The 72,089-nt window shown below is 37.9% G+C and overlaps 4 protein-coding genes and 1 pseudogene across 10 annotated transcripts in view; 3 read left to right on the forward strand and 2 right to left on the reverse strand.

Annotated features, from left to right (window-relative positions):
- The first annotated feature begins 5,570 nt into the window (after nt 1-5,570).
- On the forward strand, nt 5,571-7,884 carry LOC149844211 (phytochrome A-associated F-box protein-like). The gene has a single exon (XM_090002098.1). The coding sequence runs from the start codon at nt 6,582-6,584 to the stop codon at nt 7,713-7,715; it is 1,134 nt and encodes a 377-aa protein (XP_089858224.1). The 5' UTR covers nt 5,571-6,581; the 3' UTR covers nt 7,716-7,884.
- A 5,428-nt stretch (nt 7,885-13,312) lies between these two features.
- LOC149844212 (serine/arginine-rich splicing factor SR30-like) lies at nt 13,313-33,711 on the reverse strand. 3 transcript variants are annotated; one of them, XM_090000404.1, is made up of 15 exons: nt 33,639-33,711; nt 33,000-33,093; nt 32,581-32,646; nt 32,364-32,438; nt 32,132-32,243; nt 31,887-31,983; nt 31,746-31,803; nt 31,306-31,348; nt 31,012-31,061; nt 30,828-30,884; nt 30,631-30,734; nt 30,438-30,530; nt 13,943-13,976; nt 13,758-13,851; nt 13,313-13,683 (listed from the first exon to the last, which is right to left on the reverse strand). In XM_090000404.1, the coding sequence occupies exons 2-15, from the start codon at nt 33,084-33,086 to the stop codon at nt 13,673-13,675; spliced, it is 981 nt and encodes a 326-aa protein (XP_089856530.1). In that variant the 5' UTR covers nt 33,087-33,093; nt 33,639-33,711; the 3' UTR covers nt 13,313-13,672. The 3 variants fall into 3 exon arrangements, with proteins under 3 accessions (XP_089856530.1, XP_089856531.1, XP_089856532.1); XM_090000405.1 differs by lacking the exon at nt 31,306-31,348 and having other exon boundaries at nt 13,762-13,851; nt 31,937-31,983; XM_090000406.1 differs by lacking the exons at nt 31,012-31,061; nt 31,306-31,348 and having other exon boundaries at nt 13,762-13,851.
- Nucleotides 33,712-36,521: 2,810 nt separating this feature from the next.
- LOC149844213 (chaperone protein dnaJ 49 pseudogene) lies at nt 36,522-38,492 on the forward strand (annotated as a pseudogene). The gene has a single exon (XR_016431186.1). The product of XR_016431186.1 is annotated as a chaperone protein dnaJ 49 pseudogene (transcript).
- Nucleotides 38,493-47,144: 8,652 nt separating this feature from the next.
- On the reverse strand, nt 47,145-47,682 carry LOC149844214 (uncharacterized). Its single transcript, XM_090002099.1, has one exon. The coding sequence runs from the start codon at nt 47,665-47,667 to the stop codon at nt 47,284-47,286; it is 384 nt and encodes a 127-aa protein (XP_089858225.1). The 5' UTR covers nt 47,668-47,682; the 3' UTR covers nt 47,145-47,283.
- Nucleotides 47,683-70,237: 22,555 nt separating this feature from the next.
- The window catches only part of LOC149844215 (electron transfer flavoprotein subunit alpha, mitochondrial-like), an 8,563-nt gene continuing 6,711 nt past the window's right edge, over nt 70,238-72,089 (forward strand). For 2 of the 4 annotated variants that reach the window (XM_090000411.1, XM_090000413.1), the window contains exons 1-2: nt 70,238-70,378; nt 71,336-71,518. In XM_090000411.1, the coding sequence (XP_089856537.1) occupies nt 70,292-70,378; nt 71,336-71,518 (270 nt within the window). In that variant the 5' untranslated portion in view covers nt 70,238-70,291. Of the gene's footprint in view, nt 70,379-70,601; nt 70,685-71,335; nt 71,519-72,089 lie in introns of those variants that run through there. The other 2 variants (XM_090000412.1, XM_090000414.1) reach the window with 2 other exon arrangements.

Below are 72,089 nucleotides of genomic sequence, written 5' to 3' on the forward strand. Positions count from 1 at the left end.
TTTTGAATAATTTTTCAAAAGGTGATACATTTTTTAAAAAAACAGAGGGCATACGATTGATTAAATATGTTGCGGTAAGAAGAGCTTCGGCCCAAAAGTTTTTAGGAACATTTTTAGAAACAAGAAGTGTTCTTGTAGTTTCAATTAAATGTCTATGTTTTCTTTCCGCAAGACCATTTTGTTGTGGGGTTTTAGGACAAGATCGTTGATGTAAAATTCCATTTGATTTGAAATAATTTTGAAAATCTTTAGACATGTATTCTCCTCCAGAGTCGGATCTAAATATAGCTATATTGTTTTGAAATTGGTTTTGAATAAGAATATGAAATTCTTTAAAATTATTAAAGACATCGGATTTGTTTTTAATAATGTATACCCATGTATATCTAGTAAAGTCATCAACAAAACTAACATAGTAGGAGTAGCCTCCCTTGGATAGAACGGGTGCCAGTCCCCATACATCGGAATGCACAAGTTCAAAAGGTCTTTTTGACACAAAATTACTATGAGGATACGGAAGCGAATGAATTTTTCCAAGGATACAATCATTGCATGTGAATGTTTTTGTATTACAAAATTTTTCCAAAAAAGGAAAGAGATACAATTTAGAAACACTAGGATGACCAAGTCTTTTATGCCAAGTCTCAATATCTTTGGATTGAACATGATTACAAAATGATTTGGTTGGCAATGACAAAAAATCCATATAATAAAGATCCCCTCTTCTATGGCTTTGCCCAATCCGCTTCCCGGACCGGAGATCCTGCACATAGCAATGGGTAGGTGAAAAAGTGACATTACATTCAAAATCGGTAATTTGGGAAACGGAAAATAGATTTAAATTAAGTTTTGGAATAATTTGAATTTTGGGAACAAAAAATTCTTTGTTTTCATTATAAGTTTTCTCAAGATTCCCAATGCCTTCAACATCCAAGGATGTTCCATCGGCAGTGGAGACAAAAGATTTAAATTTGTTGAGACTTGTTTTTGATAAGAGTGATGCATTCGGAGTCATATGAAAGGAGGCACCCGAATCAAGAATCCAAGAGGTCATACCTGGGAAGGAGGAGATAGCGGCGCCGGAAGTGGATGGTGTAGAGGAAAACTGAGAGGAGCTCATCTTCATGAATTGTTGAAGAGTTTCGGTAAGATGAGCAAGAGACTCTTTTATGTCACCATCTTTCTTTGAATCTTCATTTGGAGGAGCTTCACCAACTGAGGCCACCTTCTTTTTAAATCTTGGGCAATCCGGACGAATATGGCCCGGTTCATTACAATTATGGCAAATGATTTTCCTTCCTCCACCACCATTATTTTTGAAAAAATGAGGTGGTTTGTATGGCCTTACATTGTTGCCGGGTCTAGATACGGCATGAACTTCATCAACATCTCGTTTTAAAGCCAAACGAGTCTCTTCTTGACATAAGTCGGCCAAGATATCACTTAAAGGAGTAGAGGCCCTATGGAGAAGGGATCCTCTAAGTTGCTCAAATTCGGGGCGAAGCCCATGAATAAATTGGAAAAATCTTTCTTTTTCCATTTGCTCTTGCCTCATAGCAATAGCACTATCTTCCCATTGGGGTTCGAGAAGGATAAGTTCATCCCATAAAGAAGATAGGGCACTATAGTAGTCCCTAATACTCATATCACCTTGTTTGGTAACTCTTACCTTTTCTTGTAGAAAGAAATGCCTAGCAAGGTCTCTTTGAGTGTACATGCCTTTCATAAAGAACCAAGCTTCATTAGCCTTCTTAAATTTGGTGAGATTTGCACAAATCTTTAATTCAACATTGTTCATGAACCATGCTAAAATTTTAGCATGCTCACTTTCCCAATCTTCTAATTTAGAAGAGTAATCAAGAATAGCCTTCTCTTTTTCCTCTTCGTTCAAAGCTTTTTCCTCATTACCTTCAAACTTGGTCAACTTCAATTGTGGTTCCGGAATGGTTCCACATATATAACCCCAAAGTTTTTTACCTTTGAGATTGTTTTCCATAGCGGCCGCCCACATGCGATAATTGGTCCCATCTAATTTGAATGAGAGGTCGATTTTTGCATCCTTGTTGGCCATTTGTAGAGGAGGAATATAAATGCACGAAAGAGAAGGATATTACTTGTCAAAAGAAGATCCGATGAAGCTTTATCAACCAAGGCTTTGATACCATGTAATGAAGTGCCGGATGAAGTCTCCAAGAGCAAAACAAGAAAGCACGCACATACACAAATAGCCACTAATGGGCAAAAGAACAACACAACCACTTAAAGTGGTAAGGCACCCAAAAGAAGAGGAAAAATATATATTCCACTCAAAAGGCTTCAAAGAAGCATGCTTTACAATGGGGAGAAACCCCTTTATATATAGACAAAAGAGGAGGCCTTGGAAGGGCTCCTAGAGGGACGTTGGAGCCCTTCCAACGGTCATAAATATGACCGTTGGATGCTCCAACGTCCTCCTAGGTGGTGCCCATTCCAAGGTGGAAAAGGAAAAGAATAAAGAAAAATAAAAAAGAAAGAAAAAAGGAAATAAAAGAAAAGGAGAAAAATTACAATATGCGATAAGAAGTAAAAAGACTGTTTTACCCCTATATGGGTCTATTTACAAAAGATATAAATATATATATATATTTATATATGTAGATAGACACATAGACATATATATAATTAATATATATATGTGTATGTGTCGTGATCTATATATATAAATATATATATGTACAACATATTTTAACAGTAGTGACACCATTTCGATCTCTATAATGTTCACAACTAATGGTAGACACGGACACGATGGCCATACAAGCCATGGAAACTTATATCTCAGTTAAAAAAAATATTCAAAATTCTCATTATTTTGTTTTGCCCAATACATTTCAAATATATCTACATGGCTATAAAATCTTTTTTTATTTCTTTGACAAAATAACTTATTTTTTGTTACTTGCATTAAAAAAACACATGTTTGCTTAGACCCTTATGAAAATCACTCTCTCCAGTTTTGGGGCGAATATTTTTCAAGAGAACTAAGATCTTACATGAGTTCAAACATGAGAATTTGTTTTCCCTCTCTTTGACCTGGGAAAGGCTTAAGGTAGAAAATGAAGTCTAGTAGAAAAAGAGTCACTTGGATCGACTAGTGGTTCAAAATCGTGAAAAAAGATCCTTTCACTCAAGATCTGACTGGGTCCAAGATCCATTTTATTTTAGGTTTTTTCTTGTTTAGGTTTAATCAGATATTGAATATTGGTTTGATATTGATTCATACTTCGGTATTGGATCCATCTTAGATCCACACTAAAACTAGGTTTATTTTAGGTTTTTTTTTATAAAAGGGGAAAGGATTGATTTGATGAAATCATTCAGTTGTTTTTTTGTAATTTTTATTTTTGTCATTTTATTTGACTAATTAATAATGATTAACCGAGTGATTTTCAAACCAAGCGTGCCTTTGAAACAAAGGTGAAGATGAAAGGTATTTAAATGCAATAACCGAAAAAGCTAGCTGGTTCTTTGTGAATATGAATAGCTGTTCTGATGAGTTGAATGACTTTTTCTAATTTACTCAAACACCAACGACCACACAAATCGCTATCAACTACTTCATGCCTTGGAAGAAGGTTCTGTGGTGTATATGGCGTTTGATATAGCCACCTATCCAGAAAAACTGAGATATTGAGATGTTCCCCCATGATATATTTACCACCCAGATTATCCCACTTTTTCTGGATAAAAGCTGGTATACATAACACCAACAAACATTGTGAAAAGCCACCAAACTTAGAGCCTATAATGTCCATATGCAAGGCCTGATAGCATGGATTTATCATGGGTTGAAAGTTGAAACCAATGAAACAAACCTCATTCCAGGGGAAATTTATGGTTATTCTTGAAATATATAGCTTTTCTACGTGCATTTTAAATCTGTGGACCCCAACATAAATATTATCCTAATAAATGTTAAAAGAACATAATCTTGTTTAAATGGTTTTCCAAAGGTTGTCAGACTAAGAAGCAGAAGCCAAAAATGATACGGAAAGTGGAAGCGAGAAGTGATGCATTTTAAAATGTATAGGAAGCGGGAAGCGAAGAATAAAAAAAACAATATAAGAATTAACTAGGAATTAAAATGGAATGAAAATAAAAAGTAAAATAAAAGTGTTTAATGTTAAATTTTATGATTTTTTAGTATAAGAATTAATTTTTTTAACAAAATCTAAAAATGATAACCATCAATTTAAAGAAAGCACATGAAAGTAAATAAGAAGCGTGAGAGAAAACACATAAAAAACATTGAAAGTAGAGTGAGATAACATATAAAAAGAATAGATGAAGCATATGAAAAGCATAAGAGAAGCATGAGAAAATCTACATTCTCATCAAGTTTCGGAAGTGAGAAGTATCGCGAACCAGCTTCTCACTTATCTAAGAAGCTTCTAGGAACTGAGTTTTTTATTTTTTGGGTAGGTAAGTTTTGAACTGCATGTCAGTTTCAACAGCCATCTTATCTTGTGGAACATGAGCAGCCAGTATTAGTTTTTGACAAATTAACAAAAAAATTGAATTGCATATGGGTGGCTTATGTATGCCGAAAATTGCATTTAACCAGCTCAGTTTTCATATATTTAAGATAACCGGCTTGCTTTTCAAGAAATTGCTCAGATGACTGGCTGGGTTACTTTTACTACCTTTTAAAATTATTTATTTACCCTTAAATATAGCTACAAAATAAGGCACTAATCAACTCAAAAACCAGGTCAGGATTTAGGAACTTCAAAGGACTCTCAACTTGCAAGATATTTTGGACTACTAGAGCCTGCAATTGTGTCATTGCCGAATTATGCACTATTAGGGGTGTCAATGAGTCAAGTTCGATCCAGACTCGACCAGAAACTCTGTAGGGTTAGGGTGTGGTGATAAATTCAAGATTATCGATAATATCGATATACCAAGATTATCTGGATAATCTCAATCACATAAAAAAAACACGTGTGAGGTCAATACACGTGAAGAATATCAAAATAATATCAAATGTAATATATAATGATGTTATCAAATGTAACAAATTGAAGAATATAAAAGACCGACTAAGCTTAGTCAAAAATCATGTGATACAACAACTACGCCTTCATCCCAAAACAATTGGGGTCGGCGATATGAACCAACAAAGAAAATCATTATGGGTCTTCCACATGAATCCTTCTCCTTCATTCATTTCTATCCAATGTCATGTCTTCGGTGAGGTTCAAAGCATTATCCTTTCTTATCACCTTCATCCATGTCTTTTTAGGCTTACCCCGACCTCTTTTAACTAATATATTTTTTCATTTCTCCACCCTTCTAACTGGAGCATCATTAGGCCTTCGTCGAATATGTTCAAACCATCGTAAACGATTCTCTCTCATCTTATTTTCAACGGGTGCAACGCGTTCTGAATCTTATCTTTTATTGTATTTTCATATATCCATCAGCATACGCATCTCAAGCTACACTCATTTTTTTTTTTAATATAGTGTCTCTTGGCCGCTCAACATTCAATACCATATAGTAAAGCGGGCCTAATAGTCAAAAATCATGTGATATCTTTAAATAATGAAAAAGTCCTCACGTGAATTATTGAGAGGAGTATCTGAATGTAGGTAGGTGATAGTTAACAGAACCACGTATTCAGTACCAAACCATCCAGGTGTGTGGTTCTCTTTCTAAATGCTGATCCACCATCTTTGTCTGATCCCCTCCTGCATCATCTGTCTAGTCTCCATCAATCTGTAACGACGCTAACAAGGTTGGACGATCTCAGAATGGGCATCTTTTGTACAAAATTGTTCATAAATAGACTAAAGGTGCATTAATATCATCCATTAACCTATAAGAACCGAGACAGTAACTTCATACAGTTAAGAAGACGTTGTGATTGGTATCCACAGGCAACAACAATATTTTCATCAAAATTAGTTAGTTCAAGTATGTGGGGATAACCAATCTGTGTTCTTCTTCACTTCTTCCAAACTCAAGATTCTTTCGGTGATCGAATTGTGGAAGTGAAAGGATCGCCACAACGGTTTCTTCTGCCCAAGACCCTAAATCCCCAGTTCTTCCTTTCTCCATTGTCATCTCCATAATCCTCAGACCAAAGGAGAGTTGCAACTTGCAAGGTCGGAAGAGATATGAGAGAGAAGGGGAAGAAATCTGCTGGTTTTGGAGAAATTTGGTGATTTTAAGGCTACCCATTCGATCAAAACTCCCAAATTTTCTCCCTCTAGTTCTGAAACCCTAGATTTTGATCTCCAATCCCGAAAATTCGCGGAAATATTGCGGTTTCCCCAGAGGATTGAGCACCCGTCTCTTCAGATTTCCGAATTTCGGAAGCCTTAGATACCCAAATCTGTTCACAAGCCCAGAACCTTCTGAGAAGAAAACTTTCGACGTTCTTACTTACTTTTACGTCATTGGGATAGCAACCCAGAAGCGTAAAAGCTAGAATCCTGAAGATTTGGCCAGCATTTCTCTTCCACAGTCTTGAATTCGTGCTTCGGAGGCGAAAATCGGGAGCTCGGTAGCGCGAAACGAAGAAGAAAACGTGAAAAATGGAGGTTGGTAGGAGCGATTCCGAGACGGCGACCATCCCCATCTTCTCGAACCTCTCCGAAGACATCCTCCTCAACATCTTCTTCAAATTGGACGACGACCCGCGCCATTGGTGTCGCCTCGCCTGCGTCTGTAGCCGATTCAACGTCGTCATCCGGTCCGTCTGCTGCAAGACCAAGTGCTCCTCCACCATCCCTTCCATCGTCTCCGATCTCCTGCGCAGCTCGAACTCCGATTTGGTCACTCTCTTCGCTTCCCCTCATGCCGGTTCCGACGGCAGAGGGGGCGCGAGATTGGAACCGGAGACCGAGCCGCCGTGCGGGTGGTCTTCCCTTCAGAAGGTTAACGTCTGCTGCCCGGGTCTCCTCCATGCCGGCGTTCTGTTCGATACCTGTGACTATGGATTGGAGAGAACCATCGGCCCCGATCATGGTTACGTCGTGGCTCAGACGAAGTCCTCTGATAATTCGCTGTCGTCTTCAGGCGGTGAAGGATCGAGCTTTAGGCCCCCGTGTTCTGCTGATGGAAGTAGCACTTGGTCTTTGTTTGATGATCTCTTCTTCGATACTGTGTACGATGAATCTGAATGCAAGAAGATGGACGATGAGTCGCCTGCAAACGATTGCAAAAGCAGTATGATTGAGTTCGGTGAAGGCTTAATTGGTCAAGGAAATGTGGTGGGCTTCGATGATTTGGATAGTAACTGTTACGACATGAAGAAGAGGAAGATGTTTCGATCAGTAGACCCACATTTGGCGAGCGGGATCTGGAATTTGAACAGAGAGCAGGGTAACAAGCTATTGGCTAGCAGGTTTAGGGGTGATTGCCTCTACATTTGCGATTGGCCGGGTTGCGAACACGCGGAAGAGAGGCGAAACTACAAGCTTTTCAGGGGTGTCTTCAAGAATTTTAAGAGGTCGAGGGTGTGGAGGAGTATTAGGGACTCGAAGGCTAGCAAGGTTGGTCTCAATTGTGCATTCTGTTCATGTGAAGGCACTTGGGATTTGGTTTCTTGCTTCTGTTTGAGGAGGCTTTGGGAGTACCATGATGATGGGGAACCGGTTGTGCGGGCATATGTATGCGAAAACGGCCATGTTTCCGGTGCCTGGACCGACAAGCCCATGTATACTTAGAGATGAAACCACTTTGTTGATTCAAGGAGACCTGTCTTCTCTGCTGCTATTGAAATTAAGCTTCATTTAGTGTTTTGGATGGGAAGTAGTGTTGAACATGCAGCTCTATTTCATAGGATGTCATTGTTTCAGTTATTTAGTTCAAAGAGACGGATGCAATTGCCTGAGATGACAATGGTTGCATGTTTTTCCTTTTTAAAGGATTAGCTGCTTGCCTTTGCAGGAATCACTATATGATGTTCTGCAATTTGCTGTTTCTGTTTAATTCTCCTCTCCTCTGTTCTGCTTTTTTTTTTCCTCTGCTCTGCTCTTTTCTCTCTACTATTTCATTTTCAATTTTTCTGTTTTTGAACTGTTCTGTGGGTGACCTCTTGTCATCCTCTCTTCTCCGTCTGCTCAGTCCTTTCTATCTGTAATACAATTACTCTTTTCTTTCAAAAAAAAACTTTGTATTTAGTGGAAAGGATTAGCTGCTTGCCTTTTGGTGGTTTCTTAGTGATTATGCCATTTTTGGCAACCAAGATTTTTTTTTTTTTGTATGGCTGTCTTTTTTCACATTTCTCTTCAGAGACTTTATTTGCTACTGTAATAAAAACTAGCATTAATATTACTTTTCTTTGTTATCTATGCTTCCCACCAGCAGATATGCGGGTGCTTGGTTAAACTCCATTTCTCTTCTACTTCATTTTTATTTTAAATGTCTCTATTGCCTTAGCCCGTGGACATTTGCTGCATCTCATGATGCAAGGGAAAGCATTTGACTTGCTTGAATTACGATGTTCGTATAAGATATCATTATTTGGTGTCACATGAAATAAAGGACCTTAATCAAGAAGCCAAAGAGTTTGATCGGAGTCACGTATGCCAACAAAAGAGACCATGACTTTAGTTGATTAAGCTCCCTTGAGAAGATATTGAAGAGCTTCTACAAGTTGAGTCAAGAACATGCTTTCAATATTTAATTCTTGCACTTGTCTCTTATGCAACCGATTTTTATAAGGCCTCTTTACTTTAAGACAATGTCTTTTGTTGGCACACGTGACCCCGATAAAACTCTTTAGCTTCTTGATTAAGGTCCTTTATGACACCAAATAGTGATATCTTATGCAAATATCGTAATTCAAGCAAGCCAAATGCTTTCCCTTGCGTCATGAGATGCAGCAAATATCCACGGGCTAAGGCAATAGAGACATTTAAAATAAAAATGAAGTAGAAGAGAAATGGAGTTTAACAAGCACCCACATATCTGCTGGTGGGAAGCATAGATAACAAAGAAAAGTAATATTAATGCTAGTTTTTATTACAGTGGCAAATAAAGTCCCTGAAGAGAAATGTGAAAAAAGACAGCCATACAAAAAAAATCTGGTTGCCAAAAATGGCATCATCACCAAGAAACCACCAAAAGGCAAGCAGCTAATCCTTTCCACTAAAATACAAAGTTTTTTTTTTTGAAAGAAAAGAGTAATTGTATTACAGATAGAAGAAAGAACTGAGCATTCGACTCATTGAATTACGACATTCGCATAAGATATCACTATTTGGTGTCATAAAAGACCTTAATCAAGAAGCCAAAGAGTTTTATCGGGATCACCTGTGCCTACAGAAGACACCATGACTTTAGTTGATTAAGCTCCTTTGAAAATATATTGGAGAGCTTTTAGAAGTTGAGTCACGAACATGCTTTCAATATTTAATTCTTGCACTTGTCTCTTATGCAACCTATTTTATAAGGCCTCTTTACTTTAAGACAATGTCTAAAATATGTCACGACAATAATAACAAATAAATTTTTTTTCTCAAACTCATTGCCTTACCATTATTTTTATTTGATAATCCTAGGAGTATTTTTTTCATTTTAAAAAGGTTTAAATTTTTGTGGCAACTTCTTGAAAAAGATCAGGTGGATTTGTGCATTAAGCACCAGATGTGGATCCCAAAACCTGATTAAGGGCGATCAGGTGCTTAATGCACAATTTTTTGTGCAATCATATTGCACAAATCTTAGCATTGTTAGCTTATTTTCCTTGTTTATTACCACCACTATTGCTTGCTGTCTGCTAATTTATTTCAGACTCACAAAACGTTTGGCTTATTTAAAATATGCAACATTTTTTTTTTCATTTTTCAAAATACTTCAAAACTTCTAAAAGCAAATATCTTTACCAAGATACAATACGGTTTAGGGAGTGTTTGACTCGTCCCTGCCCGGGCGCTGTCCAGTGTTTGCTTAGCAGGGCATGCGCTGTTCATATAACACAAGCATTGTCCTTTGCACTCGCTCCACCGGGGACGTGCCAGTTGCGTCTATGCGGGGTGCGACAGGCAAGTGGCTTTTATGCTATTTATTATTATTAATATAAAAGGTTAAAGTTTGCTACAATCGTTTACACAAGTGAAGATTTAGCAAATTTTAATTTTTTATAATTTGTTCTTTTGTTCCAAATGACCCTATGGATATGAACTACATGTTTTTATTACGAACCAGACCTGTGTTCAGGTTTTTTGACAATGTAAAATTGAACAGTGGTAAATGCATCAATTTTTTTACTTGAAAAACTATGATCCAAGGGTCATTTTTCACTAAATTAAGTATGCCAAAGACATCTACAAGGTTATATTGAGTTAAAACAACTATGATTCCAACTGGACTGCATTAAATATAAACCCTAATACAAATTTATATATTATGAATTATTTTATATAATTAACAAAAATCATGCCCATAATCAATAATACGCGTGTCGAAGCTACATCGTACTGCTGCTTCTATCAGACACGTGTATTTACGCGCCATAGGCACTATCTTAACAGTGGCAACAGCTTGATTGAATCCCACTGGCACATGGTGGCTGCTGTTGCTTTAACACGGTTGGGGCATGTAAGGCTGGGTGGTCGGGTCCTCAACCCGGAGTTTTACCTCAAGTGAGGTGACCCTGTTCTCGGAGAGGTTTCTTTTGTCATAAAAAAAAAACAGTTTGTAGTTTTTTGAAAAAGGTAAAATCCTTATGAGGGTACCTGAATTAAGATTGAAAAGCATGGCAGCATCTGAAATTACCAAAAAGATCACGCTCACACATACCCTGGGCATCTAGATTCTAGATAGATCTGTGTGGTTGCTAATGCTCGGGATCCCAGTTCCGATATTTTGGATCTGGATTGACCTGGATATCGATGGATCCATGCTGAAGTCAAATTTAGACAACGTAGAACCTACGGGTGGGATATGTTCCAACCTTTCTTGATCCGGAATCATTTATGTGGATTCAGATCCGTTACAAGTCTCTTGTCAGGTTCTAGACATCCTAGATGAGTCCGTTTCGTGGACCAGAAATTGGTTTCACTAACGAACCCAAATTTGGTGGTCGATGGGTCCAATACATTCCGCTCCGTGACTGTCAAAAGAAGCGAATCGAGCCAATGATTGGACCAGGTATCCAGTGACTCAGTTGCTCGAGTTTAGTTTTATGCTCCTCTAACAAAGATCCAAGATCCAATAAGAGGCAATTTGGTTCTAGAATATAAAAATCGATTGACCGAGATACAGATCAGATATGGGTCAATCATGTGAGAACTTCTTCTACAGCTGAAATATTTCATGTAGACTTGTGTGTCTTTTGGTGGGAAATACCTGATTTACACAGATCTAATATTCTAGAACAAAATCCAACCTTTAAATTATGTTTAACATGCTCGATTTACCATTTTCGTGTGCTAAAGTCAAACTCCAACGTGATGTTTTACACTATTTTCAAGATCCCTCTTATCCATATCAACCGAGTTGTATCAAATTTTGTGGTATTTTAAAGCATGATAAAACCTTTCTTGTTCCGCCTAATACACCATATGATTTGATAAAATATTGAAAAAACAAACCTATCTTGGGGTATATTAAACATGATAAAACATCTGAATAAAAAAATTAGCGTATGGTAAATTAACAAGGTTAAAACCCTTTATGGTTCGATTTAACATCTGAAGAGTAAGTCCATATAAACACGTACCATAGTATGGTATCATGCTATAAAACCACCACATATACATATATATATATATATATATATACATATACATATATATATATAGAGAGAGAGAGAGAGAGATGCGTAGGAGTGCAACCATAGTGGAATGCCGCTGAGTGTCTGTTGCGCCAGCGATGGACGCTCAGCGTTTTTCCAACAAAAAATGCTTTTTCAACGTCATTTTTTCACAAAATCGGGCTTTAGCAGCAGTTTGAGCCCACCGCTAAAAAGACTTTTTAATAATACCAGATACATCCCCTGGGGGCGTTAGCAATGGTTTCAACTGCCGCGGTGCTCCAGAACCGCTGCTAAAGCCTAGAAAATGCTCAAAATGCATTTTCCATCAATTTTTATGCATTTTCATGTGCTGGCCGTAAATCATGCGTCGTTCCACCCGTAGCTGTTCAACTAAGGGTTGCGCAGCTTCCACTTTTCTCTATATATAGTATGTGGTAGTTGCCCACTACGGAGGGTTTTTATTAAATCTAACTTTATAGATGTGCTCACATTCTTCATTTTATAGAATTAACCCTTTCTCAAATCTGACTATAGATGTGTTCTACATGCTTCATTTTGTAGGTTTTATATGGTTTAAAAATCAGTCTAAGGTTCTTATAAATATTCAAGTTTAAAAATCATCTTTTTTATTGAAAAAACATTGTCCAAGTGTGTTGTTTACACCACCATCTAGGGACATTTGCAAGAAACAACCCCAAAACACCTATTAGCACACGCGGTAAGCCAGAAAAGATATATATATATATATATATATATATATATACACACACACTAGTGTGAACAGTGATTTTCATGGATCTTTTAAGACTTTAAAATCAACAGCTCATAATCTTCTCAAATAAAGGTATCTAAAAATCATGTTTTTCATCAAAAAATACACTATCCAACAGCTGATTCCTAATAAATTCACCATGTCAAACACATCTAGGATTTGCAAAGTGTTCAAAATGCCATGCTCACCTGGCAGTTCTCATATTTTCTGCAACAAAATATACATATACCATATTAAGCCCTCTTTTCTCGCTCTACCCCAATAATTTGAAGTATTTCATGATAGATATGAAGCGTTAGATGTGTTTAGCATGCTCAATTTAGTGATAATCGACTGTTGGATCATGTTCTTCAATAAAAAATACGTTTTTCTGAACAGAAAAAACTGGCACCTTCAGTCATTGATTTTGGAATACCGAAGAAACCTGTATCCAGGTCAGATTCTGGCAATCCGGAATCCAGTTCCTACTGAACCAAAGAAAAAAAATACTTAAAACTACAAATTTTTAAGGAGCCTGTCAAGACCTAACAAAAAAGAGGCCTACGTATATATATATATATATATGAGAGAGAGAGAGACCCTCATATGTCGGACAAAGAATATATATGTAAATAAAACCTACTCGGATTTAAGAGTGATATTCACTGGTTTGCGTGCATAGCACTTTTTTATAGCCAAGAGACGAGGCAGAAATAGAGAATAAACCCACACCAGAAAATCTCACAGGACCCATTCAATCCCGCGAAGCAACGATGGGTTATAGCTCACACACCACAGGAAATACCAAGTAACCAGCAGAAACATCCAGGCCACTCCACAAGATCGAACCAAGCTAAGTTTTAGCAGTTCCCAGACATATAATGTCCCCTTGGGAACAAGCAGCATGACTAGTTCACGAAAAGAAAGTTACGTAACATGCTTGAAGTACAGACACGAGTTAAGTCTGGATTTCAAAAACATGTAGACCGATTTCTGTAGCTCCCAAATATGTCCAGAAAAGTCAAGAAACAATGCATAGATACTTCCCTTCTATCAGAACTGCCTCTCCAACTTCCACCTTACCCCGGCATACGATCCACAAAGTCCACTATCAGCCTCCAATCCACCAAATCAATTAACGACCTCTAGAATCAACAGATTGGCTACGATCAGATCTTGCCTGCAAGCAAATTACCATTTCAGTGAAGATGGCATAAAGTCAGAAAAAAACGGTCACTAAATGTAAGATAATACTCATGGCAGGTGAACGGGAGCGAGCCACGCTCCTGCTTCTGCTTGGGTTACGCTTTGCAGGGCTTTTTCTTACTCGTTCCTGGCGTGGAGGCTGCTAAACAGAATTGAAGAGAAAACGGTTATAAAAAAGGAAATAAAACAAGAAAAAAACAAAAAAAAGGTGAAATCCCAAACAAATCACTTACAGAAGCATGCGGCGAACTTGATCTTGACCGTGATCTGCAAAAGTTCCACAAATAACTAAGTTCAATATCCACAAAGCAGCTTTAAGACCTTGATCCAAAAGCCTCGACGCCTCTTCCACGTCAGAATTACCAATTTGAACGAGGGAGGCATAAACTTCAGTAGCATTGACCAATGGCTATCAAACGAACAACTAATATTGGCCACAAGTCCGCATTAAACCAATAAAATGGTAATACTATTCAACAGTCACGCAACTAAAATATCCACGATAAAATATTCAGTAGAGATAGTGGGACAAAAGAGAGAAAGAGAGGAACTTCTCCCAGCATGACCCTGCAAATCCTGAGCTTGACTCCTATTAGCATGAAGATGATCAAGAGAATTAAGTTGACAAGTCCCAGTTCCACTTTCGGTATTGCTATCCACTCCTCAGTCCCTCAAGCCCTATGAAGCCACTATGCCAAAATGTACAATGTTAACATTCATTTCTGATTGTCAAAGCTGCTCGGTTTATGAACCAGCATACCTCCACAACCAAAAGAGTTGCAGGCATTTGCACCAATCCCTTCAAGTTCCTAAAAGCAATCCCCAAATCGCCGCTTAAGCCCTCATCTAAAAAATAAAAACAATACAACCTTCAAAAAGACGGGATAATAAATGTGAGAACCACTCTGCTCAAATTCACGCTCCACCCTCACCCATCCAGCAGAGATATTCAATGGTTTAAGGAAAAGGAGCATGAATAAAAAGCGCATATGCAAAGCATAACATGGCACTACATGTCAAGCCTGCTAATCACCATGTCTGAAAGTTGTGTTTAGACATGCCTTCCGTCAGCATCAAGATTTGCAAGCAGGAAAAGGGGCACCATAAACCACGTATAGCATCACTGTCTACGTAGAAAGCACACAAGGTTTTGGAAAATCAAGAGAACACTTGTAAATCCGAGTACACAAGCAAAGATGACAAGTAGCACTGCCACTTTAGCATGTCCAGTCACATAATATCTGGACTGATTCAGGGACAATGAGAAAAAAATTGAAGCATGATATCTATGAGATCCCATGCATGCAGCCTTAGTTGTCAAAAGCAGTGCCTAAGCGCCGCCTAGGCAGGCTGGGAATATGGTTGTCATTATCTTTTTGTTCTTATTCTTATTCTTCTTCCTCATGCCGCAAACCCTTTCTTTTTTCTTTTTTCCTTTTCTTCTTGTTCTTTCTTTCTTTTGTTCTTCTTTCCTTTTTGTCTTTTACCTTTTTCTTTTTTTTTATCTTCTCCTTTTGTTCTTCCCCCTTTTGCCCCTCGCCCTTCTTCTCTTATTCCACCTCTTCTTCTTCTCTGTCGTTTTCTTCCTTTTTCCCCTTTCTCTTTCTTTTTATTTCTTCTTCCTCCTCTCATCCCTCCTCTTTTTTTCTTCCATCTCTTCTTTTTTTCTTTCCTTTTTTTCTTTTTTCTTTCTTTTCTTCCTTTTTTCTTCTGTTTTATTATTGTTCTTTACATGTATGCACATGTTTCACAGGGCGTGTGTTGGGGGATGTTTTGTATCTTTTTATGTGTGTGGGTAGATATGCTTTATGTTTAATGCTATGCAATTTTATGAAATTTTACACTGAATTACACGCATATACTTAATTCATAATTACAATCATATTTTTGTTACTAAATTAAAGTTTATGCTTTTCTTGATATTTTGTTTTCTGGGTCCAGCTTAGGCTGATTAGTCTCGCCTGATCCGACTAGCCTTTTTGGGGTCATCCGCCTAGGCACCAAATAGCACTTTTGACAACTAAGCATGCAGCTGAACTGTGAAAAATGGAGACCGTGTGAACTCATGATAGCAGGTTCACCCAGCAGAACGTAGAAGGGTTTTTTAGTCATGACTGATAAATTACAACAATTAGCAATGACTCAACTACCATCACCCACAAATACCCAGAAAAGCACCTTTCACACCACTTGAAGCACAAAAAGAAATATGGAAACCAAAGACAACAAATTTCAACTGATCAATTGATGAGCAAGCTATAGGACTATTTGGGATGCCAAGCAGTAAGGAGAAGACATCAAACCAAACAAAATAAAAAGGAAGCACACACTTAAGTTGAATGACAGGGTGCAAGGAGATCAACCAAGAAAAGGATCTGAATACAGTGCCATGACAGCAAGAGCTTTTAAAAAAAATGGCAACCAATATCCAGACAACATCCACGTGGCAATCTGAAAAAACAAAAATGGACATGCAAGCACTGTCCATATCGATGCCATATAAAATCACAATGCCAACTTTGTTGTACCAACAAGTGCTCAAAACATGGATATGTTCCCAAAATACTTTATAAGAAAAAATTAAGCACATATACTTTCAGATCATTCAAAAGCTGGTTGTGTCTAGCTTATTTTCCCACCAGCCAAACTACAAGGTCGGAAGCAAGTGCAAAGGTTGAATAAGGTGATAGTGCCTATTCCCATTCGATAACAAGTAAATGGGATGACTCGTTGGACAATTATTTAAGAAAATTAAAATAGTCAAAAGATAAAGACTTCTGAAAATATAGTTTCTTGAAAATTATGTGTAATATTTTTTATTTAGCTGTGAACAGAACTAGTTGACATTTGATGATAAAAAACTGAAACTTTTTTTTTCAATAGGTAAGCTGGAAAAACTGAAATTTTGATATACAAGAACAATGATGTTATTCCACCAAAAAAAACCATGGGATTGCACGACCATTACAAAAAATAAACTAAATCTTTGGTTCTTAAAAGCTTTCAGAGCCCAAACTAGCAGTCCTCACTAGGAATCCATAGAAGAGATGGAGCATTTGCCCCTGCTTGGTTCACAGAGTGGAAATTGAGATAACATGGACAATGGGGTCCCATGTTAGTGAAACAGTTAGACACGTCCATACAGGACTCAAGTTATATCGGACACTCATCTCAAGCAAAGACAACGGTGATGTTACACTGAGGGTCTTAATTATTCTCAGAAAAAAAGGAAAAACTAAGGGACTTAATTGATCCCACTTCCTTGCTCCATCGAGAGATAGGTCCAAGGGAAAACGTCATTTGAACCAATAAATGTTGGACTCAAATAACAGGTATGAAATCATAATAACTTATATGTTGTTCTATATCTCCATGAATCTAGGAAATTTTGCTTGATTGCATCATTTGATCCACGTACTGGAACTGATAAATTTTAAAATTATGCAAGATTATACAAGAAAGATCCCTTTTGGCTCTCTCTTCAGCTCTATGTTCCCTATCCTAGGGGTGTTCCTCCATTAGCAGGCTTCTTCGGAAAACTCTATCTATTTTGGTGTGGATGGCAAGCAAACCTCCATAGATTGGTTCAATAGGACTCCTTACCAATGTTCTTTCCATCTACTATTATCTAAAAATAATCAAGCTATTAATGATTGGAAGAAACAAAGAAATAACCCCTCATGTGCAAAATTTTAGGAGACTTTTAGGGCATGTTTGCTTTGGTCACAGGCTATGAAAATTGTCCCTGAAACTGTGTACCATGACATGATCAACATTCTCAGGCACAAGTTTCTCATGTTTGCTTTTGGGTTGTGTGGGAATATGTCATGTAAGAATGTGTCGTATCATGATTTTGCAGATTCTCGGCTGAATATCTAATGCTTGTAAAAGTTGGTCACAAGGTCAAACCTATGACCAACTTTCACAAGTTACAGGGCCTTAAGATTCATAGGGAGAATCACTTTCACAAGGTAAAACTTTCTCATGCTTGCAACACCTTGTGGTTCTTCTGTGATTATGATTCAGAATCACAAGAAGCTGTGAAAATTCTAGAATCACAGGGCATTGCAAACATGGCTTAAGATCAAACAATTCAATGAGAAAAAAAAGTAAGAGAGGGAGAGAGAAAGAGTACAGTTAAAATATTATCAGCAGAAATGCAAAGGACATGCAGGTAGATGCTTGGAATTTAATATAGGACAGACTGGATGTCTCTCACTAGAGATCACATTTAATCAAACAGAACTCTTGTCTGATGCAATATATGGACCTAGGAATATTTCCGCTTGTCAATTTGTGAGGATCCCATCTTCCAAACATTTTAGCTGAAATGAGATTTGAGCGTTCAGCATAACATCCCACACTAGAATGGGAGCATACCACACTTGAATGGTTTGGACTTAGGAACAAGCCCAGATCTATCCACCGTCAACATCTTGATGTATCTTTCATGCATATGGTTGGCAAAATGTTGGGTGAACAAAATTTCCCTTGATATCTAGCCAAATAAGTCATCATCTAATACAACATGGACAACCCCTTATAACCATTAGTCGTTCTAATTGTCATCAATGAGACTGATTTAACAAGAATCCAGCTGCCATTAACAAAAATATAAGTTATCTAAGACTTAGCTGATATGAGAGAGGAGGTTGCCCTATAACCTCTTTTTCTCCAATATTTTCAATTATGAATTTAGATTTTTTTTGAAATAAAATATATGCTGATAATAAGTAAAAAGTGGACACCACCAATTAAAAAAATGAATATAATGTGACGAAGAAACTATAGAGCATGAGGTAAACAAATTTGTATGAAACTATGAGCATGTGCTCCCACTTGTACTTCAAACTCCATGCAGCCAATAGTCCTCCTATAGGTGCCCATCATGCCTTTACTCGTTTACCAAGCATCAGCTTCATGAGTCTTGATTCTCCATTTCATTTTAATGCTATGCTAAACTTATTTAACTCCACATTCCTGTCACTTATGATATTCTCTATCTCCAACTTTCATATCACTCTATGCAGTCAAAAGTGCTGGTGGATGCCTAGGAAGCAGACATCTAAAAAGCTTGTGTGTGTGTGTGTGTGTGTGTTCTAGAAAAAAGACTAGCTTGAACCTAGGCGGGGACTAGTCGGCGCCTAGGCGGCCTAGGTGGGAACTAGTCAGACTAGTTGGGACCCTTTAAGTCTAGGGCACCTAAGTGCCTCGGACTAGGCGCTGAGCCATTTTTTCGATACCGCCAATTTTGACTACATAGATATCACTTATCTTCTCCCAACTCTTGAGCTTTTTACATCACTTCTTCATGCTATTATTCTTCTTAAACAATCTCATATTACATTCTTCAGTTTTCCCTTGGTTTTCTCTTTTATTTGAGCTACCCTTAATATTCCCGAAATACTCAGATCATGATCCAACCTTCATTAAACAAGAAGCCACACTAAGTGAATGCATCTTAGCCACATTTATTCTTGCTTCCTTTTCACTTCTATACCACCCAATAGGCCAATACTCTAGATAAAATACCTCTTCACTTTGGTTTCCCTTCATAGTTGTGGTATGTCCAAGCTTGTCGAGAGTTATTAACGTAAGGGGTTTATTGGGAATCAGAAAAGTTATCAGGTGGTCTTGTTTATATTTTAACTTTTAATGGTCTATTTTGTAAATTTCTTTATTGACCCTAATCACTACTTAAGGGTGATTAGGGCTAATCGTGAATACACTTTTCAATCTTTCTCAAATCAAGTTCCAACATGGTATCAGAGCATCTCGTCCTTGGGAGAATCTGACGCCTAGGCTGGATTTTTGTTCTTCCCTCATCATCATAGTTTCTTTCTTCTTCTCTCCTAGCCTATATCTATTATGTTCGATCTTCTTTTTTATCGAACCCTAGGTTCTTTCCTCTGTCCCACGACCAGGGATCTGACTGTTTCTGCACAATATGCAGATCTGATCAGACACCCTAGATCGTGTGTTCCTAAGTGATATTGCTGAAACGTGGTGCATCAGATCTACCATCATGTGGTGATTGCGTGGAGCAGATCTGACATCATGATCGTATTGCATCAGATCAGCAATCATACTTAGATTGGGTGGAGCAGATCTGAGATCGTGCAGTAACTGGATGTCTTGTAGCATGGAGCGTTGAAGTTGGATCAGATCTGAATGGTGTGGCTGACTGATTGTTGCTCATATCAGAGTCGTGTTGATGTGGTAGGCGTCAAATCTGCAGTGCTTGCTGTTGTTGGAATCAGATTTGATCAGATCTGATTATTTTTTGTTGCAGTTCAGATCGGAAATCAATTCCTGTCATCTGAAATTAATTTCTATCGTGGTGATCAGATTTATTATCTTGTGGCGTCTGTGATATATATATATATATATTGCAAGACAGGGATTTTATTTCAGCTGGAATCTATTTCTTTACCATCAGATTGCTTGTCTTTACTTTCTCGTTATGATTATTATCCTGCTCATTGGCTAGCTACTGTCAACGGCTATGTCACAGGGACTCGGCAAAACAGATGCCGCACCCGCGTCGACGCGACGCGGGATCGCGTGCGGGTGCGGCACCGGGTGCGGTCAACACAACCCTGGGTCCGGTCAACACACCCAGTGTCGTTTTTGTCCACATTTTTGGGCGAAAAAAAATATTTCCCCGCTATGAAAAGGAGGAGGATTAGGGCAAAAAAAAATTTGCCCTAATCTCTCCTCTCTCTCCCATCGCCGCCCCAGCTCCGCCGCCCAGACTCCTCTCGGCTCGCAAGTATGTCTCTCACTTTCTTGGGTCGGCTGGGGAGGGGCCGAGCACCCCCCCCCCCCCCTCTCTCGGTCTCTTGTTGGGTCGGCAGGGGAGGGGCTGAGCCTCCCCTGCTCCCGCGTTTTTCGGCACAGGAGGGGCCGAGCCCCTCCCCCATCTACCTCTTTTTTTTGGGTCGATTGGGTCGACAGGGGAGGGGCTCGGCCCCTCCCCCATCTTTTTTTATTCTTTGGGTCGACAGGGGAGGGGCCGAGCCCCTCCCCCATCTGTTTTTTTTTTGGGGGGTCGACAGGGGAGGGGCCGAGCCCCTCCCCCATATGTTTTTTTCTTTGGGTCGACAGGAGAGGGCCCGAGCCCCTCCCCCATATGTTTTTTTCTTTGGGTCGACAGGGGAGGGGCCGAGCCCCTCCCCCATATGTTTTTTTCTTTGGGTCGACAGGGAAGGGGTCAAGCCCCTCCCCCATCTGTTTTTTTTTTTGGGGGGGGTCGACAAGGGAGGGGTCGAGCCCCTCCCCCATATGTTTTTTTCTTTGGGTCGACAGGGGAGGGACCGAGCCCCTCCCCCATCTGTTTTTTTTTTTTTTGGGTCGACACGGGAGGGGCCGAGCCCCTCCCCCATATGTTTTTTTCTTTGGGTCGACAGGGGAGGGGCCGAGCCTCTCCCCCATCTGTTTTTTTCTTTGGGTCGACAGGGGAGGGGTCGAGCCCCTCCCCCATCGGTTTGTTTTTTTATTTGGGTCGACAGGGGAGGGGCCGAGCCCCTCCCCCATCTGCATGCATGATGAATCATATTATGAGTTTATGACAATGTTTATTGTTAAATGCTAAACTGTTAAAACTTCAAAATTATATATATATATATTTTACATTTTTGCCCCTGCCGCACCCCCGCACCCAGGTTTTTTGGAAGTACCGAATCCCCGCACCCGCACCCGCACCCATGTGACATAGGTCAACGGTGAATACCATTGGCTGAAATAAAGTCTAGTGATGGTGAACAAAGGGCTGAAGTGTCTGCAGAGTACAAAACTTTTGTTAATCCCTTCTCTTATGGGTCGTCTGTAAAGCGGTCAAGGACTTTTATGATGTCTGTGTCAGGACATCGTCGAAAACATATTCTGTTAGAAAAGAAGCCAATAGAGAAAACTGGGAAATATGTCACATGGCAGGAACATAATGACATTGTTATGTCTTGGAACATAAACAGTGTTCAGCCACATATTGCAGACGGCTCGATTTACTATTCTACTGCAAAGGAGATGTGGGATTCATTACGTGACACGTACTCTCAAGACAAAAATTTTAGTAGAATTTTGCAAGTTGAGCAAGAGATATTTCAGTTGCAGCAGGGCGATCAGAATCTTTCTCAATATTATGCATCAGTTAAATCGGCCTATGAAAGGCTCAACTATGTTCGTCCTCCCTGCTGCAATAATCATAAAACCCATCAGGAGCAAACTATGGTGGCTGCAAATGCTTGCTGGCTCGAAAATCCCTACTCTACCTGATGCCTACAACCGGTTAAGCAGTCTTGTTGTTACCCTTCCTCAGCCTCATGGGGATTCTCAGACTTCAGCTTCGCTGTCACTGGTGGACAAGGGCATGGTTTGCCTAGTTCTTCCGGAGACAGAGGTCGTGGTAGAGGCAGTGGAGGTCGTAGCAGGCTTCAGTGTACATATTGTGGCAAGCAGGGGCACCTTGAGGATCGTTGTTGGGATATGAATCCTAGAGGTCGCCCTCATAGTTCATCATCGTTCGCCAAAGCAACAGATCATGTTGTCTCTTCCATCACTGGACTTGTGCCTACTTCTTCAACCAATATGATTACTCTCAGTCGTGCAGAGTACGAATCAGCTTGACGTGAAGAATGCTTTTCTGTATGGGGATCTATCTGAGACAGTCTACATGCAACAACCGCCTGGCTTCGAGCGACAGGGGGAGTGTGGCAAAGTGTGCAAACTAAAAAAGGCAATATATGGGCTAAAGCAAAGCCCGTGTGCATGGTTTCACAAATTGTTAGAGGTGATGTCTAAATTTGGTTTCCAGAGGTCACCATCATACCATTCTTTGTTCATAAAGAATAGCGCCAAAGGTGTTGCGATTATGGTTGTTTATGTTGATGATATAATTTTAATGGAAGATATCGAGCAGGAGATTTCAAGCACCAAGGCATATCTGCAGAAATACTTTATTACAAAGGATTTGGGTCCTCTCAGGTACTTCTTGGGAATCAAAGTAGCAAGAAATAGAGAAGGTACGGTTCTTTCTTAGAGAAAATATGTGCTTGATCTTTTACAGGAGACAGGGATGCTTGGTGCAAAACCAAGCCACTATTCCCATGAATCCTAAACTACACATGTATGACGAGCAATCTGAGGCAGTTGATAGTAAGTCCTATAGGACTCTCATTGGTAAACTTCTCTATGTTACTGTAACTAGGCCTGACATATCATTTGTTGTTGGCAAGTTGAGTCAATTCATTGATAAACTAAGAAAAGTTCATTGGGAGGCAGCTATGATGGTTCTTAAATACCTGAAGACATCTCCAAGAAAAGGTCTATCGTTTACAAAAAGGGCAAATCTTGATGTGGTTGCATATACTGATGTTGATTATGCAGGGTCTATTGATGATAGGAAGTCTCCTTCAGGGTGATGTGTTTTTGTTGGTGGCAACTTAGTTTCATGGAGAAGCAAGAAACAAGTTGTAGTAGCAAAATCCAGTGTCGAGTTAGAATATAGGGCCATCGCACAAACTGCTGCTCAAATGATTTGGATAAAATCTATGCTTGCGGTATTGGGTATAAAGGTTTCTCTGCCTATGAAGATGATGTGTGACAACAAGGCAGCCACTTATATTGCTAATAATCCTGTATTTCATGAGAGGACTAAGGATATTGAGATAGATTGTCATTATATTCGGGATATGGTTCAAGTGGAAAATATATCAATTGTTCATGTTTATTTAGAAGATCAAGTAGCAGATGTTTTTACCAAACCCCTTCCTATCGCAGAATTCTCAAAGTGTTGTAACAAGCTGAGCATGATTGACATCTATGCTCCAGCTTGAGGGGGAGTGTTGAGAGTTATTAGCGTGAGGGGTTTATTTGTGAGGGGTTTATTGGGTATCAGAAAAGTTATGAGGTGGTCTTGTTTATATTTTAACTTTTAATGGTCTATTTTGTAAATTTCTTTATTGACCCTAAACACTACTTAAGGGTGATTAGGGCTAATCGTGAATACACTTTTCAATCTTTCTCAAATCAAGTTCCAACAAAGCTAATGAGCATTATATCATCTTTAAATATGGGAAAGTCCTTTTAAACAGACTATGCCACCCAATAGGCCAATACTCTATACCTCTTCACTTTGGTTTCCCTTCATAGTTGTGGTATGTTAATCACATACCTGGCCAAGCTAATGAGCACTATATCATCTCTAAATATGGGAAAGTCCTTTTAGACATTTCTCAACATGTAATCTCAGACCGGATGATACATGTCTTCAACAATCGCAGCTCCACTCAGGAAATCTTTCCTCAATAGTGTTTCCCTAAATCAGCCCAGCCAGTCCCGTGTCCATAAAAGAAAAAACAGGTTCAGATCTTCCCTTATCCCTCTGAACTCTTCACAGGGTTTCATTAAGGTAATAGCCTCAATGATTACTTTCTTGGCACATGAATATTATTTGACTTTCTTAAGCGTGTATCAACGGAAACATGCAATCTTACATATGCACAGATGTATCACATAATGTAGCATGTACCACGTAGAATAAAATATAAATATATATGTGGCAGTATCATGAAGCATAAAATATGCATATATCTGTGGCAGTATCAGCAGCATCAACAAAGGTATATTAAATTGATTTGTAATATTTGATGGTCACACGGATAAGATTGTAAAAATGTCTTCAAAAAGACAATATGCATACAAGCACTAATACTTCACAAGAGACGTGCACAAGAGCACCCAAAGAACACTTGAATAATTATGCACAAAGGTATAAAATAGCACACACATGCACAAAGGCGTAAAAAATATCTTTATAATGACAAAGTAAAGGAGCTTGAGCTCTCAAGCATTAAGAAATACAAGGGGAAGTCCCCTACTTATACAACACAAGAGGAGCCACATAGGGGGCTCCCAAAGAAGTCGTTGGGAGCCCCCAACGGTCACATTTGTGACCGTTGGGAGCTCCCCCAACGACTCTTTTGGGGAGCCTTCCCTAGGTAGCACAAAACACAAAAAAGAATAAAAAAGAAAAGAAAAAAATACAATCATATTCCAAATGGAATATGCATAAAATAGGAAATTACATAAATACCCTTTTCAGGTTATTATGCTCTCTCTCTCTCTCTCTCTCTCTCTCTCTCTCTCTCTCTCTCTCTCTCTCTCTCTCTCTCTCTCTCTATATATATATATATATATATATATATATATACACACACACAACGAGATTAAGGATTACATTTTAGCACCCCCCCTCAAACTTACGGTGTGATAACCGCAAGTCTGCCAAGAAGAAAATTAAATCTAGGCGAACAAAGAGCCTTAGTGAATAAATCAGCCAGTTGGAACTCAGATGTCACATATGGGAGATCAATGACTTTAAGTATTCTTCCCTGACATAGTGACAATCCATTCATGAAAAGTATGATTCTTAGCATAACTTTGTTGGCTCATTAACATAAACTCTCATGTCTTCTAGAAGATGTTGAATCCATACAATTTTCATGGTTGTGAATGTCATGGCTCGATATTCAGCTTCGGCGAAGGACAAAGAGACCTTTTGTTGTTTCTTACACCTCCAAGAGACCAACGATTCACCTAAGAAAACACAGAAACCAGTAGTGGAGTGACAATTATTGAGGTCACTTCCCCAATCAGAATCAGTATAGGAAATTAACTTTAATTCAGGAGATGAAGACAAAAATACTTCCTTATTTGCAGTTCCCTTTAAGTATTTGATGATGCGAAGAACGACAATCATGTGAACCGTTGTGGGAGCATGTTGAAACTGACTGGCAATATGGATCGCATGCATGTGACAAATCAAGCCGAGTGATGCTAAGATACATTAACGAGCCTACCAGTTGTTCGTAAGGAATAGGATCGGTCAGAGGAATCCCGTCACCAATCTTCATTTTTGAGCCCACTATTTCAGGAGTTTCGTAAATTTTGTCATATGAGATTCCTGACCTATCAATAATCTCACAAGCAAGTTTAGTTTGAGATATAGAAAATAACCAACTCAATTCCAAAGAAATATGTCAGAAACCCCAAGTCTAACATTTCAAATTTCGAAGTCAAGACAGATTTGATATCATTGACTCCTTTGACATCATCACCTATTATTAACATATCATCAACATATAACAATAATATCACAATACCTGCATCGGAATTTCTGATAAATAATGCAGTATCTGTATAACACGAAGAGAATCCATTTTCTAACATAACATTTTTAAATCTGTCATACCAGGCTTTGGGTGTCTGTTTCAAACCATAAAGAGCTTTCCAAAGACGGAGAACTTATCTTTAGGCAATTTCATACCTGGTGGGGCATCCATAACATTTTTAACATCCATTTGAAAAATATTTCATTTTTTAATAGACACAATAGTGATGAGACATCTGACTGTAACCAACCGTGCTACGGGTGCAAATGTCTGTTCATAGTCAATTTCATATTCTTGGTCATCCCTTTCGCGACTAAGCGAGCTTTATACCTCTCCAGAGATCCATTGCTCTTAGTCTTAACTTTAAACACCCAACGATAACATATAGTTTTCTTTCCAAAAGGTAGAGTTTGAAATTCTCATGTGTTAGCTTTTCTAAGAGCTTTGAGTTCATTTTCTGCCATTCTACACATTTTTTGCTTCCTCAAAATTTTTTTGTTCAAAATAAGAATGAATAGCACTAAGGCAAGCTCTATACTTTGGTGAAAAAGAGTCAAAAGAGACAAATCTTGTTGGAGGCTTCTTATTTCTTTCAGATCGTCTGGGATCATGTGTGGGAATAGAATCACTATATTGCTCAATTGCACTTCTGAAAGTATTTTTATCTCTACGAGAATAGGTTATTGGATCATTTGATGTTCTATCTTCTTGAGTATTGGGTGAGTTGAAGTCATTAGTGTCTACTTCATTGTCACTATCATGTTTTGATGATATTTCATCATCACTAGACATATCATCATAAATAGATAATAGGTCAAACAAGAAATAATAGTCAACATTTTCATGGTAAGAATCATTTTTTTTCAAAACCACTCTCATTTTTCAAAACATCACATTTCTTGAAACATATAACTTATCATTTTTAAAATCATAACAGCAAAATCCTTTTTTGAGTCTCGAAATATCCAAGAAAGACACACAGAGAATAGCTTTAGGTGAAAGTTTGTCATTCTTATCTATAAGAAAGCATTTGCAACCAAAAAAACGCAATTTGTTATAATCAGGTTCCCTTTTATATAGTATTTCGAAATGAGAGATTTTACCTAAATTTCTAGATGGTAAACGATTGATAAGGTAGACAGATGCAAGAGTCGCTTCGGCCCAAAAAAAAATTGAAATATTTTGAGTTATGAAAAGAGTTCAAGTGGTTTCAATTATATGCTTATGTTTTCTTTAGGCCAACTCATTTTGTTGAGGGGTTTTAGGGCAGGACCTTTGATGAACAATACCACTATTTTCAAGATACTTAAATTCATTTGAGAGATACTCGCCTCCGGAATCGGTTCTACATATCTTTAAGTCGCTATTAAATTAATTTTTAATCATCAGATGATATGATTTAAAGCATGAAAAACTTCATGCTTATGTCTAAGAAAATATATCCAAGAGTACCTAGAAAAATCATCCACAAAACTCACATAATAGGCAAACCCAGAGTTACCAGTCGAGGAAGCGATACGGGAAGCGAGGCACTTTCAAAAATTTAGGAAGCGGGGAAGTGTGGGACTACTTAGAAGAAAATTCTGAACCGTCTCAGAAGCGACATAGGAAGCAAACCGGAAGCGACCTAGGAAGCGAGGGGGAAGCGAAAAAAATGGGGAAGCGTGGGGGAAGAGAGGGGGAAGTGTGGGGGAAGCGTGGGGGAAGCGTGCTTCCCATAAATGGGAAGTGTGTTTCCCATAAAAGGGAAGCGCGCTTCCCAAAAAAAGGGGACGCTTCCCCTCACGCTTCAGAAGCGCGACGTTTCGCACTTCGGGGAAGCGCGCTTCCCCTTTTACCTAGACGCTTCCGGTAACTCTGAGCAAACCCTCATTTTGAAGCAACAGGTGTTGGTCTCCAAAAATCCGAATGAACAATTTCGAAAGGTTTAGAAGTAAACATGGATCTTTGTTCAAAAGGCATACTTCTCATTTTTTTCAAGAAGTCATTACAAGATAATGTATATTTACAAAGATTTTTAGCAAAATGCAAATAAAATAACTTGGTGATATTGGGATGACCAAGTCTCTTGTGCCAAACATTTATATCCTTATGTTGGGGAACATTACAAAAAGAATTTTTTGGAACTTGAAGAGAGTTCAAGTAATATAAGTCTCCCTTCCTAAAGCCTTCCCCAATCAATTTCTCGGACCGGTGATCCTGTATTAAACATTTATCAGAGAAAATTTTAATATCACATCCATGGTCCGATAGTTGAGAAACGGAGAGAAGGTTCAAGTTTAATTTTGGTATAAATCTAATTTTGAGGATGAAAAAGTTTTGAGTTTTGAAATTCCCAACACCTTTAATTTCAAGAGAAGTCACATCCACAGTAGAAACAAAAGATGAAGAAATATTTTTTGAATATTTGGAAAGAGAATACATGTTTGGGGACATATGAAAAGACGCACCCGAATCTAAAAGCCAAGAATTTTACCTGGAGGAGAGAAAATAGACACGGCGGCTCCCGAGATGGCTCCCTTGAGGAGAGGTTGAAGTGCCTCCACAATTTGGTTTAATGAAAGAGATCCACTTGAAGAAGTCTCCTCTTTTTGCGGCTGAGAGGTGGTGGCCATGGCTAGCAACTTCTTCCACTTAAGACAAACGGGTTTGATATGCCCCGGTTCTTTACAAAAATGACAAATAATTTTGCTATAATCTTTTTTGCCACCTTGTCCAACATTTCCTCCTTGATTTTGATTTTTAAAATGAGGGGGACGATAGGATCTTAAATTATTTCCGAGCCTAGACACCGCATTGACCCCATCATTTTTTTCGGAATTGGATGAAACCGCAAGCATATTTGACCATTGCTTACTTATACCCATACAGGTTTCTTTCCCACATAATTTGGTGAGAACATCCTCAAGAGAAGGGGGAGTGAAAGAGGACAAAAGAGAATACCTTATTTGCTCAAATTTGGGCCTTAGCCTATTCAAAAAATTGAAGAATCGATATTCTTCTAATTGTTTGTGGCGAAGTCCAATCGCCTCTCCGCTCCATTTCGGTTTGAGCATAGCAAGCTCATCCCAAATGGAAGAAAGTTTGGCTAAATATTCCCTAATGGTCATTTCATCTTGGAGAAGAGTTAGAGCCTTTTTTTGAAGGTAATATTTATGGGACAAGTCCCTTAAGGTATACATTTTCTCAAGATACTCCCATCCTTGAGAAACATTTTTGAATTTGATAATATTCGCGTTGATTTTTGTCTCAACAACTACGCCTTCATCCCAAAACAATTGGGGTCGGCGATATGAACCAAAAAAGAAAATCATTCTAGGTCTTCCACATGAATCCTTCTCCTCCAATCATCTCTATCCAATGTCATGTCCTCGGTGATTTTTGTCTCAACGGAAGAAAAAATCCAAGACAAAATTTTGAAATTCTTCATTTCCCATTCATCATGCTTCTTCGAATATTCCTCAAGAGCTTTGGTTCTTTCCTCGCCTTCAAGGATCTTAATTTCACCTTTTCTCCATCAAGGTGATTTTTTGTTCCGGTTCCGAGATTGTGCCTTGCACATAACCCCAAAGACCTTTCCCTTTTATGTGAGCCTCCATGTTTCCAGCCTAAACGTGATAGTTGGAGCCATTGAATTTAAATCCAAGAGAGAAATGAGACTCTTTTTCACCCATTAGAGAGAAAAGATGGAAGAAGAAATATGTACCACAATAAGACTTTTAAGTCTTACTTGTCGAAAAGCCCTTCTAAAATATTGAAGGAAGAGAAGCCCCCACTCTAATGTCTAAGAAGCCAAAGGCACGTTTTTTTGAGGCACCCAAAAAATGAAGAATCACACGATCTTCAATCTTTAACCAAGCTCTGATACCATGTAAAAATGTTTTCAAAAAGATAATATGCATTCAAGCACTAATACTTCACAAGAGACGTGCACAAAAGCACCCAAAGAACACTTGAATAATTATGCAAAGGCATAAAATAGCACACACATGCACAAAGGCATAAAAATATCTTTATATTAAGAAAGTAAAGGAGCTTGAGCTCTCAAGCATTGAGAAATACAAGGGGAAGTCCCCTATTTATACAACACAAGAGGAGCCACATAGGGGGCTCCCAAAGGAGTCGTTGGGAGCCCCCAACGGTCCCACAACGACTCTTTTGGGGAGCCTTCCCTAGGTGGCACAAACCACAAAAAAAGAATAAAAAAGAAAAGAAAAAATACAATCATATTACAAATGGAACATTTGTAAAATAGGAAATTATAGAAATACCCTTTTCGGGTTATTATGAGCAATATATATAGAGAGAGAGAGATGTATATATATATATATATATATATATACATGGTATATATTTATATGTATATATATATATATACGAATATATATGCGTACATACAACGAGATTAAGGATTACATTTTAACACAGATAATTTTTTTTTTTTGTGTGTGTGTGTGTGTGTGTGGGGGGGGGGGGGGGGGGGGCGAGAAAAGAAAATAACATCAAGCCATAAGAAATATACAGTATACAAAACTAACTGATCGAAAGGAAAAGATACCTCGACATAAAGCGACGCTTTGATCCAGAATGGGAATGTGATGAAGCAGACCTTGATCGTGATCTAGATGGGGATCTAGCTTTGGAGGACTTGCTGCACACCAATTTGAAAAAAAAAATAATCCAAAAGATGCCACTACGAGTCTACGACTGATTTACATTAGAAATTAATTAACACAATGAACATCCCTAACCTTCGACTCCTGCTTCGACTATAACTGCGACTACGACTTGCAGGACTCCTGCTTCTGGAATAGGATTGACTACGGCTGCGACTCCGAGATACATATTCCCTTACCTTGAAAATTGTTAAAAACAATCACATGATAAAACAAAACAAAGGGCAAAGCAGGCTATATAAGAACAGGTTTGTCACTGCAGTAGAAGATACCCTTATGTAAGAACGCGAAAAGGCATTCCTAAATTCTGAATCATCAAGCTTCCTGATCTGTATAAATACAAGTAGTACAAAATTATGTGTCTTCTTTTTTCCGCGATAATGGAAAAACATAATTCATATCAGTTTCAAATTCCAACATAATTGATACTGATCTTATCATAAATTGACTACTTACAGCATATTTCATGTCATCATAGGTTGTATAATCCACAATACCTCTTGTGCCTACAAGTCACAAGGCAACTTATACAAACATTCCAGCAGACAATTGAAAACAAAACCAACAAGCTGAAAAGAAAAAAGGCATGTATTAGAATAGATTGCTCAAAGTAAAAAAGGCATGTAGTTGCAGCAGTAGTATTGTTTTTTGTTCATGTGATTGCTGCATCTGCTGATGTTGCTACCAGAATGAAGACAGAGAAACCAATCGCAACGTCGATCTCAAGAAATGTTCACTAGTTATTATAACCTTGTATGATTGAATGCAAATGTTCAACGTGAGTGTTATCTGCCTGCCAAAAGAGGCAACATCACATTCACCGAAATAATACGCCAGACCACTAAAGAATCCAATATAGTAAATGCATTTGACTGAGCCTAACCATACTAATGACAGTTTAAAATGGGAAAAAAACATCATCCATTTTGACATCAGAAATTGAAATGATTCATTCTTATCATTTTTAATCAGCAAAATATCAGTCAAATTAATTATAATGAAACATTTAAATTTATAAAAGGAATAAAAATGCAAACATACAAATATTACTTTTGCAGATATTTACTGTTTCAAACAGCTGGTGAATAATTGATTTTCCCATTTTTCAAAAAAAATGCCAATATTTATCACCGTGAGTGTAACTTCAATCTAGAGGTGGAAGAGAATAAGGGGACAAATAAATTAATTACCTCCACGTTCACGGAAGACTTCAGAGAAACAAACATCACCAGCACGGCGCATATGGTCCTAACATCAGGAGAAATTAGTTGATTCAGTTCAAAAGTATTGTTAAATATATAATGACAAAAATAAATAAATAAATGACATACACGTTGTCCATGGAAAGGACGAGCAGGGCTTGATGAATATAAATATTCACCTTAAGATCTTGCCATGAAGCAGATGAGGGTAATCCTGTAACCAAGACTGGTACACAAACAAAACGTGTCACAACAATAAAATTAAAGTAACATAACACACGGGCTCAAAAAACCACACATGCATGTGCATGCATGTGTGCATCAATACATTTAATGGCAAAAATAAGAACTTCAATAGCATGAAAAATAGAGACCTCGGTATTCAGAGTGTCTTGACGCACCACCACGTCCTCCACCACCACCGTTATAATTGCTGTAGCGGTCATTCGATGAAGATTGTCCACGACCTCCATGAGCCAGTTCCACCTAGATGGGTAAAAATTAAACCAAGAAAAGAAGACATGAGCAACCAAGACTAACTGGTACAATAAAAATCCAGAATTCAACACTGCATGGCAAAAAATATATTAAACCACAGATGCTCACCCGAAGCCTGTGCCCATCAAAATTGTAACCATCACGACCACGAATAGCATCCTCAGAATCCCGGGCATTTTCAAACTGATTGCAAAAAATAAATACATAAAAATAAAAAGAGAAAAGCCCACTAGATAAGAAGCCATGAGCTTCGCTTGTACGCAATCTGAAGTAAACTATAACAAACGCATATTCAGGATAGGAAAGAATGCCACAGCAACACTACCTCGACGAAACAGTATCCTGGAGGCCTAGGAGGTATTTTCAAATCGATGTCAACGATTGGGCCATACTGAAAATCAGCAACATTGATTTATCAAGCACAAAAATGATAAAAATGAAAGTATCATCACAGCCAAACAAACACACTCACAAGCACGTAAACGGCTCCAATGAATGACGAGAGAAATATGAGTCATCATTTGTTGGTTTTCTAGCATAATATTGAAGAAACGTACAGAGGAACTTCTAATGAAATAACATACAAGCTTCTATGAATATCAGAAGCCGTAAATGATGATACCACCAGTGTTATTCGGAGCTAAACTTGCCATCAAGAAAAGCAAAGAAGACAACTAGAAACACCAACCAATACGAAACGGGCACTATATTCCTTCAAAGGAAATTTGTGGGAGTTCCGCAAACCTTGTAAAAGAGATCTTCAACCTCCTTTTCACGTATATCACCAGGCAGATTCCCAACGTAAAGAGTGCGACTCGATCGGCTACTCATTTTCCTCCTAAATACCATAAAAACAAGCAAAACAACAACAACAACAACAACAACGAAGAACAACGATCAATCTTTGAATCTACAAAGAAAAAAACAGATACATGGTTCACCTGATCTGTATTTTCTACAATGATGAACCCATCCCCGAACCGAGACACGAAAATCCTAAGTAACCGAGTTCCTACAGTTCTTGAATAGACACCATATCGAAAGAAACCACAAATGTTGGAAAAAAAACAACCCACCAAAACCCTAGACGCACAGAGAGAGAGGCACTCGGCCAGGAACATGAAAAGTATCAAAAATAAACGAAAACCAAACACAAGAACCAGCGAAACCCTAACACGACAATGACCGTACCTCTGCCCCAAACTCGTGGAGAAGACGAAGATATTCAAATTTTACACGTTCAAAACAGGGAAACGAACAAACGGAAACGCGAATCGTTTGGGAGGGAATATCTGTAATCACTCCCAAGGAGAGCTGCTCTCGATTCAACAACTAGGGTTTAACAGGAGAGAGAGAGAGAGAGAGAGAGAGAGAGAGACTCACCCCAATAAACGCACCCAGCAACGAACACGGGCCTCCCCTCTCTCGCGAGGCGGCTGGTATTTATAGGCGCGGGAGGATGAGGAGGAGGGATTGAAATTTCTGTTGCGTTTCGCTTGATTTGTTCGCTAAATAAGAACGTTTTATAACGGAAATTTATCGGAGACTAACATATCCTCTTACTTCATTTTTTTTATTTTCTCGCGTTTTTTATGAGCAAAGTCTCGCCAAAATAAACAAGGGTTTTTTTTTTTTTTTACCAATGAGGGCTCCGCTTGTCTGGCAGGAGCAGTTAGTGCATGTCAGCTTGTGTTGGGACGTTGCAACTTCGAATCCCAATGGTAGAGTTGTATAACTGGTAGAGGTCCCCCAGCTTTGTCTGTCGAAAAAAAAGAAAACAAGGGTTTTTTTCAAATCGGTCCACCTTGTAGACAATTTATAAAATAGTTCCTATCTTATGCCATTTAACAAATCAGTCGCCTTTCTCTCTGTTATTACAAACTGGTCCTTCTGTCAACCTTGGTTAGTTTGACCATGGTTAACTTGACAACGTTTTTGCAAATTCGTGCTTACTCGGAGTGTCAACCATAATGACAAACGTTTTTATCGGCAATTTCTCATTTTTCAAAAACTTGCGAGAAATTGAAAGATTTTCATAATTCGCACATTTTTTTTGGCAAAATCTCAGCAATAACAAAAATAATTAAAAATATAAAATTTATTTTTTATAAGAAAATATTAATAAAAATATTTAAAAATAAAAACACATGATTTTTTTGTAATAAATAGCTATTTAAACCATAAATATCGTGTTTAAATCACAATATTTATGTTTTTTCATAAATCTCGCAATATTTTGAAAATCTCACTATACTATTGCCGTTTTAAACTTTCAGGCAATTTCTCACTATACTATTGCAAAAAATTCATAAATCTCACAATATTTGTCACTATGGTGTCAACTGGCCCCGTTTAACCCGAACCTAACCAAACCCTACAGGGTCCAGTCATGATGATAAATAAGAAGACCCGATCTGAGTATAGGTTGTGAAATTTTACACCAAACTCAGACCTCACACGAGTTTTGATTAAGACTCATAATTTTTCAATGTAAAAATGATAAAAAAAAAAATTACTGGGTATGGTCAAGATTTGGTTCATGCAGTTTTTATAATGTTCGGGTATGAATTTTCTTACAGTAGAGTCAATTAGACCCAAGTTTGGACCCGATACCAAACCCTACCTGTTGACACTCCTAGTGCTTACCTTATTCATATTTTGCAAGTTGGTCCTCTTGTAAAGGCAAAACCAACAATTTATCTTAGGGATGCCAACAAGTTTATGTAACTCGATATTCAATTAAGCGTAGACATCGAGTTTGAATCTTATTAAGTTAGATCCGATTAAGTAGGATTCAGTAATGCCTAGATTCGACTAGGGATTGCAGTAGACCAGGGTGGAGGCGGGGGACAAGGTCTTCACTCTCGCCCTATCTCAAAAATTTGCCTTCCATTCCCACCTTCATTCTCGCATAGGTTTTGATTTTAACCTCCATCTCTTCCCCCATCTTCGTTTCATGTCCTACAATCCCAATCCAAGTGGGTTGAGGAGTAAAAAGCTTTGTTTCTCCTGAGTTCACTTTCACCTCTAAAAGTATTTTAGTTATTTTACTAATGGAGATTGGGGATGGGATGGGGTGGGGCGGGGAAGGGCAGAGCAGGAAAAGCGTAATTCCATTCTTGCCTCCATCTCGACACGAGTTTTGATTTTAATCTCCCTTCCTGCGTCCCTGTTTAATGTCCTCCATCCCTGGTCCAAATGGGGCGAGGCCCCATTATCCCCCAATCTATTGCCATCCCTAGATTCGGCCCCATGGCATCCCATGGACCCGAACCCGATTTAGATTGGATTGGGTTTGTGTCTTACTTTTTAGACTCGATTAAAAAATCCCAACACATATACACTCAAATATACACTCAAGCCCTACTAGTGGCTGTTCAACCCCATATACCAATGAGTTTCGAACTTACAATGTCCCATCACATGGTGACTTGCACAAATTCCTCCTGCCAAACAAATAGAACCCCTGTTGGTGCGAGCCCCATTAACCTATAATGCATCAAAAGATTCATGATGAAAATTTTGCATATTTAGGTGATAGAAACTACTCCGGCCCCATGTAATTGGGATTAAAGTTGGGCACTAGGCCGACCCGGTCTTGCCCGTTATTATATATAATATAATATATATTATATATTATATAATAAGCCCAACCCGACTCGATTAGGCTCATGAGCTAACGGCGGGCCGTGGGCCCGGGTTTTTCCATTGATGGGCCAAGCCGGCCTCATCAACAGCCTGATTGGTCCAATCCATTAGCGGGTCGGCCCCATGCCCACCCTAATTGGGGTAAGGCTTGATGATGATGATAAGGTGATAAAAACTACATTAGGGTTTTAGTTCGGGTCAGGTTGACACCCTTAATAATGCATGAGGCCAATTGATTGGAGCATAAACATAAGCCGACTATAAACCAAAACAACTTTATAATCCTCTTAAGAGAAAAAAAATAACCGAACCATTTTTTTTTTAAGATTTAAAAAAAATAGACTCGAACCTGACCCAATGGGTTCTATCAAACTCAGGTAGGCTCGGGTTTAATTTGTTAATACTGACTATTTTGAAAATACCATGTATTTATTACATTATTGGATGTTTGTATTTCTACATTTATATGTGATAAATAGCTTTGCTATATTTTATATATTTAATTATATAATTTAATTTTTTTCGAAGATAAATAATTGCTTTTTAATTTACCGCGATAATTTATTTTGCCGAGAAAATCTGGATAAATATATTCATGACTACGATTTTAACACGGTTTCAAGAGGAAGGCTATCTCCCTCCCTTCTCGCCTCTGCACCGGGGGGATCCCACTTCCCCATTCTCGCGCCCTCCGTCGATCTTGGTATGCTCCGGAACCCCCTCCAAAATCTCGATTTCTATGCAAAATTCTGGATTTCATGAGCCCGATTTATCGTTTTCCTTTCATTTTCCGGAATTACGGGTTTGATAGTGGACTTTATGCTTCAAACGGGATTTTCTCGGATTAGGGCTGCGATGGAAGGGTGGATTGGAGTTTTCATGCGTTTGAGATGCCCGGCAAGGTCTAATTTTGTCGTTAATAGTGTTGTTTTGTCGAATTTGTGTTCAATTTGGATGGCTCTGCTTCACGGTTGTATCTAAATTTAGGGTTTAGCCTTGGGAATTTCGGAATACCTGGGTTGTCTCTTGATTATGAAAGCATCTATGCTAAATGGGTACGTTCTGATGTGATTGGGTGATGGGATCCTCATCGGTTTGTGTAATTCTGTTGAATTTTAGGGTTTTCAATAGTGGGCGTCTTTAGAATTCGAGTGTTATTGGAAGTGTGGATATTGAGATATTGGCGCAAAAGATATTGATTTTGAGATACTGGGACAGTTTAACCCATGGATGGTAACAAGGACGAAGCGTTAAGATGCATTGGCATCGCCAAAGCGGCCCTCGTTTCGGGTGATAAATCCCGTGCGTTGAAATTCATTAGAATTGCGCGACGTCTGGATGGTAATTTGCAGGTTGATGATCTTTTGGCTGCTTGCGAGAACGTGAATCAGAACTCGGAAACTTCTGCTGAAGAAATATCTCAGGAAACTAATGGTTCTGAGTCGGATCGGAATTCAAGTAGGCAGGAAATTAAGGATTTTGTTAATTCTTCAAATGGGAACCGTGTTTTCAGTGAGGAACATGTCGCTTTAATTCGACAGATTAAGGGAAGTAAGGATTACTATGAGATTCTTGGTGTAGAGAAGGCCTGTTCTGTCGAAGAAATCAAGAAGGCGTATCGGAGACTGTCGCTCAAGGTTCATCCTGATAAAAACAAGGCCCCTGGCTCAGATGAGGCATTTAAGATTGTTTCAAAAGCTTTCAAATGCTTGAGTGATGATGAATCCAGGAGGCGGTATGACCAAACGGGCCATATTGAAGACTTTGAATTAAGCCGACATCATATGATGAGGAGGAGAAGAAGAACCAGACATGATTTTTATGAAGATGATTTTGATCCGGATGAGATTTTCAGGTCATTCTTCTTTGGTTCACAAACTGAAACGTTTCGTACCGCAAATGTATATAGGACTAGGGGCATGGCAAGGGAGCAAAGGGGAAATGGTGTTGGTGTGGGGTTCAACTTCATGACATTGTTGCAAATTTTGCCTATACTTGTTATCTTTTTGTTTGCATATTTGCCATTTTCCGAGCCAGACTATTCTCTACAGAAGGCATATGCATACCAGGTCCCCAAAGTCACTGAGAAACATGGAATTGAGTTCTATGTCAAGTCACCAGATTTCGATCAAGATTTCCCACCTGGAAGCTTGTCCAGAGCAAATCTGGAAGACCATATTGTGAGGGAATATAAAAGCATCCTTGCACGTTACTGTCACATGGAACTGCAAAGGCGTCAATGGGCAAGGAACTATCCAACTCCTCATTGTGACAAGCTACACAGTTTTGGAGAAGCTTGACAAAGTAATTTTCTCTTTTACCGCTGTTCCATGGTGTAAGTTTTGCAATAGCTTGGTAATAAGGCCAGTTGCTTTTTTCTTTTTTGAACTTTGTAATCAGGGTCTTCGAAATTATATTACATAGTTGGTTATAGGATTGCTAAACTGTAGCTAAATTGTTAATACAATTCAGAAAGGAGGCCACTTGTAAGAGCTGGGTTGCTTTTTCTCACATTTACCTTTTCTTTCAGTTACTCTGGTTTCTCTCAGAGAATCAATTTATTTTTCATGAAAATCTATTGATCATTGCTATAATCTTTTTTACTTGTTTTACATAAAGGAAACTTCTCTGCATGTTTTTGGCTATTTAAGTCGTCTTGGTTAACAGTTTTGTTGCTGCTGCCACTGCTTTAGAATCTAGATTTATTTGTGTGCTATTTTGATGGATTCATTGACATGCCTTTGTCTCTCCAAGGCTTATAGTTGTCTCATTTTGCATCAAAATTAACTTGGATGGGTTGTGTTGGACCAAACTGCGATTGGTATGGAACAGAAATGAGTGACATTTATTTGCTGAGACAGTTTTTTCTTCACACTTCTCATTTTTCATTTCCTGTTTCACTTTTCTGTTTCTAGGTTTCCTTTTGAAGTATTTGAGACTGTATGCTGTTATGCTGATACTGATGTTATACTCGATTGTTTAATTCATTTTGTTCAGTTCCTATTTTTGTTTGACCTGATTTAAAATTTAATGGTGTGGCTGACTTATATAGTTATCCATAGACTTGAAGACAACTGACTTTATTTTCCCCATGAATCATATTGTTGTATGAAGTTTAGTTGCTTGTTGGGCTGACTGAAGTAGGCAACCAATCATCTGAGGGTCTCCAACTGCCTGTTTCTGGATATTCATAAATCTTAGATAAAGGTATATGAACCTGATTTTACATGTTTGTTCATTTCATATTGGTGTGACTGGTCTGTCTGGTCTAAATATCCATGGTCATTGGTCTAAGTATCCATGGTCAATATCACTGGGCATGTTTGGTGATGTTTCATGAGATTCAGACTCTCCTGCAAATGAGAGAATGAATCTCATTAGCATTGGCTAACCAAACATAAGAAACAAACTCTCATTTGCAAAAGAAAATGAGATCCGTTTACTCATTTATGTGAGAATCCGAATCACAAGAGGCCTCTTGTGTCTAATTCATAGGACTCAAAATCAAATTTGATTTGGAGTCACATGCGGCCCAGCAAACCATACTTACCCAAGCATATGAGGAAGTGTTAAACAACTGGAAATACTTGTTAAGTTATATATATATATATATATATTATTTATAATGATGTAATAGGTAATACCCTCTAGAGGTATTTTTGTCATTTCACATCATTGTGCCCATTAGGGGTACTTTAGTTCTTTTACTTTATTTTGTTTTTTTTTGTCCTTTTCTATTTTTATGGGGACTATTTGGTTGAAGACCAAATAGAGTGTTGGGTTCTTTTTGGACTAGTCAACCTAGAGTTGACTACTGGATAGGGCTGTTTGAATAGTCCAACATCTCTATTTGAGACTACCTCTTTTGTATAAATAGGGTTGAACCCCCCTCTTATTATCCAATGCTTTTCTAATGCATTCTAACTCACTTTGTGAGTATATCATGAATAAAATGTTGTTTATTTTTTAATTAAAAGAAAGTATTTATAATATATATATATATATATATATATTTCATTTCTTTTCTTTTCAAAATTTGTTTAAAATATTATGGTTATTTCCTGGATATGTAAAATGTGTGTTTTGAATCAATTAAAATTAGAGTTTTGTGAAATGTCTTTTAATGAAATATTATTTTAATGGCTCTTGTGTTTGTTCCTTTTGATAGTAGCTCAAAAGTAGTCTACTCTTGAGCACCTTATGGTAAGTTCTTTATGTTATTATTATTTTTAATACAAAAAATATGTAATTTTATGATCTCATGTACGCATATTTATTTTGGATTTCTTGGACACCATTATGATTATTGGTGACTTTATGCACGTGTTAAAGCATGTTCTTTGAATTCTATTTGGTGCTTTCATTGAGATACGCTCATTAAGAATTTTTAAATTCTTGTATATTTTATATCTTGAGTCATCATGATTTTAAGTTGATTAGTGATGCCATGAATGTTTTGTATGCTCTCATGAAATTGCTCTAGCGGCATATCATCTTCATATTTATGTGTAGTTGGCATATGTCTATGCATGTTTTATGTGCCATTAATGATTATGTGTCATTTCAAAATTGTTTTTAGTATTTTGGGCTGAAAAATTAGACATTTTGGGTGTTGTTTGAAAATTGATTTCCGTGAATATGATGCTTAATCTATTTTTAACCTTGTTGTTGTTGAACCCGAGTTGTTTGTTGGGGTGAGTTGTTTGCACCTCAATTTTTTGTCAGTTTAGATAGTCGGCTTATAGTTTGACTTTAACTGACGGTTGTTTGATCTCTGGTTCTATGGGTCTGTTATATCACTCATTTGTTTATTTGGCCATTGTTATTATGAATGCTTATAATTATATTTATCTATGATGGCTATCTATTTTGAAATCATGGTGTTTCAAAATATTATTAAAATAGATAAGATATGTTTGTTTATTACAAGCTCTCTTACTTTGTGTGTTCCTCCTATTGTACCTCTCATCTAAGTGATATTATATGTAGACATGAGATATTTGTTCACACATTTTTTAGCCCATTGTTGTCATTGTGATTATATTCTTGATCTAGCCATTTATATACTTGATTTTTTAGTGTCATTATATATAGATAAGAGATGCTTATTCACACATTCATGTGTGACTTTAGCCCATTGTTGACATTGTGATTATGCTCTTGTTCTAGTCGTTGATACACTTATTTTGAGTGTCATTATGTAAACAAGAGATCTTTATAAACACCTTTGTGTGTGTCTTTGACCCTTTTGTGACATTATGTTTATGGTCTTGTTTTAGTCACTGATAGACTTGATTTTTAAGGTTTGGAAGTCTAGTGAGGTGATTGCTTGTGGTAGTCGAACTATTGTTGAAATTTGCAAAATATCATTTCTTGATATTTGTGGGATTTTTAAATCTTTTCATATCTTTCATAAATTGATGTTGATTTGCATATATTATTTCCTTTGTTATGTGAGTTTTTTTAAAATCTTTTTATGAAAATTTTAAACTTTTACTATTTGTTTTTACTTGTATAAAAAAATGTTATCGATAAAATATCATGCATTTAATTGATAACATATATATATATATATATTTTAAAATTGTTATTTGGTCATCTGTACTTAAACTCATCATAGAATGTGAGTGAATTTTAATGGGTTGTGATTTATGGGATTGCTCTCATTCATTATTATGTGCATTATATATATATGTTTTTAATTGATTATCTTGTTCACATTGTTGCATGCATAAATTTAATTAACTCCTCTTTTCTTGAGGGTTCTTTTTTGAAGTGTTATACTTTATATGCATATTGTATATTGTTTTTAGTATAAATTGATGACTTGTTTTATTTGGAGTATTTTTCTAAAAATTTGGGATATTATTAATGCATGATTGTTTATCTCTTTTTGATAATTTAAATATTCTTTAAGTGATTAAATTATCTTATGATCAATATTTATGTTTTATTGAAAAATATGTTGATTATGAGTTTATGCTTGTCTAAAATTGTTTTTATAAATATTATATCTGAGGTATGCTCTTCTTATCTTGCTTGAATCGTTACTAATGTTTATAAAAATCTTAAAATTGTTACTTTGTTCTACTTGAGTGTTATTCTTTTTTTAAATATACATACTAGTTTTTTTTTTAAACTATATAACTATTTGTTAGGATATCTTCTTTTTATGTAGTTGGAACCTGTGTTTTGTTCTTCCTGAAGGTTCTTAAAAATGAGAAAGGAATATCTTTGATACATCATATCATGAAGATGTAGATAGCCGATGAAGGCGTTTGAGGATTATCACCGATGAAGACATTCAAAGACTTATATTTGCAAAATTATAAAGATAAAGACTCTCAATAAAGACACTTGAAGACTTGGATATCCTCTTTATTAATTATTTTTTGTATTTTCAAACTTTCGGTATATCACACCTTAAGTTTGAGGGAGAGTGTTAAGTTGTATATATATATATATATATATATATATATATTTGTTTTATATTGTACATATATATTTATATATATATATTATTTATAATGATGTAATAGGTAATACCATCCGGAGGTATTTTCATTATTTTACAACATTGTAATAGGTTGTGCTTATTAGGGGTACTTTGGTTCTTTTACTTTATTTTGTTTTTTTTTGTTATTTTCTGTTTTATATGAACTATTTAGTCAAAGACCAAATAGAGCTGGTGGATTTTTTTGGACTAGTCAACCTAGAGTTGACTAGTCAATAGAGCTGTTGGAACAGTCCAATAACTCTATTTGAGACTACCTCTTGTGTATAAACAGGGGTTCCCTCTTGTTCTCCAATGCTCTTTTATTGCATTCTAACTCACTTTGTGAATATATCATGAATAAAATATTATTTATTTTATTCTTGCTTTTGTGCTTTAATGCATAATATTGCCTTTAGAGCCTTTTTGTATTGCCTATGTTGGGACTTGTATTATTTCATAGTGGACTCGTGCATGTGCACGTTGTGTTTGTGTTATTTAAGCTCTTTGTGGTTCTTGCTTTTGTGTTTTCACATATTTCATGACAATACTAACATTAAAAGTAGGCTTTTACAAGATGCTGATTGTTTAATGTTCAGTGTGTTTGGATTGGTACTTGATGAACTGAACATTGGTTGCTTTGACACATTGGCTGACGAAAGTTGGAACTCCTAGGTGTTTTATATATATATATATATATATATATATATATATACATGGCTTAGGAACCCCCTAGAGGGAAACGGTAATATTTTTTATTTTTTAATATTTTTTGCACATCGGCCATGTGATCTACATGTTTGGGTAATTAGAATTCGATGCTTGGATCATGTTATTCCAACATGTACGTAGGATTTTGCAGGGGTTGAAAAATCAACAGCCTATAATGTATCAAAATTTCACCCCCCATGAAATCATATTTTTATGTCAAAAAAATACTATCCAAGAGTTGATTCTTACTATTTTAATCATGTGAAACACATCTATAGGGTTAGATTTGGTCAAAACACAGTATAAGTTCCAACTAGGGGGTTCTTACCCACGAGGGTAGCAGATTATATATACGGCTACTAGAATATATTAACTGAAAATATGTGAACTAGAGTGCGAGCTAAGCATTTTCAACACATTTTTTGCAAGTCCGACCCTGCAGATGTGTTCAACTTGGTCGGTTTCAATGAAAAAACACAACTTTTGGATGCTTGAATATTTATGAAAATTCAGAGCCATTGATTTTTCGATCCTTAATCTTGCTTATGAATCAAAATGTGCTTTCAAGATTGTGTATATCTTATATGCACCCAGAAACAAATACATGTTATATAGTTTTATTTTGCCTTGAGGGTTAAATATGTGAGATATGAGTTTCTGACAAGGAATTGCTGTTCTCTTAAGGCTTTGATGAGATAGGGGCCATAGGGCTTGTTATCTTCCTTCATGCTCTTACAATGACGAACATATTATACAGGCAAATGGGTTAAGGGAACCAGCCAGTGAGATATCAACCTTGAGCCTATGTCACAGGGACACTTCGGATTGGTCCCTTATCATCGTGTCCTCCTGATCTATTATGCTTAATGCGAAACACACAATAGTGGCATATCACGTGTCCTTTTGGGCGTGTCCATGTGACAAACCTTGACAAGCCTCTTGGATGTAGGGCAATGTTGAATAATAAACTCGGCATGAAAGGTGTTTTTTTCCCAATTGTAAAAAGAAAAGGTTGAGACTCTCTGTAATTTGCTCAAATAATGCTGTGATTAAAAAATTGTCAGTAAATGGAGGTCTACCATTTACCAAACAACCAAATACTTGAATGCTGCTTAACTACCTAATGGCATGTTCTTTATAATATAGCTAACAAGTTGGGTGGTTCTCGAATTAATTCTATGCTAAAAATTAGCCAATATAACTCTAAAGGAGGTCTGCATTTATCAACCAACCAGTTCGATGCTTGAACTTAAATGCCTTAGCTACCTAATGGCATCTATTCAGGTAACAACTTTGATAAAATAAAAGGGACAGTTGGGCTTGAGCAGTGTCCTGTTGCGTCCAAGCTGAAGGACATCACAAGTTTGCTACAAGAGTCAAAGCTAGAAGTACAGTTATGGGGGCGCGATGGACCTCAAGGGGTGGAGACATGCATTAGGTCCAGGTGGGTTCACGCTCTTCTTGGTTGCTTTGGATGAAATTGGGTTATCCCTTGGCTTAGTCCCAAAAAGAAAAAAAGAAAAAAAAGTGTTTCATTCATGGGATCCTGTTTAAGCTAAAGGTAGGGATGCAAATGGATCGGATTGGGAACAGCTAAATACATGGGAAATCTGATCTGGATTGAATTCGTAACAGCTAAAAATAGCAGAACCTCCATTCCTGATCCGACTCATTTGCATCCCTAGCTACAGGTTGTGAGTTTCTAACTGTTCAGGTTGATCATGAGCTCTAGGCTAACCGTTCATGGTTCACTTGGCTAATTGATTGGTACAGGCCATGACTGACCTTGTGATTCCTACTCATGGATGCAAACGTTTTGGATCTGAAACAGCTAAATATACGAGGATTTGGATCGAAATCGGATCCAGAACAGTTAAAAATTGCTAAATCCCCATCCTGGATCTGACCATTTGCATTCCTATTCCCAGCTAAGCTGCACTGATTGCCTGCTTGGTGCATCGTGCAAAGGCACAATTCATCTTGGTGGGGATTGATACCATTTATAGAGTTCTCAGTAGGCCAGATCTCGGTTTTGAACCAAACTGCTGGCTCATGAATAATTGTGGATCGTTCCCACAAGATTGGGGTCCAGATTGGAAAACGTGCCTTTGGTACCTTTTTTTTAGGATCTGGATCCAGTCCATTTTCATTAAATAAAGAGTTCATGTACGGATGTACCTGGCCACATGGTGATTTGCAGATGCACATAGTTGAAGAGATGGAATCAAATGTGATTTGAAGTCACATGGGTTCAAATCACATATTTCATTAAGAATGATCCAGAATCAAAGATAGGGTTTCAACCAAACATAAAAAGGTAACTTACTAAAAACTGAATCTCATTTGCCTTTGCAAATGAGAGTCCCTTTCTAATTTGAGTGAGATTTAGAATCACATGACAATGAATTAGGGGTGGCAATCGGGTCGGGTTGGCGGGTCAGCATACCTCAACACAAATCCGACCCGTTTATTAAACGGGTCGGCTGTAGCAAACACGAACCCGACCCATTTATTAAACAGGTAACCCAACACGACACGGTTAACCCGTTTAATAAACGGGTCGGGTCGGGTAAACAAGTTGGCAGGTCGGCGGGTCGGGTTCAGGGTTTTACATTGAAAAGTTTATGGGTTGGCGGGCGGGTTAGCAGGCGGGCAGGTTGGCGGGTTTACGGGTCAAGTTCAGGTAAATGGGTTGACCCAACCCGCCTAACCCGTTTATTAAACGGGTTGGCATACCCCTAACATGAACCCGACCCGTTTAATAAACAGGTTAGGCGGGTCGACCCGTTTACGACACGAACCCGTTTAAGCCAAGCCCGAACCCGGCTAAGAAGCGGGTTGGTGGGTCGTGTCAGAAATTGCCACCCCTACACTGAATCACTTTTTAAAGGAGCAAACCAAACGTGATTTGAAATCACATTCCATTTCTCATTTGCATGAGATTCCAAATCACATGTTTGGTTAGCTGCGCAAACCATATTCATTTTCTCTTTTGCATGAGATTTCCAAATGACATTTGAATGCAAACAAAACATTTGGACGTGTGGGGTATGAAGCATCTGGAAAGCATAAGGGGAAGTGGGCAGTAACAACAATGGAAACTAGTAAGAAACCACATAAAAGAACATAGTCCTAACTTAGGCTCTGTTTGACGAGAGCCCAATTTCAACTATGTGAAATCCATAAACTATGATTTCCTTCACGTCACCCCCTCTCATGTCTCTCAATACACCAGCTCCCAAATAGAGTATTATAGTATGGTAGGCAAAACCAGCGGGGCTAGGTCTTTGATCTTGGGGGTGGTTTTTCTATAAATATTCAAAACAAAAGCAGAAAAAAAGTTGGCATAAGTGGGGTTCAAGCAGTTTGTCAATAGCTGTTAGATCGCTTACTCAAGACCTCTGTAACAAATATTGCGAGATTTATAAAAAAACTCTTGATAATATCGTGAGAAATTGCCTGAAAGTTTAGAACGGCAATTTATCATGAGTTTTTTAAAATATCGTGAGATTTATTAAAAAACATAAATACCGTGATTTAAACACTATATTTACGTTTTAAATGGCTATTTATCGTGAAAAAACCACGCATTTTTATTTTTAAATATTTTTCTTAATATTTTCTTATAAAAAATATTTTTTAATTTGCTTTTTATTAGAAGATTTTGCCAAAAAATGCTAGATTTTATGAAAAATTTTCAATTTCTCACGAATTTTTGACAATCGAGATTTTGCCCAAAAAAACTTTTGTCACTATGCTCAAGACAACACCAACCACTCTCTCTCTCTCTCACACACACACACGCGCGACGGAATTTTGCTGAAAAAAATCTTATATGAAAAAAAGAAACCGTTTTATCTCAAGGTCAATGGGCACCAAAAGCCTCGAGAAACACCAAGAACGACCTAAAAAAAATGCAAATGCAGCTGCATTCCGTCCTTCGGGAGAAAAAACCAAGGGTATTTCCGTAATCTAAACAAAATTATCTTGATCGATCTTATACAATAAGAACAGTAATAATAAAAAGAAGAGGAAGAAGAAGAAGAGGTGGAAGAGCTCTTCTTCACCGATCTTGATCAGAAAACACAGGGCACTTTCGTAATTCTACCTATACAAGAGACGCACCGGAGGAGGACGGAGAGACAAAGCGGAGAGCGACCGGAGGATCGTCGGAGACTAGTCGCCGTTCTCATCGTCGCCGTTTCCGTTGCCGAGGAGGGAGGAGCGGTAGTAGACGAGGAAGAGGAGGAGGAGGAGGAGGAGGGCGACGCCGACGGGGGATCCGCCGGCGCGGTGGATGGAGTAGGGCTCGCCGGAGGCGGTGAGCATCTCGGAGAGGAAGTTGGAGCTGTTGGAGGAGAGGAAGCGGATGAGGAGGAGGAGGGCGAGCGGGACGAGCAGCATCCCCGTCGGGCTCACGATCTCCTGGATCGACTCCGTCAACGTGCTCGGGTCGCCCAGCACCACGAACGCCCCCACCAACGCCACCAGTATCGCCCCGTACGGCGGCATCTCCCAGCACCATCCCCACCACTCCCCCTCCCGGCACTCCTCCGCCATCTCTCTCTCTCTCTCTCTCGGTTTCTCGCTAATTGTTTCCTTCTCCGTCGAGCTCTCGCCGGGGGACTTAAAAAGAAAAGATGATTCCGAAATTGTCCTTCTTGAATAAACTTATAACCGGGTTACCACTGTTAGTTGGAGACGTGGCGAATGGAAGATTGAGCTGCTTGTGCCCTTCGTAATTTTCCAAATGACTATTGAGTTTTTTTTTTTAAAGTAAAAAGTTGGTGTGTTTCTCTTTGGGTGTTTTTTAAAATCAAGCTCTAATTGAGGATTTGTGTTTACGTGTCATTTTATGGAGCGTTTTCCCCAGAATACCACGTACTTCTTTGTTTTGACTGTGGATAGAGATGTCATCGGGTCGGATCTAGGCATTACTGAATTCAGTCTTAATCTAATATGACCTGATCGGATTCTGAGTCCGATGAAAAAAATGTAAAACAGAATCCAGATCCCACTAATCTAAAACCCTAATTGGATTCAGAATCAGAATTCAATGCAAAATTAATACAGAATCCGAATAGGTTTTTTAATCGGATCCGAATTTAGCTACCCAATCTGAGTAATCATATTCAGATTGGGTCAGATATCGGGTTACATCTGAGGCGTTGACATCCCTAATTGTGGAGCTTAAAACTGGTAGGACATAGATTAGTGCTTTCCCAACCAACCCGGATCCGGATCCACTTTTGAGGGCATGAAGTCTCACGAGTAGGGTCTTGGGTTCGAATCCCGGGGGTGTTCATCAGCTTCTATAAAAGAAAAAACAAAGGAAGAGAAAGTGTCGGTGGATGTCTCATGCAATGTCAAAAAACTTGGTATCAAAAGTTTTCTAATTCCTATTTGTTTCACTCATCCCCTATGTCATCCTCTATGTCATCCCCCATCTTCATACCCCTCTTAAGTCTTTGGCTCTTGGTGGAACTGAGAAATCCGTGTGATGCAAGTTGTTTTGATCAAATATGACCCTAAAAACGGATTTAACATGGACAATTACTCATAATCGAAACTTATTGTATTTTTGCAATGAAAAATATGAATTTTTAAATCACAAAAATTCGTGTTTCGTCAAATGTTGATTTTTGAATCTCCTAAAAATTAGTGTTAAAGGTTGATCTTCACTAAATGAATGATGTAGACCACATAGGAGATGAGTGGAACCTATTTACTACTTTCCCACCACGAGTGAAACAAATGCCCAGAAGAGAGGTAGGGAAAGTCCACACTGGCTCAAGTGGGCCCCTGTTTTGCTTGCCTCCCTCCTTGTTTCATGTGTAAACTTCTTCATATTTTCCCCCCTCCGGAAAGAAATTTCTTAGGAAGGGCATCACATGAAGGAATAGAAAAACTTGAACTTGGTGCCCTTCCCATTTGAACAATCATTCCTTTTCATAAGAACAAAACAAATGGGCCCCCAAGGAGGCATTTGTCTGCACCCTACAAAAGTAGGGATGGCAGTGGGGCGGGGCGGGGGACAAGGTCTCCACCCCCACCCTGCCTCAAGATTTTATCCTCCACCCCCGCCTCGCCTCCCTGGCAGGGATGGATTTTATCCTCCACCCCCGCCTTCATCCCCGTTTCATGTCCTCCATCCCCGGTTCAAACGGGGATGGGGCGGGGTGGGGATATTAAGGGGAAAAGTGGTCGGGGCGGGGATGAGGCGAGGATCGTGGCGGGGACGGGGCAGGGCGGGGAAAAGTGCACGTCCATCCCTGCCTCCACCCCCGGACGGGGATGGATTTTAACCTTCGTCCCCGCCTCCATCCCCGTTTCATACCCTTCATCCCCGGTCCAAACGGGGCGAGGCGGGGCCCCGCTTTCCCCCGGTCCACTGCCATCCCTATACAAAAGCTTGACAACAACACTTGCCGCGAAATTCTGCGAAAATAAAGTTGGACCCCCCAACGGAAAACCTTTCAGGGGAAAGAAGGGGGTCCTTGCTTTGGCCTCTTTCTTTGAGGAAAGAAGTTCCTCTGTTTGTGTGGCAACAGTGGGGCCCGCAGAAATTCATGGGGCCCAGTGTGTTTCTGCTGAAAGCCCCCACTTTCTTTGACAAACAAACGTGCTCCAAGGAGGCATTTGCATCTCACGGAGGGCCTGCCACAGAAAAAAAATCGGACCCCTCCACGGGAACCGTTTTTGCAGAAAACCCCGAGGCAGCATGTATTTTGGCACACCCGTCGAGGGTTTTCTACAAAAAATGGTGGTTTTCGCCGTTTGATTCATCACTGTAGGCCCCACAAAAATGCACACCCATCAATGCCTTTTCCTAAAAAACACCCATTTTCCATGGCACACAAACATACACTAAAGATAAACTCTTGTGATATTGGCTCCCCTATACTCCGATCAGACCCCAAAGCAGGAAACCACATTTTAGAGAGATGAATAGACTTACACGACGTCTACACATAAAGAAGGTGGGCTCTGCTTGTTTGGTAGGAGCTGTTAGTGCACGTCACCTTGTGTTAGGTCGTTGCAAGTTCAAAACCCAGTGGTACCTTGTATAACCGGTGGAGGTCTGCCTAACTCCAACTTGCCTGTAAAAAAGAAAGGACTCACCCAAGTTCCATGCTCATTGTAAGCAATCCTTTTACTTATGGTCAATATTTTATTTTCAAAGTAGTTTGAAGGCACCTCAAGAGTGGAAGAATGAGAAAGGGGTTTAGGTGGTAAGACTTAATGTCAACATTTAAAGCCTTCAAAGGGATCCTATGGGGGCTTTCTACCATTTTTCTGCTAAATAGTCAAGGTTTTTCAAAGCAGTAGCAATATAAACAATGTATAAACATTAGGCGTTTCAACTTTCAAGGCATAATCCTCATTTTTTTGAGATATAAAGTTTTCTTTTTTATATTTACAAGGCATAATTCTCATTTTTTTTTATGTTGGATGGAGATGATAGGAAAGGATATGAATGCTTTGAACCTCACCAAGGACATAGCATTGGATAGAAATGATTGGAGGAGAAGGATTCATGTGGAAGACCCAGAATGATTTTCTTTGTTGGTTCATATCGCCGACCCCAATTGTTTTGGGATGAAGACATAGTTGTTGTTGTTGTATTGTTGTTATTTACAAGGAGAAACTGCCCTCAAGATCAGAGACCTTACCGCACTGGCTCTGCCTGCTTTACTTACGATCACTATCCTGACAGCGTAAAACTCCGTGGCCCCTTGTCCCCCAGTCTATTTGAATTTCTCATTAAGATATAATCTTACATATTAAGTACACATTCTTATTCAATTGAAGAAATTTTTACATCGAAAGTTGACTCATCACTAGTAGGTTTGTATAAGTTGTATACAATTAACTATGCAAGAATAAAAGGATTAAAAGAGCAAGAGCTTGGAAGAAACAGTTTGTTATTTATCAAATAAACACTTTTGTATTTACTTGTTCTCATCTTTTTATTATTATCTTATTTCTTTTTGTTGTTGTTTCAATTATATAAATTCATAAAGCTAAATGGCTATAACAATTTTATATAATCATCAGTGATTACAAAAATGGTTTAGTCAATTAGAGTCTGAATCTATTTCTTTATTTCAAATTTAATCTGTAAATTTGGTTTTTCAGCCTGTCGAATTTTTGCTTACAATAAGAATTTTTATATTTTAAAGGTCCTCTTTTTTTTGAGTGAAAATGACTTCAAAAATAACTAAATTATACCATGAATTTTATTGAGAAGCTCATTCTTGAGAAGATTAACTCTTTGATAGAGGCTTAAGTCTCTTAACCAATCAGCAGGAGGCAAGAATGATCGCATGACTGTTTTTCTGCCAATGATGATTTTTTTCTTTCTTTTTGAGAAGGAAACTGATTTATATCGACAAGAAGGGAGAACGGTTCCAGTTTGGACTAATTCTTTTGATTTGGCAGAAAATTTGGGGATCCCATTTTGATCCCCTAATTTATGCATTTCTTCATATATCTGGGATGCAAATTGCCAATTCTGTCCAATTTGCATCGATTTTAATAGCATTGCCCAAAGACCCTCACATAAGCTTTTTTTATTATTTATAATTGGAAGAAACTACACCCGACACGAAGACCTGGTCGCGCTGGCTCAGCCTATCATGATCATTGTACTGGCAACGTAAAACTCCGAGGCTAGGACCCTTACCCCGGAGGGTTATGCTGGGCGTAGGCTTACGCAGAGAGGAGACACCCATGAGAATCGAACCTTGACCACCTGTCTCCCACCCCATTATGCCAACAACCCTTGGGCACCCTTTACACAAGGTTGCCAAGAAGGAAAACAGAAACCAAAAACAAAACCTTTTTAAGTTCAAGCTAAGAAGTGTGTGCATATGTGTATCTACAGTAAGTTTATAAAACTTATTTACAAATATCATGATAACTAAGTAAGAAGCTCCGCTACCAACCGGAAGCCAGCCAATGTACGGTCGATGATAGAGGGTTTTTTCTCTCAGATTATCGAAAAAAAGATTAAGAATTAATTAATTAATTAATTCAAAAGCATGTGAAATACATTGATTAGAACTGCAAAACAACCAAACCGCAATTAAACAAGTGTGCAATTCAGTTACTTTCAATCAAATAACAAATATCATAAAACAAAGTATTTAAATGCAGCATATATAAGTCTTTATGGGTTAGATAGAATATATTCATGAAATAAGGTAAAAGTAGTTCAGTTATCTTAAATCATGAGATTTTTCTATTTTATTTGCCACTTTGCCTCTTTCTTAACATAAAAAAATATGTAAAAAATATATATTTTTTTAAAACAATTAATTTAAAATTTTAGTTGACCTTTATGTCTCAACCTTTTTTCTTTTATAGATTTTTTTTCTTATTTAAGTCAAACACATATTTTTCTTAACAGGAAATGTGCTCTCGCTTGATGAGAAATGTGTTTCCCATGAGTTTCTATATGATTGCCACATAAGTTTATGAAACATTGGGTTTCATGAGAAATGGGTCTCTCACATTTAAGTAGAGTTTCTAGTAACCTTTCTTGCCCTTGTTTAGGAATGACAGTGGACCCAAGGGAAAATGGGGCCCACCCCGCCTCACCCCGTTTGGACTGAGGATGTAGGACATGAAATGGGGATGGAGGTTAAGATCAAAATCCGTGCGGGGATGGAGGCAGGGATGCACTTACACTTTTCCCTTGCCTGCCCCACCTCACCCCGAGAATTTGGGTTCAAGTCGGGTCGGGTACCTGATACAAACTGAATTGGTTGACGACCTTAATTATGCTAGGTCCGATTAAGTCAGACTAGGGATGGTAGTGGACCGGGGCGAAGGCGGGGGACTAGGTCTCCACCCCCGCCCCATCTCAAAATTCGGACCTCCATCCTGCCTAGGATTTGATTTTAACCTCCATCCCCAAACCAAATAGGGCCAGGTGGGGCGGGGCTCAATTTCTCTCCGATCCACTGTCATTCATAATGATATTTTAGTTATTTTACTAACTGGGACACACCTTTCATGACATCATCTCACTAAAAATTTACCAATCTATCACTGAGGTGGTATCCAAAGTGGTAAGCAGGGTCCGGTGTAAAGCTGGAGGCTCAGGATCGAATCCCTCTGCCACATGTGGCGGCTGTTGTTCTGGTAGGGGTCCCCTAACCCCAACTTGCCTTTAAAAAAAAATTTAATTTACCAATCTAACGAGAACTATTCATTTGAACATTTAATAATGTTTTAAGTATTGCCGGAAATTGAAAAGGACTACCTTTTTTAATACAAAATATTAAAAAATGTATTTTTTTTTAAAATAGTTATCTCGTTTTGAGAGTGGCCATTGTCGGTTTGCACCAACTGGTGACGGTTGGATCACGTCGGTGACTCGGATCCTGTAAATGGATCCAGTCCAATTTTTAGATCCATTGGTTCATTAGGTGTCAACTGTCCATAATGGACCTTGTGTTTCTGTCAGTAGATTCAAAAAACAAAAATCAGTAAATTCAGGTCCAGTTAAAATTGGTTACGACCAGCTTTGTGCTTCGGGTGGGTTAAATACCAGATGAATCCGTGTGGGTTTGGATCTGGGTCCAAACCAGATCAGATGTATACCCTAGATTAGATTGGACCTCACTCACCGGGTTTTTTAGTTGGGGCACTGTAAGTCGGGGGGAATTGGATCTTGATGGGGCTCCAACCAAGTTGAATCCACACCCAATGACCCATTTGAGTCCAATCCGTTCAGTTCGGGCTTACCCGACTCATTTAACACTAAATTGATCTATTTGCCAGAGGAGAATTCATATGACTCAATCGACGACTCGGTGTAGATTGACTCTGACTTGGATAGAGCAAGCATGGGTCAGGTCATATAGCATATGATGGGCTTTAACACAAAAAAAACCTGACCATTGATGTCAAAGTTCATACCATGCCACGTGTCCACCTAGTTAGTGGGTTTTTCCATGTTGACGTGCCGCGATCTGCGATCTGCATGTTCCGATCAACGATCCGGGTTAAATTATGATGTAGGCTCATCACATGCCATATGACAGATCCAGCCCAGGTCGGTCATATCTTATATAACTATATAACCGATTGTCAGTTACATTCAATCCCTGTTGCACATCTCACTTGAAAACTGTGCAAATCACTTGTGATATGTGGAAGTGGGGCAACATACACTTCCATCAAGCCAGATGTGCGGTGGTGATGTAATATTACCAACAATTTGGTTATATACAATATGACCCTAACAACATTTCCCTTTTTAGGTATAAACAAGCAAGCAAAAGAGTTAAGGAGCAAAGCCACCGAGCAACAAAAGAAAACAAGCAAGGTAATTTATTTGAAGTTAGTTGTTTTTCAATAAAAAATATATTAATATAAGAAAATTTATTATTTGAAGTTGGTTGTTCTGTCTACCTCACATGCATGCTTTGAAGAGAAGCATGCAGCATGCAGTCTATTCCGATTCAACTTTGGAAGGATCTTGACAGCTTGGAAAAAACATGCACCTTCCTCTTTCAATTCAATTTTCATATTGCAATATTTTAAGATTAACTTACATTATTTCAGAATAAGTATGTCTTTATGCAATTAACTCTGAACACTAACCGCAGCAGTGGTCGCCGTCGTAGGGCACGGGGTGATTGTGAGGGTGCTAAGATAAAGGCATCACATCCATAGTGACTAATATTGTGAGATTTATGAAAAATCTCGCGATAATATCACGAGAAATTGCCCAAAAGTTTAAAACGGCAATTTCTTGTGAAATTTTCAAAATATCGTGAGATTTATGAAAAAAACATAAATACCACGATTTAAACGCGATATTTACTTTTTAAACGGCTATTTATCTTGAAAAAATCATGTATTTTTATTTTTAAATAGTTTTTATTAATATTTTTTGATTGATTTTTTTATTGCCGAGATTTTGCCAAAAAAAAACATGAGATTTATGAAATTTTCTCAATTTCTTGCGAGTTTTTGAAAAAGGAGAAATTGCCGATAAAAACGTTTGTCACTATATATGATCACATCAAACCCCACTTGCGCACGGGTGTGTTAGTAGCTTTCAGAGGTGGGTCACTTAAGACAGGGTGGTTGTGAGCCTACTTGGGGTTTTCCTTGATTCGGCGAAGGTTCCTCCATACAACAAAAAGCCTCTTAACATCAGCATGATATGGCATGTAACCGTCCTGACATTGACATGCATAAAAGGGGAAGTAATTTATAAAAAACCTACTAACTTTTTAGCTATTTAGAAAAAAGCATCTAACATTTCACTTATTACATTCAGGTGCCTACTTTGATAATTTATGTCCCAAAGATGCACTTTGTGCTAAAATTTGTTCATTTGACATTTATTTAGCAAAGTGGCAGACCAAAAGTGACATAAGAATAAGATGAGTTGCTTTACGGGAAAAAAAGGATAAAAATGTTATTTTAAATCTTTGCTGGGCATTGGACTATGTCACGGGGATACATGGGGGACACGAGGACACTTGACACGATTTTGACTCACAAGTTTGATTTTTTTTCTAAAATCAGGAAAAACACGTTTTTTTTTATAATTTATACAGTAATTATGGCAAGCACAACCAACATCGTTAGGTCTCTAATCCTCGGGGCGGTTTCCGGTTCTTCATGAGAAAAACTATATTTTTCATATTTTAAATATAAAAATATATATTATATTGAAATTTAAAAATATTAACGATATACAAAATGTATTAAAATATTAAAATAATCGCTATACGCATAAATGTTTGTGTCAATGTGTTCATGTGTATCCGATATCCGCTCATGTCAACATGGACATGCATCCAAAATGGCGTGTCCCTGTGACATAGGTATTGGATATGGATTCAGACTAAGTAGGCTGTTAAATGTAATGATCCAAATAGGTTGGGCAGCTTTTTTATAAATAGCTTGTAACTTATTAGGCTTTTTGCATTAAAGTGAGTAGGTGAAAATTCCAATAATTTGACAATAAATTATATATTTAATTAAAGGCATGCGTAGTTAGCAAGACTGGTTACAATATTGAAGGTGTAGCTCACTATTTGGTTAGTTTAGTTGAAGGGTTGGTCATCTAGAGTAAACAATTTATGAATGATTTAAAAAAATACAAATGAATAAAGCATTGAAAAGATCAAGAGCACCAACTCTTTGTACAACAATAAATTTCATATCCAACCTCTCTCAACATGTGCAAGGAACAAGGTTTGGTTAAACAGAAGAGATGGTGTGGAACTCTTTGTACAACAAATTTCAGTATCAGTGCGTATCGGCCTGTATCCGTATCGTATCAGCAGAAAATTGATATGCATCAGCCCGCTAATTTTTAATAAATTAAAAAAATTCTGAAAAGTAATTTTGTAATAATTTTTAAATATTATTTTAGTAGTTTTAGAGCATGTCACGTTCTTATTGACATGTTAATGTTTTTTTTTGGGCCGATACAGAACGATTCACTTGAGTATAGGTATCGGCCGATGCAGCTGAATAGTTGGCCAAATGATTCAGGGTGATACCGATACTGAAAACATTGGTGGAACCTGATTTTCCACAATTTAATGGTGTTTTTTAATGCTTCTTAAAAAAAGAAACAGTGATTTTTAATGCAAACCATGTTTAGAAAAAGTACAATCATCCATTAAATGAAACATGTTATGCTGGGTACAAACTGCATTAGTTAGAGAGGGGATCCGATGATGGCTTAAACTAGTAGGCCGATCACATGGCAGCATTGCATGGAACCCGCAGGGGTTCCATGGAAAATGGAGAGAGCAGATCAAGTGACATGGCATCCTCACTGTCCACAATGTACCCTTCTGGGATGAATCAATGGATGAAGAAAGATGTCAACTATTATATTTATATTTGACATAAATATAAATACATATATCCAAAATGTTCAATATGTAGGATTTAAAAATTCATCAAAAATAAAGGAGGACCGATTTACATGTTTTTTCTAAATCATTAAAACAAAAATTGAAACCAAATTTGATGCGAAAGCGTACCTGAATTTATTGGTGCTCCGATAGATCGTTGATGATATGATCTTCCAAAACCTATATATGCGGCACTTTTCCTTTCTCTAAACCTAATGAAAGGGGCTGGATCTTTTTTTGACTTATGAAAAATCTGAAGATAGGACTATTATATAAGGTTTGAGCACCATAACCTAATGTGTTAAGGAGTCTGTCTTCAATTCAGCCTATTACAGAATTGTAGACAAGACAAGTCTCTCCACATAATATACCATATCATATGCGTATCACAAGGCCCAACCAGATTAGATCACATAAAATGGGCCTGATCCTAGAACAATTTTATGATGTGTGGTTCAACGCATATAGACCCACACAATTTTCTAACAATCTCCTACTTGAGTTACATACGTAACCTTATAATCTCACATTGCAACCTTATGAGCTCAAAAATACTTTCTTATCAATTGATATATCTATCAATCTGGTCCATTGATCATGTTAACATAGAACCAAAGCGGTTTTCATTACAAATAACGTAATTAGACTCATCAATGATCACGTATATCAACATAACCAAATGACATGGATCAAGTATGAATGTGAAGCATGAAAATTACATGCAATATGATCAAACATGCCTATTTTCATTGGTCATTCCTGAAAACTTTAGTAAGATCACAACATAATGAGTACAATATAAAACTAAAACTTTAACTTTATACCAAAGTAACAAAAGTAACTTTATTATATCATAAATCGTTCAAATACAAACTCTCACTAAACCAACATATCATAAAATGATAAAACACCCATGCGAACAATGCGCTCATGAAAGACCTTGTGTGGCAAACCTTTAGTAAGCGAATCAACAATCATGAAGTTTGTGCCAATATGTTTTATCGATATCTGACAATTCTGCATTCTTTCTTTAACAAGAAACTTAATGTCAATATATTTTGACTTCGACAAACTCCTATTGTTATTAGAATATAACACTGCTGAATTATTGTTATAAAATAACTTTAACGGTCTTTCAACATTATCCAAAATCTGCAGCCCTGTGACAAAATTACGTAGTCATATCCCATGGTTGGATGCCTCATAACAAGCCATGAATTCTGCTGTCATGATGGAAGAAGCAATGAGTATCTGCTTGGCACTCCTCCATGGAATAGCTCTCCTGGCCAATTGAAAAACATAGCCTGACCTGGATCTGCGACTGTCTTGGCATCCTGCAAAGTCAGAATCAAAATACTCAATGATCTCTAACTGATCTGACTTCCTATATGTGAGCATGTAACTTTTTATTTTCTGCAAATACCGTATAACCCGTTTGGCTGCTTTCCAATGATCCATACCTAGGTTACTAAGATATTTGCCTAACATTCCAACAATATACGCCAAATTCAGACGCGTACATACCTGAGCATACATAAGACTCCCCATAGCATATGCATAAAAAATTTGTTCCATATCCTTAATTTCAGACTGGTGTTTGGGGCACTGAGCGAGACTAAACTTGTCTCATTTAGCAACAAGAGTATCCCCTGGTTTGCAATCCTTCATGCCATACCTTTTCAGAATCCTTTCGATATAGCTCTTTTGTGATAATCCAAGAATATCCCAAGAACGATCTCGATGTATTTGAATTCCTAATACAAAAAAAGCATCCTCAAGATCTTTCATTTTAATTTTCTTTGTCAGAAATCTCTTGGTTTCGTGCAGTATGCCTATATCATTACTAACAATCAATATGTCATCCATATACAAAACCAGGAAAATAAATTTACTTCCACTAAACTTATCGTATATGCATTCATCAACCACATTAATCTCAAAACCAAACGAGAGTAAAACTTGATGAAATTTACGATGCTGCTGACGGAAAGCTTGCTTAAGTTTATAGATGATTTTTTTTAGTTTACAAATCATTTTCTTGGCATCGCTTGAGATAAAATATTCTGATTAGACCATGCATATTGTTTAATCGATGTCCCCATTAAGGAATGTAGTCTTAACATCCATCTAATATAGCTCTAAGTCATAATGATCTACAAGTGTCATTATAACCCTAAAAGAGTCTTTCATAGAAACTAGAGAGAAAGTCTTTGTGTAGTCAATGCATTTCTTTTGAGTAAACCCTTTTGCAACAAGATGAGCCTTATATCTTTCCACATTACCCTTTGAATCCCCTTTGGTTTTAAATATCCATTTGCAACCAATGGGTTTCACATCTTCAGGTAATGGGACAAGATTTCACGTCATTGTCCCTCATGGATTCAACCTCCTCATGCATTGCTTCAATCTACTTTTGAAAGTTGGAACTTTGTGTGGCTTGATGGAAGTTGATTGGATCATCTTCCATTACGCCAGTATCACCTTCATGTTCTTGTAGAAAGACAATATAATCATCTGAAATTGACATTCTTCTCTCTCTACTGAATTTCTTTAATGACACTGGTTCTTGAGGTGTTTCTTAAGGTTGTTGAGTTTGAACTCTAAGAGTAAAAGATTGATTTGGGATAAAAAGATCTAAAGCATTACCTTGATTTGAATTTATGGAAACAATGTCAGGAATAACAATCTAATCATTGTAATCTACAACTGTAGAAAGAGAAAGAGACTCTTTTTCAAAAGCAATGTCTTTTATTTTATCACTCTCCTCAAACTCAGCACCTTCAAAGAAACAAGCATTTTTCGTTTCAAAAAAAGACTTATTCGTAGGGTCATAAATCTTATAGCCCCTAGACCTTTCACAATACTCAACGAAATAACAACTAATCGTTCTGGAATCCAATTTCTTTTCATATAGCCTATAGGGCCTAGCCTTAGCTGGACATCCTCAAATATGAAAATGTTTCATACTAGACTTCTGGTCTGTCCATAATTCATATGAGGTCTTGGTTACTGTTTTAGAGGGTACCCTGTTCAAAACATAAGTTGTAGTCTTTAATACTTCTTCCCAGAAGGACTCTTGTAAGGTAGAATAAAAAATTATACTCCTTACCATATTCTTAAGAGTTCGGTTTCGTATTTCAGCAACATCATTCATGCTAGAAGTGTCTGATATGGTATACTGAGGGACAATCTCGCATTCATCTAGGAATTTAGCAAATGACCCTGGACGTTGTTCACCTGATCCATCATATTTTCCATAGTACTCACCACCACAGTCAGATTTGATGGTCTTAATTCTTTTGTCAAGTTGATTTTCAACTTCGGCCTTAAACGATTTTAACACATCCAGGGATTGAGTTTTATGAAATAAATATAAGTACCCATAACGAGAATAGTCATCTATGAACATAATAAAATATTGTTGACCATTCCAAAAAGCTGTAGGGAAGGGTCCAAAAATATCAGTATGGATTAGTTCTAAGATGTTTGTTCTCCTTTTAATACATAATTTCCTTATATTTGTTCGTTTTCCTTTTGTACACTCAACATAAACATGGAAGTCAGTAAAATAAAGGGAATCAAGAATCTCATTTGACACAAGTCTTTCAATTCTTTGTTTAGAAATATGACCTAAGCGTTTATGCCATAACAAAGCAGAATTCTCATTTGTCAATTTTTGTTTTGTACCACGAGAACTTAATTGCAATGTTTCATTAAATGAAACAATAGTATGAAGCAAATATAGGTTATCAATCATATATAAAGAACTGGTCCCAATAGAATTTGAATCAAGAAATAATTTATATTCGTTATTTTCAAATAAACAAAAATAACCATATTTATCCAAAATAAAAATAGAAATCAATTTTCGCCTAAAAGATGACACAATAAATGTTTCTTTCAAATCTAAATAATTTTTAGTCTTTAATAACAACCTAAATGTTCTTATTGCCTCAACTTCAACAGTTTTGTCATCGCCCACATAGATGAATCTTTCAACAATAATTGGTGATCGACAACTTAGGCAACCCAGTATAGACACACTTATGTGAGTGGTAGCACCAGAATCCATCCATCAAGTGTGTTCGGGCATAAAAGTCAAATTAACTTCAGAACAAACCAAAGTAAGGAGCGTATCTTTTTTCTCACGCCAGGCATGATACTTGGGACAATCCTTCTTCATGTGACCCTCCTCTTTGCAAAAGAAACAACTAGACTTTCGGTCTTGATGTCTTTTTTGTTTCTTCTGCGATTGAGGGTCTACTACAGCTTCCTTAGTCATTTTCTTTTTCTTAAACTTGTCCTTAGAGATTACTGTCAAATGAGCACTCTCAGTCTTCTCTTGCTTCATCCTATCCTCTTCTTGCACACAGTGTGAAATGAGCTCATTAAGAGTCTATTTTTTCTTCTGGTAGTTGCAACTGACCTTAAACTGATTGTATTGTGCATGAAGAGATATCAAAACCAAGTGTACGAGTAAGTCCTTAAACAACTATAACCTTAGTGCCTTGAGTTTTGAAGTAAGATGGGACATCTCCATGATGTACTCCCAAATGTTTTCTTTGCCCTTATACCTCATTAAGACAATACTCGAAAGAAGAGTACTTGTCTCAACCTTTTCATTTTTTGCAAAATATTTTTCATTTTCTTCAAGAAAATATTTGGCATTTACCTCTTTAAACATGGTGCCCCTATTATAACATATTATATTTTCACATGTAATAACATAAAATAACATATTTAAACAGTGGTGAACCCTATTATAAGATACCCAACACAATATTGACACTTAGTCTTTAGACAGAAGTGTCAAGTTGTAAGTGACACTCTCAATATAGTAATCAAAATATGGACAATCAATCCTGTCAAACAATGAGTCTCTCTTTAGACCGACTCGTTATTCACATGGAAAACTAAATAATTGTCTCATATTTATTACTAAAAGTATATATTTGAGCTCAGCCAAATAGTAATCTTCCTTTGGGCCGATAATTATTCTCATGAACCGCAAACATATAAACATCACAATATTCTAAAATGAACTAACCTATACAATAGAGGTTACTTTGGCAACATATTGATTCAATTCAAAATATTGGACTTGAAAATACAAATAATACCAACGTTCAAATATGTCAATAAGTGCACATAAAAAATAAAGCAAGTACAATAATATACATTGGCCGAAAAGCAACCGAATATCGACTCACCAAAATGACCCATAATGCATGCCAAATAGCCTTATAATGCATATTTTTTTTTATAAGGCATAGTGCACGGGTCGAAAAAAGAGTCTAACCCAAATTGGGTTTGACCGTCTTATACAATTTTGGGTGCTAACCTAAGTATTGCGTCAGGTCTCCACCAGGCCCAACCCACAAAGTATTCCATTTGGCTCGACTCAGCCCCACAACCGAATGGGGTTGAACCGGGTCATGAGACCCTGCCACCTTCTCTATGCAGCCTCATCTGGTCCAACCTCTAACTGAGCACTGGACTGGCTCGGGTTGCAGATGAAAACAACACCTTGCACAACAATGGGCTGAACCAGCCATGTGCACAAGGACTGAACTGGCCAAAGCCAGATGGTTGATTCGGTCTCGTGCAAAGAAGCCGAATTGGCTAGGCAGTAGCTCCAAAAATATATGCTAAACCGTCCCACACCATGAGCCGAACCGGCCTGGGACAGTCTTCCAAGTCGGTTTGCCCCAGTCGTGATGCCCGCCAATATGCTAAATCGGCTTGCACAATGATACAATGCTTTATAACCCGGGTCATTGGTTCAGTTGAAAACTGAACCGGCTTGAGTTATGTCGCATCAACCAAACACTTACTCGGTGAGTAATAATAGTCGATGCAGTGACTCCCTGGCCATATGACTGAACCGGTCAAGGATGACACAATGGCAGGTATGCAAATCGACTGAGGGTTACCAGACGAAAGATGCACCTAAAGACCGAGCCCAACGCAAGATCCTGTCGACTGACGATGAATTCAGATGTCGATGTTCGTCGACTCGAAGGATCAAATCACACTGCATAAGTCGACGACCAGTGAAAGTCATCGGCGCTGTCCCAAAGCCGACACTGAGAAATCACCGGACCTAAGATTGTCTGGACTGATCAGCCGCTTGCCAATGTCGTCCGAAGATCTTAACAGGTAAGTTTCGTCTAACGATCTGAATAGGCAGGCGCCATCCGATGAATTGAACAGATAAGCATCGTCTGACGATCCCACACCAGTGATCGAAAGAGAGGGAAAACCCCCTACCATACATCATTCGGTCCGGGCGATAGTAAATCAAGAAGGGCCGGATGGCCCTTTCAGCCGATTTATCAACAACAGAGAAAGGCCCGACGACCCTTCTCGTCTACCCAAACGCAACAGTAAGAACGCCCCGACGGCCCTTCCTGGTCCGGTGGTCAGAAAAGAGAAGAGCCCAAAGACCCTTTCGGTTTGTGCAGTCCAGTACGCCTAAGAGGAAAGGGTCGAGCAACCCTTTCCACCCAACTGGCTGCCACAGAAAATCCCAACCACCGATCACACGGGATCGACACCGTCAAAAGGAAATATACGATAATAAAATGATTTTTTCAACGATTCAACGAGAACATGCGCTTTGATACCAATTGTAGGATTTAGAAATCCACCGAAAACCAAGGAGGACCGATTTACATGTTTTCGCTAAACCATTAAAATGAAAACTGGAACTAAACTTGATGCATAAGTGTACCTAAATCCATTGGTATCTCAGTAGATCGTTGATGATATGATCTTCCAGGACCTATATATGTGGCCATTTTCCTTTCTCTAAACCTAATGAGAGGGACTGAATCTCTTTCTGACTTATGAAGAATCTGAAGATAGGACCATTATATAAGATTTGGGGACCATAACCTAATGTGTTTAGGAGTATGTCTCCAATTAAACCCATTACAAAATTATAGATAGGGCAAGTCTCTCTACATAATGTACCATACCATATGAGATATCACATGTTCTAACCGGATTAGATCATATAAACCAGGACTGAACCTAGGTCAGTTTTACGATGTGTGGTTTAACGTAATATAGGCCCACACGATTTTCTAACACAATCACCGTCATCTTATACAATTTTTTTCTTTCTCGGAGATAGTTTGAATGTTCGATGATTCCTTGCTCAGGTGTAAGCTTGCTCGTGCATCATGAAAAGTGTCGAAGGTATGAAATCTCGTCAGTTGCGCCAATGTGATGCACTTAAAAGATTTTTATAGAACTGTGTGAATAATGATGTTATAAATTATCTCTGGTAAAAAGAGGCGACTGTGGCATTGCCAGGTCAAACCTGAACTCAATTCGACTTGACTGGACCGAGCCAAGCTCAAAGTGGCTAACATGATGTGGCCGGACTGAGTTGTTTTAGATGCATTCGCAAGTCGATGCATGGCTTGGCAGGTTTGATTAAAACAAAGTCCCAAGCTAGAACTAACCGAGCTGGTCTCAGTTAAGGGTGTGATCCAGCAAGATGGCCGAGCTGGCTCGATCTTTCGAAAACAGGGTCGACCCTGAAAGGTCGAGCATGGCTCAACTCAATTGGGCTGGCAAGCTCGACTAAGTCGAGCCTGACCTAGCCCACCCAAGTTGGGGGCCCAAATGGGCTGGTGGGCTTGACCAAGTCGAGCTTGACCCAGCCCACCTGAGGCCCTGATTGAGTTGCGCAAATGGGGCTCCTTGGAGGTGGCATCAGTGGGGTACGAACGAGGGAGAGTGAGAGAGAGAAGAGTGAGAGAATAGAGAGGAAGAAAGGGTGTGAGTGAGGGAATGTCAAGTGGTGGTGGTGGTGGTGGTGGTGGGGGGGGGGGGGTGTTGACAAAAAAAATTGGGAGGGGGTCGGTTTGGGGTTTGGATCCGAATTAGATCCGGTGGATCCAATCCTTAATCCAAACCCTTTTTACTAAAAGTGGGGGGGGGGGGGGTCGCTATCAGTATCGATTTGGATTCCGTTAGGTCCATTTGGACCCAACTCAATCCAATAACCTATATATATATATATATAGGTGGTTTGAATTCGGATTTAAGAATCCAAATCCATTCCTAAAACTTATATTTAGATTTGAGTATACGGTTGAGATTGGATTGGATCCAAATTTGGATCTTGATCTAATTTCAAGCTCAAGGCTTTGTTCTACGTTACCCCTTATTATTTTATGCGAGATCCATCTTGATTCTTGTTTGGATCTTAGATCAAAAAATGTGTATCAATGCAGTTTGATATGTGTATATATATATATATATGTGTGTGTGTGTGTGTGTGTGTGTGTGTGTGTGTGTGTGTGTGTGTGTGTGTTTTCATAGGATTGAGAAATGATCCAAGTTTCTGGATCTATTTTTGGATTAAAAATGCTTATTGATATGGATCTCATTTGGATCCATTTTTGTTTTGAGATTGAATCCGTCCAACGGATCCAACTGTTAAGTCTTAAAGGTTTCGAGTGATCCAGATCTCTTTAGAGATCTGGCTCTGACTTATTCTGAACTTGGACCAAATCCACTAAATGGGTTTGAGTCCTTGTTATAAAGTTCTTCAAGTTCGAGTCCATTATGGATCAGACCTCATTAAATTAAGAGATTCAATGAATCTCATGCATGTCAATTGCATGACTGAAATTGGGTTTCATGGGAGTCGATCCTCGTGGATCCCCCATCGAGATCCAGATCTAGAAAGAGTTGTATACGCTAGATATTTTTTTAATATCCAAAAGTTCATTAATTTATTCACGGTCGATGAATTTTTTTATAAAATATAAAAAATAATCCAGTATCATTTATGAAAAATCCAAAAAGTTTGCAAACTTTACAATATAGATCACATCTATATGGTCAAATTTGATCAAAACAATTTGCAATGATGAGATATCAGGGTGGGCTATCACGACACCTAGGAATGTAAATGGTTCGGATTCGGATAGGATGTGGCCAATACCATATTCGATTAATCGGATGTCGGCTAAATGGATTCAAATCCGAATAGTAAAAAGATCATACCAAATCCATTTTTTTACATGTACAATGATTTGAATATCCTTTAAATTAAGATAATTGTCAAATTACGTAGCAAAAAATCAAAACCATATCAGCATCTGATTATCATTGGATATGGTTTTGGCTTACCTAAAGAGAATCAAATTCAGACGAATATGGGATAAAATCCGATTCATTGACATCCCTAACATAGGGGTATGACATTAGGGATGACTGGATCATCTCATAGACATTGAGTTCCTTGATAAATTGAAGGTAATTCTAGAGCCATACTTTAGTTTGGCTTCATTTGCCATTCCATGACGTTTGAAAACTTGAAACTGGATAATGCTTTTGCAGACAAAATTTTCCTTTGAAAAACCAGTCTGACACATGATCAACAACTAATTCACACAGGTTGAATGATCAATCTGCATGGTTAGCCACAGTGAAAAATCCGATGGGTCTTGGATTCGAATCCCACGGGCTAATAGCGCAACTTAGGGAAGTAAAGGGGTTGAATACGTAGTGGGTTTTATACTGGGATGAGAAAAGCTAAAACTGAATCTGAATCCAACTAGCTTAAATAGCTAATGGGACATAGTATATACATATATGTGGGTTCGGATATCTGCCGGATTGCAACTCAGTTCAGATTTAGACTCAGAAATGGATCTAACCTAGACTGCCTGTCAAACAGTCTAGACCCCATCCCACTACGTCAAACCCCTTGGGTCTTTGAAATTGCTTATTTGCCTTAAACTGTAGCCATAAAAATAAAAGAAGCTAAAAAGTTTAAAAATGTCATTTTCAAGAATTTAAGTGAGGTTGTATACTTGTATACAAACCAACTTAAGTAGTCATGTGAGCAATTTCTAAAAAATAGGGACGGCAGTGGAACCCGGGGGGGGGGGCTTTGCCTCGCTCCGTTTGGATCAGGAATGAAGGACATGAAACAGAGATGAAGGCGGGGAAGGAGGTTAACATAAAAATCCGTGCAGGAATGGACTTACACTTTCCCCCACCCCACCGCGTCCCCAATCATTCTTTAGAGATGGCAATGGACCGAGGAGAAACGGGGCCCCGCCCCGCCTTGCCCCGTTTGGACCGAGAATGGAAGAAATGAAACAGGGATGGAGGTTAAAATCAAAACCCGTGCGGGGATGGAGGGCAGGATTTTGAATCATTTATATGCAAAGATCGCTAAAGGAGATCTTAGGTGAGTTCTTGAGTATGTTAAGGTATCGTTTGGATTCCACTGTAAACTAATAATATCTATTCATACAGAAGAAAATTGATTCAAACGCTGTACCTATGAGATAGAGATAGAGATAGAGGGAGAAGAAAGAAACCGAAGATCGCTTCCATTTTCCTTTGGAAACCGGCCATTTCCAGCCAGTAATCGGCCAGGAGTGGTGGCCAGAAAATAACCGGAAATGGTGTGCATATTTTTTTTTAACTTAGATGCGAGCCATTTCCCAGCAACCTAGTGGCTGGAAAATGGTTGGAACAAAATTTGTTATTTTCTTTTTATTAAAACACATTTTGAAGTCATTTTCTACCCACCCACCGTCCAGAAAATGGCTGGGATGGTTTCAGCTGGCAAGAGCAGAACCATACCAGTCATTTTTTCGGTTGGTGGCTGGCTGGAAAATGACAATCCATGCATTTTTTATTTTTGTTTTTTATAGTTATTGGAAACAAAAAACCTGAAAACACCCAGTTTTTGTTTGCCAGGCATCTTAAAATCCAGGTTTGACAAAAACCTGGTTTAAACCGTGTCATCCAAACAGGGCCTAAGGAGATTTTTGTACTGTTTGTAAGCCAACACCAAAAGTTGTGCTCCATGTGCACAGTCTCCACATGAATCAACTTTGGGTATTTTGAGCCCTAGATCAAAGCAGTCTGCACATCCTTCACAAACATTTAGAAAGGCCAAGATTTACCTAATTTGTTTAATCAGAATCATAGTACTAGGAGCCTGCACTAGATCCAAGTAGGATTTGAGAAGGATCATTAAGGAGGGCGCATTTGATCTTTCAATTCTCAAAAGTACAATGGTTTAATATCCTAGGATTTCTCTCTCACACTCACATGTGTGTGTACACACGTGTACAAAAATATTGATAGGGTGCTCCAGGGCAGATCAAGTGATCTGAAGTGATTTGGCAACACTTGTTTTGGATTTGATTGATAGCCTCTGAATTTATATATATGCTTTTTTTAATTCAAAGATGTTGGAATGAGTTATGTGCACTTTGTGTTCGATCTTTGGATTTGAGTTTGGTTTTTCACTCTGCGATTATTGTTATTGATGCTTATAATTTTGTTTATCTGTGATTACTATTTATTTTTTAAACCATGGTGTTTCGAAAGAAGATTAAAATCGCTATTCTTATTGATAACATTAGTATGTTACTATTACGAGTTTTCTTAACTCGAGTGTCTTCTTCTTTTATGCCTCTTATTTATGTGTCATTATAAGTAGACAAGTGTAATGACTTAAACTAACCCTCAAAATTAGTATTTTTTTTAATGTACACAAAGTTCATGGAATCCTTGTGGGATTTGTTTTCATGTATCCAATGCAATTTGTTTGATAAGAATCACACCTTTGATCATGACTTTTGGACATAATAATATGATTTTTAAATTCATAAAATTTTGGTATATTGTGAGCATTTGATCATTGAAAGATGATAAAAGACCTACATGCATGTGACAACCACATGATCCAAAACTTGTTTACAACTAAGAAATGTACATAGATCATTTCAGGATGATTTGATTGACCAAAAAAGACTAAAAATTATAAAAAAATTTATTGTTTAAAAAAAAACTTTTTGAGATAACTCTGATGGGGAAAGGCAATTATCAGATCTTGGGTGCAAATCATATTGGGTCTTGGATCTAGATATCTTATGCTTCTCATAACCTGATATTATTTTCAATATCTTCGCTTTTCCACCTTGTCTTATATAAGAATAAAGAGCAAGGCGTAACTGAATACACTCTGGTTGCATATATCTGATCTATATTCTTGATTTCATAGAAAGAAACTCTTTGGATTGTCCAATTGTTCAATTCTGAGACATGGACGAGTTTTTATAAGGTTTTAAATTTCACAGTTTAAAATTTTTGTAAATATTCAAATATCAAAAGCCATGTTTTCTCGTTGAAAGAGCATGATCACAGTTTCGATTCCTAGCAAATCGGCCATGAATATGTCTTCATAATCAAAGTTGCAAAAAAGATCTCAGCTAAAATAAAAAACTGAATTAGACCATGTATGTATGTATATATATATATATATATATATATATATATATAACTAGAACATGAGAACCAAAATATGAGAACTGAAAATATGGGCATTTCCAACACTTTTTTTGCAAATCCAACCATGTGAATGTGCTTGGCATGATGAATTTGATAGGAATCGACCATTAGATTGTATATTTTTGATGAAAATATATAATTTTTTGATGAAAATATATAATTTTTGAATAATTGAATATTTATGAAGAATATGAGCTACTGATTTTAAAGTCTTAAAAAAATCACATTTATGCATCAAAATCGGATGATTCAAGAGTGTGTTCTTATGAAACCAAGCATGTAGATCACATACATACAGTTAGATTCCAGAGAAAAGAACAAAAAATTCATAAAAATTGTGGTTCAAACATTAGTTCTCATATTGTAGTGACTATATATATATATATATATATATAATTTGCTTTTTTTTATGACTCATTTTTTTATAGTGTTCATTTCACCATCTTTTGGATGCAAAACATTTTTAACCATATATTCATTTTTAATGAATTTGCCATTTCACATATTGCTAGCTGTGATTGTGGTCAGGGTCTTATTAGATTGGATCGTTTTGGATCTAATATCATATCAAATTTAATTTGAAACTTCTGTTTAGTCGGATTCAATAGATCAAACAACATCCAGCCAATGACCGATTTCAGATTCAGTAGGGCGTCTAACATCTGAATCCGAATCCTAACATAATCTGAATCAATTACATATAAAAATACACCTGATTTTCTAATTGGATCCAACTCCTGTACTACGTTTTCCCACCCAACTCTGGATCCGATTCTCAATCCGGTGTTGCATTTTCCGAATAAGTTGGATTCATTGATGCCTACATCTGAACCGAATCCGACCCGTTTTATTTCTTAAGGGAGAAAAAAAAGCCAGAAATCGTTTATCGATTAAGAGAAGGAAGAAGAAGAAAAGAGGAGGAAGGAAACGAAGAAGAGAAGATGGCGATCTCGTTGGGGAGTAGAATTTTCAGGAGACGACTCGTATCTTCCATCACGTCTTCTTCTCTCGGCCCTCTCCATCGATTGGTAAGTTTGTCGTGAGAGTTTCCCGTTCTATGCATGGTAGATTTCTGCCAAACTCTTGCCATAAAGATGAAATTGTTTGGGTATCAACTGATTTCTTTATCATATTTCTTTTCCAGACTCAAATTTGATATCCCGAACGTTTAATTTGCATAAATTATCCAGAAAACTAGGATAAGTTGGGATATCTCATCATGGACCAACACAGAATATCCTGAATCAGCCTAGTTTTCTGGATAAGTGGGTGCATCCAAACACCCCCCTTGAACTGAAGGCGTGCAACTTTCCGTGGTGGCTGCATGGAAAACAGTACGTTTTTTGGGTCCTGAAAACCAAATTTTGGTTTTCTATCCAGATTTCCGTGGGTTCGTGAAGTTGCTTGTGTATCTAATGATTGTTTTGCCTAGAGTTTGTTCTTTCTTTTTGATTGGGGCGTTTCGAAGCATCCATTTATCCAGATTAGCGGGATTAATTGGTAGTCGCATTACGGAACATGGTACGATATCCCAATTTATCCGCGTTTTTTGGATAAGTGGGTGCGAAGGGTTGTTTGGATGCGCCTGTCCATCTAGATAAGTGGGGCATGTTTGGATATTCTACTGTATGTGGCCCACAATGCAACGTCCCGATATTTCCTTTTACCTGGATAAATGGGTGCACTCTTAAGTCCTGAACTCCTTGCACACCATAAGGGGTGTTTTGGCTGCACCTACTTATCCAGATAAATGGGATAATTTGAGAAATTGCATTATGCTTCATAGTAGAACATCCCACCTTATCCCATTTATTTGGATAAGCTGGTGCATCCAAACACCACGTAAAAGTAAATGTTTGATTCGTGGATCTATTCAGTCTATAGACTGGACCTCGGCATCTTGATGCTTCCGTTTGGTGTCAACTAAGAGGTGATGAGGGTTTTCTGATGCATTTTTTCCACATATTTTTCCAATTTGTATATAGGCAAGCACTTTAGTCATTGCTGAACATGACGGTGGAATGGTGAAGTCATCATCCTTGAATGCAGTGGCTGCTGCTGAGGCTATTGCAGAGGGAAATTCCATTTCCTTGTTATTGGCTGGCTCGGGCCCATCCATTCAAGCAGCTGCCTCTCATGCTGCTGCAAGTCATCCTTCAATCTCTCAGGTTGTTTTTCATTGCTTTGCATTCTTCATTTTGATTCAGCCAGCGGCCTTTTATGCCTTTGTAATATTAAACATTAGTATCAGTAGTCTTAGCTTTTGGAAGCACATAACTATCCATCCTATGCTCAATAGTGCCTTACAGAGTTTTAGATAATAACAAGACCAAATACCCTTTAAAACATATGACAAACAGTAGACTATGGATAGAGGGGTGTCATGCCCAATGTTCAACAGGCAGAGGAGATATAAAGTAATAATGGACAGGCTATACAGAAGGTCGGCATTTGCAAACTTGCAGATGCTATTCATTTTTCTGCATGTTTAGTACATTTCTACACATATGTGATGCATGGTTGAGACCGTTATCATACGCTTGTAACAGGACATGCCACCTTCTAAGCACTGTTCTGGAATTCTCATACTTGAACACATGGCCGGTTGGCTATTAAACTGGACAATCAACGTGGTAAAAGAAACGATTCCACAAGCAACAGGAATGCTTGATCATCAGTTGGCTTTTTTCGTCTAGAATTCTAGCTAATATGATTATCGGAAACGACAAACAAGCTTAA

Source organism: Nuphar pumila, chromosome 3 (assembly GCF_984573655.1).
Source record: "Nuphar pumila chromosome 3, dmNupPumi1.hap1.1, whole genome shotgun sequence".
Taxonomy (NCBI): domain Eukaryota; kingdom Viridiplantae; phylum Streptophyta; class Magnoliopsida; order Nymphaeales; family Nymphaeaceae; genus Nuphar; species Nuphar pumila.

What these genes read in the sequence shown, in the direction of transcription:
- LOC149844214 (XM_090002099.1), bottom strand. Translation starts at nt 47,667, where the DNA reads ATGGCGGAGGAGTGCCGGGAGGGGGAGTGGTGGGGATGGTGCTGGGAG.
- LOC149844211 (XM_090002098.1), top strand. Translation starts at nt 6,582, where the DNA reads ATGGAGGTTGGTAGGAGCGATTCCGAGACGGCGACCATCCCCATCTTC.
- LOC149844212 (XM_090000404.1), bottom strand. Translation starts at nt 33,086, where the DNA reads ATGAGTAGCCGATCGAGTCGCACTCTTTACGTTGGGAATCTGCCTGGT. An exon ending in ATGATGACATGAAATATGCT is followed by an intron (nt 30,885 to 31,011) that starts GTAAGTAGTCAA and finishes GTATTTATACAG; the next exon opens with ATCAGGAAGCTTGATGATTC. An exon ending in CAAGTTCGCCGCATGCTTCT is followed by an intron (nt 13,852 to 13,942) that starts GTAAGTGATTTG and finishes AATTCTGTTTAG; the next exon opens with CAGCCTCCACGCCAGGAACG.